The sequence below is a fragment of the Falco cherrug genome, chromosome 13 (assembly GCF_023634085.1).
Source record: "Falco cherrug isolate bFalChe1 chromosome 13, bFalChe1.pri, whole genome shotgun sequence".
Taxonomy (NCBI): Eukaryota; Metazoa; Chordata; class Aves; order Falconiformes; family Falconidae; genus Falco; species Falco cherrug.
This window is the reverse complement of record NC_073709.1, coordinates 621756-692126: the sequence shown is the minus strand read 5'-3', so window position 1 is coordinate 692126 and position 70371 is coordinate 621756.

Here is a 70371-nt window from a genome sequence, read left to right as displayed (position 1 = left end):
AGCTACGTAATGGATCAATGTGAAAATTACCAAAAGAACTCGTTTCTGGCATTTTCCCCGGTGGAGTTGTGCATGGGGTGTGTTTGGAACTTTTTGTCACCACCCGAGTGCAAAATTCAGCGGTTCCCCACCTCAGCCCAGAAAGCAGGTAAAACAACTTTTGTCGTGCCTTTCAGCTGCCTATCTGAGCAATGTAAAAACTACCAAGACAACTCCTGTCTGGCACCTTCCCCGGAGGAGTTGTGCACGGGGTGTATTTGGAACTTTTTGTCACATGCCGAGTCCAAAATTCAGCCGTTCCCCATCTCAGCCCAGAAAGCAGGTAGAAAAACCTTTGTGGTGTCTTTCAGCTGTCTACCAGGGTAGTGTAAAAACTACCAAGAGAACTCGTTTCTGGCACTTTCCCCGATGGAGTTGTGCGTGGGGTGTGTTTGGAACATTTTGTCACCAGCCGAGTCCAAAATTCAACAGTTCCCCATGTCTAGCCCAGAAAGCAGGTAGATCAACTTTTATAGTGCCTTTCAGCTGCCTACCAAGGTAGTGTAAAAACTACCAAAAGAACTCCATTCTGGCACCTTCTCTAGTGGAGTTGTGCATTAGGGTGTGTTTGGAACATTTTGTCACCAGCCCACTCCAAAATTCAACCTTTGCAAATCACATCCCAGAAATCAGGTAAAACAACTTTTATGGTGACTTTCAGGTGCCTACCAAGGTAGTGTAAAAACTACCAAAAGAACTCCATTCTGGCACCTTCTCTAGTGGAGTTGTGCATTAGGGTGTGTTTGGAACTTTTTGTCACCAGCCCACTCCAAAATTCAACCTTTGCAAATCACATCCCAGAAATCAGGTAGAACAACTTTTATGGTGACTTACAGCTGCCTACCAAGGTAGTGTAAAAACTACCAAAAGAACTCCATTCTGGCACCTTCTCTAGTGGAGTTGTGCATTAGGGTGTGTTTGGAACATTTTTGCCACCAGCCGAGGCCAAAATTCAGCGGTTCCCCATCTCAGCCCAGAAAGCAGGTAGAACAGCTTTTGTTGTCCCTTTCAGATGCCTACCAGAGCAATGTAAGAAATACAAAATAATTCCTCTCTGGCACTTTCCCCGGTGGTGTTGTGCATGGGGTGTTTTTGGAAAATTTTGGCACCAGCCGAGTCCGAAAGTCAGCGGTTCCCCATCTCTAGCCCAGAAAGCAGGTAGAAAAACCTTTGTGGTGCCTTTCAGCTGCGTACCGGATCAATGTAAAAATTACCAAAAGAACTCGTTTCTGGCACTTTCCCCGGAGGAGTTGTGCATGGGGTGTATTTGGAACTTTTTGTCACATGCCGGGTCCAAACTTCAGCCGTTCCCCACCTCAGCCCAGAAAGCAGGTAGAACAACTTTTGTCGTGCCTTTCAGCTGCCTATCTGAGCAATGTAAAAACTACCAAGACAACTCCTGTCTGGCACCTTCCCCGGAGGAGTTGTGCACGGGGTGTATTTGGAACTTTTTGTCACATGCCGAGTCCAAAATTCAGCCGTTCCCCATCTCAGCCCAGAAAGCAGGTAGAAAAACCTTTGTGGTGTCTTTCAGCTGTCTACCAGGGTAGTGTAAAAACTACCAAGAGAACTCGTTTCTGGCACTTTCCCCGATGGAGTTGTGCGTGGGGTGTGTTTGGAACATTTTGTCACCAGCCGAGTCCAAAATTCAACAGTTCCCCATGTCTAGCCCAGAAAGCAGGTAGATCAACTTTTATAGTGCCTTTCAGCTGCCTACCAAGGTAGTGTAAAAACTACCAAAAGAACTCCATTCTGGCACCTTCTCTAGTGGAGTTGTGCATTAGGGTGTGTTTGGAACTTTTTGTCACCATCCCACTCCAAAATTCAACCTTTGCAAATCACATCCCAGAAATCAGGTAAAACAACTTTTATGGTGACTTTCAGGTGCCTACCAAGGTAGTGTAAAAACTACCAAAAGAACTCCATTCTGGCACCTTCTCTAGTGGAGTTGTGCATTAGGGTGTGTTTGGAAGTTTTTGTCACCAGCCCACTCCAAAATTCAACCTTTGCAAATCACATCCCAGAAATCAGGTAGAACAACTTTTATGGTGACTTACAGCTGCCTACCAAGGTAGTGTAAAAACTACCAAAAGAACTCCATTCTGGCACCTTCTCTAGTGGAGTTGTGCATTAGGGTGTGTTTGGAAAATTTTGGCACCAGCCGAGTCCGAAAGTCAGCGGTTCCCCATCTCTAGCCCAGAAAGGAGGTAGAACAGCTTTTGTTGTCCCTTTCAGATGCCTACCAGAGCAATGTAAGAAATACAAAATAATTCCTCTCTGGCACTTTCCCCGGTGGTGTTGTGCATGGGGTGTGTTGGAACTTTTTGTCACATGCCGGGTCCAAAATTCAGCCGTTCCCCACCTCAGCCCAGAAAGCAGGTAGAACAACTTTTGTGGTGCCTTTCAGCTACGTAGCGGATCAATGTGAAAATTACCAAAAGAACTCGTTTCTGGCACTTTCCCCGGTGGAGTTGTGCATGGGGTGTGTTTCGAACTTTTTGTCACCACCCGAGTGCAAAATTCAGCGGTTCCCCACCTCAGCCCAGAAAGCAGGTAAAACAACTTTTGTCGTGCCTTTCAGCTGCCTACCTGAGCAATGTAAAAACTACCAAGACAACTCCTGTCTGGCACCTTCCGCGGTGGAGTTGTGCATGGGCTGTGATTGGAACTTTTTGTCACATGCCGAGTCCAAAATTCAGCGGTTCCCCACCTCAGCCCAGATAGCAGGTAGAAAAACCTTTGTGGTGCCTTTCAGCTGCGTACCGGATCAAAGAAAAAATTACCAAAAGAACTCGTTTCTGACACTTTCCCCGGTGGAGTTGTGCATGGGGTGTATTTGGAACTTTTTGTCACATGCCGGGTCCAAAATTCAACAGCTCCCCATGTCTAGCCCAGAAAGCAGGTAGAACAACTTTTATGGTGCCTTTCAGCTGCCTACCAAGGTACTGTAAAAACTACCAAAAGAACTCCATTCTGGCACCTTCTCTAGTGGAGTTGTGCATTAGGGTGTGTTTGGAACATTTTGTCACCAGCCCACTCCAAAATTCAACCTTTGCAAATCACATCCCAGAAATCAGGTAAAACAACTTTTATGGTGCCTTTCAGCTGCCTACCAAGGTAGTGTAAAAACTACCAAAAGAACTCCATTCTGGCACCTTCTCTAGTGGAGTTGTGCATTAGGGTGTGTTTGGAAGTTTTTGCCACCAGCCCACTCCAAAATTCAACCTTTGCAAATCACATCCCAGAAATCAGGTAGAACAACTTTTATGGTGACTTACAGCTGCCTACCAAGGTAGTGTAAAAACTACCAAAAGAACTCCATTCTGGCACCTTCTCTAGTGGAGTTGTGCATTAGGGTGTGTTTGGAACTTTTTGCCACCAGCCGAGGCCAAAATTCAGCGGTTCCCCATCTCAGCCCAGAAAGCAGGTAGAACAGCTTTTATTGTCCCTTTCAGATGCCTACCAGAGCAATGTAAGAAATACAAAATAATTCCTCTCTGGCACTTTCCCCGGTGGTGTTGTGCATGGGGTGTTTTTGGAAAATTTTGGCACCAGCCGAGTCCGACAGTCAGCGGTTCCCCATCTCTAGCCCAGAAAGCAGGTAGAAAAACCTTTGTGGTGCCTTTCAGCTGCGTACCGGATCAATGTAAAAATTACCAAAAGAACTCGTTTCTGGCACTTTCCCCGGAGGAGTTGTGCATGGGGTGTATTTGGAACTTTTTGTCACATGCCGGGTCCAAACTTCAGCTGTTCCCCACCTCAGCCCAGATAGCAGGTAGAAAAACCTTTGTGGTGCCTTTCAGCTGCGTACCGGATCAAAGAAAAAATTACCAAAAGAACTCGTTTCTGACACTTTCCCCGGTGGAGTTGTGCATGGGGTGTATTTGGAACTTTTTGTCACATGCCGGGTCCAAAATTCAACAGCTTTCCATGTCTAGCCCAGAAAGCAGGTAGAACAACTTTTATGGTGCCTTTCAGCTGCCTACCAAGGTAGTGTAAAAACTACCAAAAGAACTCCATTCTGGCACCTTCTCTAGTGGAGTTGTGCATTAGGGTGTGTTTGGAACATTTTGTCACCAGCCCACTCCAAAATTCAACCTTTGCAAATCACATCCCAGAAATCAGGTAAAACAACTTTTATGGTGACTTTCAGCTGCCTACCAAGGTAGTGTAAAAACTACCAAAAGAACTCCATTCTGGCACCTTCTCTAGTGGAGTTGTGCATTAGGGTGTGTTTGGAAGTTTTTGCCACCAGCCCACTCCAAAATTCAACCTTTGCAAATCACATCCCAGAAATCAGGTAGAACAACTTTTATGGTGACTTACAGCTGCCTACCAAGGTAGTGTAAAAACTACCAAAAGAACTCCATTCTGGCACCTTCTCTAGTGGAGTTGTGCATTAGGGTGTGTTTGGAACTTTTTGCCACCAGCCGAGGCCAAAATTCAGCGGTTCCCCATCTCAGCCCAGAAAGGAGGTAGAACAGCTTTTGTTGTCCCTTTCAGATGCCTACCAGAGCAATGTAAGAAATACAAAATAATTCCTCTCTGGCACTTTCCCCGGTGGTGTTGTGCATGGGGTATGTTTGGAAAATTTTGGCACCAGCCGAGTCCGAAAGTCAGCGGTTCCCCATCTCAGCCCAGAAAGCAGGTAGAACAACTTTTGTGGTGCCTTTCAAATGCCTACCAAGGTAGTGTAAAAACTACCAAGAGAACTCCTGCCTGGCACCTTCCCCGGTGGAGTTGTGCATGGGGTGTGTTTGGAACATTTTGTCACCGGCCGAGTCCAAAATTCAGCGGTTCCCCATCTCAGCCCAGAAAGCAGGTAGAACAACTTTTGTGGTGCCTTTCAGGTGCCTACCAAGGTAGTGTAAAAACTACCAGGAGAACTCCTGTCTGGCACCTTCGCTAGTGGAGTTGTGCATGGGGTATGTTTGGAACATTTTGTCACCGGCCGACTCCAAAATTCAGCGGTTCCCCATCTCAGCCCAGAAAGCAGGTAGAACAACTTTTGTGGTGCCTTTCAGCTGCCTACCAAGGTAGTGTAAAAACTACTAAGAGAACTCCTGTCTGGCACCTTCCCCGGTGGAGTTGTGCAGGGGGTGTGTTTGGAACATTTTGTCACCGGCCGAGTCCAAAATTCAGCGGTTCCCCATCTCAGCCCAGAAAGCAGGTAGAACATCTTTTGTGGTGTCTTTCAGATGCCTACCGGAGCAATGTAAAAACTACCAGGAGAACTCCTGTCTGGCACCTTCCCCGGTGGAGTTGTGCAGGGGGTGTGTTTGGAACATTTTGTCACCAGCCGAGTCCAAAATTCAGCGGTTCCCCATCTCAGCCCAGAAAGCAGGTAGAACAACTTTTGTGGTGCCTTTCAAATGCCTACCAAGGTAGTGTAAAAACTACCAAGAGAACTCCTGCCTGGCACCTTCCCCGGTGGAGTTGTGCATGGGGTGTCTTTGGAACATTTTGTCACCGGCCGACTCCAAAATTCAGCGATTCCCCATCTCAGCCCAGAAAGCAGGTAGAACAACTTTTGTGGTGTCCTTTTGATGCCTACCGGAGCAATGTAAAAACTACCAACAGAGCTCGTCCCTGGCACCTTCGCTAGAGGAGTTGTGCATGGGGTGTGTTTGGAACATTTTGTCACCGGCCGACTCCAAAATTCAGCGGTTCCCCATCTCAGCCCAGAAAGCAGGTAGAACAACTTTTGTGGTGCCTTTTAGCTGCCTACCAAGGTAGTGTAAAAACTATTAAGAGAACTCCTGTCTGGCACCTTCCCCGGTGGAGTTGTGCATGGGGTGTGTTTGGAACATTTTGTCACCGGCCGAGTCCAAAATTCAGCGGTTCCCCATCTCAGCCCAGAAAGCAGGTAGAACAACTTTTGTGGTGTCTTTCAGCTGCCTACCGGAGCAATGTAAAAACTACAGGAGAACTCCTGTCTGGCACCTTCCCCGGTGGAGTTGTGCATGGGGTGTGTTCGGAATATTTTGTCACCAGCCGAGTCCAAAAATTCAGCGGTTCCCCATCTCAGCCCAGAAAGCAGGTAGAACAACTTTTGTGGTGCCTTTCAAATGCCTACCAAGGTAGTGTAAAAACTACCAAGAGAACTCCTGCCTGGCACCTTCCCCGGTGGAGTTGTGCATGGGGTGTGTTTGGAACATTTTGTCACCGGCCGAGTCCAAAATTCAGCGGTTCCCCATCTCAGCCCAGAAAGCAGGTAGAACAACTTTTGTGGTGCCTTTCAGGTGCCTACCAAGGTAGTGTAAAAACTACCAGGAGAACTCCTGTCTGGCACCTTCGCTAGTGGAGTTGTGCATGGGGTATGTTTGGAACATTTTGTCACCGGCCGACTCCAAAATTCAGCGGTTCCCCATCTCAGCCCAGAAAGCAGGTAGAACAACTTTTGTGGTGCCTTTCAGCTGCCTACCAAGGTAGTGTAAAAACTACTAAGAGAACTCCTGTCTGGCACCTTCCCCGGTGGAGTTGTGCAGGGGGTGTGTTTGGAACATTTTGTCACCGGCCGAGTCCAAAATTCAGCGGTTCCCCATCTCAGCCCAGAAAGCAGGTAGAACAACTTTTGTGGTGTCTTTCAGATGCCTACCGGAGCAATGTAAAAACTACCAGGAGAACTCCTGCCTGGCACCTTCCCCGGTGGAGTTGTGCATGGGGTGTCTTTGGAACATTTTGTCACCGGCCGAGTCCAAAATTCAGCGGTTCCCCATCTCAGCCCAGAAAGCAGGTAGAACAACTTTTGTGGTGTCTTTCAGCTGCCTACCAAGGTAGTGTAAAAACTACCAGGAGAACTCCTGCCTGGCACCTTCCCCGGTGGAGTTGTGCATGGGGTGTGTTTGGAACATTTTGTCACCGGCCGAGTCCAAAATTCAGCCGTTCCCCATCTCAGCCCAGAAAGCAGGTAGAACATCTTTTGTGGTGTCTTTTAGATGCCTACCGGAGCAATGTAAAAACTAACATTAGAACTCCTGTCTGGCACCTTCCCCGGTATAGTTGTGCAGGGGGTGTCTTTGGAACATTTTGTCACCGGCCGACTCCAAAATTCAGCTGTTCCCCATCTCAGCCCAGAAAGCAGGTAGAACAACTTTTGTGGTGTCTTTTAGATGCCTACCAAGGTAGTGTAAAAACTATCAAGAGAACGCTTGTCTGGCACCTTCCCCGGTGGAGTTTTGCAGGGGGTGTGTTTGGAACATTTTGTCTCTGGCCGAGTCCAAAATTCAGCGGTTCCCCATCTCAGCCCAGAAAGCAGGTAGAACAACTTTTGTGGTGCCTTTCAAATGCCTACCAAGGTAGTGTAAAAACTACCAAGAGAACTCCTGCCTGGCACCTTCCCCGGTGGAGTTGTGCATGGGGTGTGTTTGGAACATTTTGTCACCGGCCGAGTCCAAAATTCAGCGATTCCCCATCTCAGCCCAGAAAGCAGGTAGAGCAACTTTTGTGGTGCCTTTCAGATGCCTACCAAGGTAGTGTAAAAACTACCAGGAGAACTCCTGTCTGGCACCTTCGCTAGTGGAGTTGTGCATGGGGTGTGTTTGGAACATTTTGTCACCGGCCGAGTCCAAAATTCAGCGGTTCCCCATCTCAGCCCAGAAAGCAGGTAGAACAACTTTTGTGGTGTCTTTTAGATGCCTACCAAGGTAGTGTAAAAACTACTAAGAGAACTCCTGTCTGGCACCTTCCCCGGTGGAGTTGTGCATGGGGTGTCTTTGGAACATTTTTTCACCGGCCGAGTCCAAAATTCAGCGATTCCCCATCTCAGCCCAGAAAGCAGATAGAACAACTTTTGTGGTGTCTTTCAGATGCCTACCGGAGCAATGTAAAAACTACCAGGAGAACTCCCGTCTGGCACCTTTCCCGGTGGAGTTCTGCAGGGGGTGTGTTTGGAACATTTTGTCACCAGCCGAGTCCAAAATTCAGCGGTTCCCCATCTCAGCCCAGAAAGCAGGTAGAACAACTTTTTTGGTGTCTTTCAGATGCCTACCAAGGTAGTGTAAAAACTACTAAGAGAACTCCTGTCTGGCACCTTCCCCGGTGGAGTTGTGCATGGGGTGTCTTTGGAACATTTTGTCACCGGCCGAGTCCAAAATTCAGCGGTTCCCCATCTCAGCCCAGAAAGCAGGTAGAACAACTTTTGTGGTGTCTTTCAGATGCCTACCGGAGCAATGTAAAAACTACCAGGAGAACTCCTGCCTGGCACCTTCCCCGGTGGAGTTGTGCATGGGGTGTCTTTGGAACATTTTGTCACCGGCCGAGTCCAAAATTCAGCGATTCCCCATCTCAGCCCAGAAAGCAGGTAGAACAACTTTTGTGGTGCCTTTCAGGTGCCTACCAAGGTAGTGTAAAAACTACCAGGAGAACTCCTGTCTGGCACCTTCCCCGGTGGAGTTGTGCATGGGGTGTGTTTGGAACATTTTGTCACCGGCCGAGTCCAAAATTCAGCCGTTCCCCATCTCAGCCCAGAAAGCAGGTAGAACATCTTTTGTGGTGCCTTTCAAATGCCTACCGGAGCAATGTAAAAACTACCAGAAGAACTCCTGTCTGGCACCTTCCCCGGTATAGTTGTGCAGGGGGTGTCTTTGGAACATTTTGTCACCGGCCGACTCCAAAATTCAGCTGTTCCCCATCTCAGCCCAGAAAGCAGGTAGAACAACTTTTGTGGTGCCTTTCAGGTGCCTACCAAGGTAGTGTAAAAACTACCAGGAGAACTCCTGTCTGGCACCTTCGCTAGTGGAGTTGTGCATGGGGTGTGTTTGGAACATTTTGTCACCGGCCGAGTCCAAAATTCAGCGGTTCCCCATCTCAGCCCAGAAAGCAGGTAGAACAACTTTTGTGGTGTCTTTTAGATGCCTACCAAGGTAGTGTAAAAACTACTAAGAGAACTCCTGTCTGGCACCTTCCCCGGTGGAGTTGTGCATGGGGTGTGTTTGGAACATTTTGTCACCGGCCGAGTCCAAAATTCAGCCGTTCCCCATCTCAGCCCAGAAAGCAGGTAGAACATCTTTTGTGGTGTCTTTTAGATGCCTACCGGAGCAATGTAAAAACTACCAGAAGAACTCCTGTCTGGCACCTTCCCCGGTATAGTTGTGCAGGGGGTGTCTTTGGAACATTTTGTCACCGGCCGACTCCAAAATTCAGCTGTTCCCCATCTCAGCCCAGAAAGCAGGTAGAACAACTTTTGTGGTGTCTTTTAGATGCCTGCCAAGGTAGTGTAAAAACTATCAAGAGAACGCTTGTCTGGCACCTTCCCCGGTGGAGTTGTGCATGGGGTGTCTTTGGAACATTTTTTCACCGGCCGAGTCCAAAATTCAGCGATTCCCCATCTCAGCCCAGAAAGCAGATAGAACAACTTTTGTGGTGTCTTTCAGATGCCTACCGGAGCAATGTAAAAACTACCAGGAGAACTCCCGTCTGGCACCTTCCCCGGTGGAGTTGTGCATGGGGTGTGTTTGGAACATTTTGTCACCAGCCGAGTCCAAAATTCAGCGTTTCCCCATCTCAGCCCAGAAAGCAGGTAGAACAACTTTTGTGGTGTCTTTCAGCTGCCTACCAAGGTAGTGTAAAAACTACTAAGAGAACTCCTGTCTGGCACCTTCCCCGGTGGAGTTGTGCAGGGGGTGTGTTTGGAACATTTTGTCACCGGCCGAGTCCAAAATTCAGCGGTTCCCCATCTCAGCCCAGAAAGCAGGTAGAACAACTTTTGTGGTGTCTTTCAGATGCCTACCGGAGCAATGTAAAAACTACCAGGAGAACTCCTGCCTGGCACCTTCCCCGGTGGAGTTGTGCATGGGGTGTCTTTGGAACATTTTGTCACCGGCCGAGTCCAAAATTCAGCGTTTCCCCATCTCAGCCCAGAAAGCAGGTAGAACAACTTTTGTGGTGTCTTTCAGATGCCTACCAAGGTAGTGTAAAAACTATCAAGGGAACGCTTGTCTGGCACATTCCCCGGTGGAGTTGTGCATGGGGTGTCTTTGGAACATTTTGTCACCGGCCGAGTCCAAAATTCAGCGATTCCCCATGTCAGCCCAGAAAGCAGGTAGAACATCTTTTGTGGTGTCTTTTAGATGCCTACCGGAGCAATGTAAAAACTACCAGGAGAACTCCTGTCTGGCACCTTCCCCGGTGGAGTTGTGCATGGGGTGTGTTTGGAACATTTTTTCACCAGCCGAGTCCAAAATTCAGCGGTTCCCCATCTCAGCCCAGAAAGCAGGTAGAACAACTTTTGTGGTGTCCTTTTGATGCCTACCGGAGCAATGTAAAAACTACCAACAGAGCTCGTCCCTGGCACCTTCGCTAGTGGAGTTGTGCATGGGGTGTGTTTGGAACATTTTGTCACCGGCCGACTCCAAAATTCAGCGGTTCCCCATCTCAGCCCAGAAAGCAGGTAGAACAACTTTTGTGGTGCCTTTTAGCTGCCTACCAAGGTAGTGTAAAAACTATTAAGAGAACTCCTGTCTGGCACCTTCCCCGGTGGAGTTGTGCAGGGGGTGTGTTTGGAACATTTTGTCACCGGCCGAGTCCAAAATTCAGCCGTTCCCCATCTCAGCCCAGAAAGCAGATAGAACAACTTTTGTGGTGTCTTTCAGATGCCTACCGGAGCAATGTAAAAACTACCAGGAGAACTCCCGTCTGGCACCTTCCCCGGTGGAGTTGTGCATGGGGTGTCTTTGGAACATTTTGTCACCAGCCGAGTCCAAAATTCAGCGGTTCCCCATCTCAGCCCAGAAAGCAGGTAGAACAACTTTTGTGGTGCCTTTCAGCTGCCTACCAAGGTAGTGTAAAAACTACTAAGAGAACTCCTGTCTGGCACCTTCCCCGGTGGAGTTGTGCAGGGGGTGTGTTTGGAACATTTTGTCACCGGCCGAGTCCAAAATTCAGCGGTTCCCCATCTCAGCCCAGAAAGCAGGTAGAACAACTTTTGCGGTGCCTTTCAGGTGCCTACCAAGGTAGTGTAAAAACTACCAGGAGAACTCTTGTCTGGCACCTTCCCCGGTGGAGTTGTGCATGGGGTGTGTTTGGAACATTTTGTCACCGGCCGAGTCCAAAATTCAGCCGTTCCCCATCTCAGCCCAGAAAGCAGATAGAACAACTTTTGTGGTGTCTTTCAGATGCCTACCGGAGCAATGTAAAAACTACCAGGAGAACTCCCGTCTGGCACCTTCCCCGGTGGAGTTGTGCATGGGGTGTCTTTGGAACATTTTGTCACCAGCCGAGTCCAAAATTCAGCGGTTCCCCATCTCAGCCCAGAAAGCAGGTAGAAAAACTTTTTTGGTGTCTTTCAGATGCCTACCAAGGTAGTGTAAAAACTACTAAGAGAACTCCTGTCTGGCACCTTCCCCGGTGGAGTTGTGCAGGGGGTGTGTTTGGAACATTTTGTCACCGGCCGAGTCCAAAATTCAGCGGTTCCCCATCTCAGCCCAGAAAGCAGGTAGAACAACTTTTGTGGTGTCTTTCAGATGCCTACCGGAGCAATGTAAAAACTACCAGGAGAACTCCTGCCTGGCACCTTCCCCGGTGGAGTTGTGCATGGGGTGTCTTTGGAACATTTTGTCACCGGCCGAGTCCAAAATTCAGCGATTCCCCATCTCAGCCCAGAAAGCAGGTAGAACAACTTTTGTGGTGCCTTTCAGGTGCCTACCAAGGTAGTGTAAAAACTACCAGGAGAACTCCTGTCTGGCACCTTCCCCGGTGGAGTTGTGCATGGGGTGTGTTTGGAACATTTTGTCACCAGCTGAGTCCAAAATTCAGCCGTTCCCCATCTCAGCCCAGAAAGCAGGTAGAACATCTTTTGTGGTGTCTTTTAGATGCCTACCGGAGCAATGTAAAAACTACCAGAAGAACTCCTGTCTGGCACCTTCCCCGGTATAGTTGTGCAGGGGGTGTCTTTGGAACATTTTGTCACCGGCCGACTCCAAAATTCAGCTGTTCCCCATCTCAGCCCAGAAAGCAGGTAGAACAACTTTTGTGGTGTCTTTTAGATGCCTACCAAGGTAGTGTAAAAACTATTAAGAGAACGCTTGTCTGGCACCTTCCCCGGTGGAGTTTTGCAGGGGGTGTGTTTGGAACATTTTGTCACCGGCCGAGTCCAAAATTCAGCGATTCCCCATCTCAGCCCAGAAAGCAGATAGAACAACTTTTGTGGTGTCTTTCAGATGCCTACCGGAGCAATGTAAAAACTACCAGGAGAACTCCTGTCTGGCACCTTCGCCCGGTGGAGTTGTGCAGGGGGTGTGTTTGGAACATTTTGTCTCTGGCCGAGTCCAAAATTCAGCGGTTCCCCATCTCAGCCCAGAAAGCAGGTAGAACAACTTTTGTGGTGCCTTTCAAATGCCTACCAAGGTAGTGTAAAAACTACTAAGAGAACTCCTGTCTGGCACCTTCCCCGGTGGAGTTGTGCATGGGGTGTGTTTGGAACATTTTGTCACCGGCCGAGTCCAAAATTCAGCGGTTCCCCATCTCAGCCCAGAAAGCAGGTAGAACAACTTTTGTGGTGCCTTTCAGGTGCCTACCAAGGTAGTGTAAAAACTACCAGGAGAACTCCTGTCTGGCACCTTCGCTAGTGGAGTTGTGCATGGGGTGTGTTTGGAACATTTTGTCACCGGCCGAGTCCAAAATTCAGCGGTTCCCCATCTCAGCCCAGAAAGCAGGTAGAACAACTTTTGTGGTGTCTTTTAGATGCCTACCAAGGTAGTGTAAAAACTACTAAGAGAACTCCTGTCTGGCACCTTCCCCGGTGGAGTTGTGCATGGGGTGTCTTTGGAACATTTTTTCACCGGCCGAGTCCAAAATTCAGCGATTCCCCATCTCAGCCCAGAAAGCAGATAGAACAACTTTTGTGGTGTCTTTCAGATGCCTACCGGAGCAATGTAAAAACTACCAGGAGAACTCCCGTCTGGCACCTTCCCCGGTGGAGTTGTGCATGGGGTGTGTTTGGAACATTTTGTCACCAGCCGAGTCCAAAATTCAGCGGTTCCCCATCTCAGCCCAGAAAGCAGGTAGAACAACTTTTTTGGTGTCTTTCAGATGCCTACCAAGGTAGTGTAAAAACTACTAAGAGAACTCCTGTCTGGCACCTTCCCCGGTGGAGTTGTGCAGGGGGTGTGTTTGGAACATTTTGTCACCGGCCGAGTGCAAAATTCAGCGGTTCCCCATCTCAGCCCAGAAAGCAGGTAGAACAACTTTTGTGGTGTCTTTCAGATGCCTACCGGAGCAATGTAAAAACTACCAGGAGAACTCCCGTCTGGCACCTTCCCCTGTGGAGTTGTGCAGGGGGTGTGTTTGGAACATTTTGTCACCAGCCGAGTCCAAAATTCAGCGTTTCCCCATCTCAGCCCAGAAAGCAGGTAGAACAACTTTTGTGGTGTCTTTCAGATGCCTACCAAGGTAGTGTAAAAACTACTAAGAGAACTCCTGTCTGGCACCTTCCCCGGTGGAGTTGTGCATGGGGTGTGTTTGGAACATTTTGTCACCGGCCGAGTCCAAAATTCAGCGGTTCCCCATCTCAGCCCAGAAAGCAGGTAGAACAACTTTTGTGGTGTCTTTCAGATGCCTACCAAGGTCGTGTAAAAACTACCAGGAGAACTCCTGTCTGGCACCTTCCCCGGTGGAGTTGTGCATGGGGTGTCTTTGGAACATTTTGTCACCGGGCGACTCCAAAATTCAGCGGTTCCCCATCTCAGCCCAGAAAGCAGGTAGAACAACTTTTGTGGTGTCTTTCAGATGCCTACCAAGGTAGTGTAAAAACTACTAAGAGAACTCCTGTCTGGCACCTTCCCCGGTGGAGTTGTGCATGGGGTGTCTTTGGAACATTTTGTCACTGGCCGAGTCCAAAATTCAGCGGTTCCCCATCTCAGCCCAGAAAGCAGGTAGAACAACTCTTGTGGTGTCTTTCAGATGCCTACCGGAGCAATGTAAAAACTACCAGGAGAACTCCTGTCTGGCACCTTCCCCGGTGGAGTTGTGCAGGGGGTGTGTTTGGAACATTTTGTCACCAGCCGAGTCCAAAATTCAGCGGTTCCCCATCTCAGCCCAGAAAGCAGGTAGAACAACTTTTGTGGTGCCTTTCAAATGCCTACCAAGGTAGTGTAAAAACTACCAAGAGAACTCCTGCCTGGCACCTTCCCCGGTGGAGTTGTGCATGGGGTGTCTTTGGAACATTTTGTCACCGGCCGAGTCCAAAATTCAGCGATTCCCCATCTCAGCCCAGAAAGCAGGTAGAACAACTTTTGTGGTGTCCTTTTGATGCCTACCGGAGCAATGTAAAAACTACCAACAGAGCTCGTCCCTGGCACCTTCGCTAGTGGAGTTGTGCATGGGGTGTGTTTGGAACATTTTGTCACCGGCCGAGTCCAAAATTCAGCGATTCCCCATCTCAGCCCAGAAAGCAGGTAGAACAACTTTTGTGGTATCCTTTTGATGCCTACCGGAGCAATGTAAAAACTACCAACAGAGCTCGTCCCTGGCACCTTCGCTAGTGGAGTTGTGCATGGGGTGTGTTTGGAACATTTTGTCACCGGCCGACTCCAAAATTCAGCTGTTCCCCATCTCAGCCCAGAAAGCAGATAGAACAACTTTTGTGGTGTCTTTCAGATGCCTACCGGAGCAATGTAAAAACTACCAGGAGAACTCCCGTCTGGCACCTTCCCCGGTGGAGTTGTGCAGGGGGTGTGTTTGGAACATTTTGTCACCAGCCGAGTCCAAAATTCAGCGTTTCCCCATCTCAGCCCAGAAAGCAGGTAGAACAACTTTTGTGGTGTCTTTCAGATGCCTACCAAGGTACTGTAAAAACTACTAAGAGAACTCCTGTCTGGCACCTTCCCCGGTGGAGTTGTGCAGGGGGTGTGTTTGGAACATTTTGTCACCGGCCGAGTCCAAAATTCAGCGATTCCCCATCTCAGCCCAGAAAGCAGGTAGAACAACTTTTGTGGTGCCTTTCAGCTGCCTACCAAGGTAGTGTAAAAACTACCAGGAGAACTCCTGTCTGGCACCTTCCCCGGTGGAGTTGTGCATGGGGTGTCTTTGGAACATTTTTTCACCGGCCGAGTCCAAAATTCAGCGATTCCCCATCTCAGCCCAGAAAGCAGGTAGAACAACTTTTGTGGTGTCCTTTTGATGCCTACCGGAGCAATGTAAAAACTACCAACAGAGCTCGTCCCTGGCACCTTCGCTAGTGGAGTTGTGCATGGGGTGTGTTTGGAACATTTTGTCACCGGCCGACTCCAAAATTCAGCGGTTCCCCATCTCAGCCCAGAAAGCAGGTAGAACAACTTTTGTGGTGCCTTTTAGCTGCCTACCAAGGTACTGTAAAAACTATTAAGAGAACTCCTGTCTGGCACCTTCCCCGGTGGAGTTGTGCAGGGGGTGTGTTTGGAACATTTTGTCACCGGCCGAGTCCAAAATTCAGCCGTTCCCCATCTCAGCCAAGAAAGCAGATAGAACAACTTTTGTGGTGTCTTTCAGATGCCTACCGGAGCAATGTAAAAACTACCAGGAGAACTCCCGTCTGGCACCTTCCCCGGTGGAGTTGTGCATGGGGTGTGTTTGGAACATTTTGTCACCAGCCGAGTCCAAAATTCAGCGGTTCCCCATCTCAGCCCAGAAAGCAGGTAGAACAACTTTTGTGGTGCCTTTCAGCTGCCTACCAAGGTAGTGTAAAAACTACTAAGAGAACTCCTGTCTGGCACCTTCCCCGGTGGAGTTGTGCAGGGGGTGTGTTTGGAACATTTTGTCACCGGCTGAGTCCAAAATTCAGCGGTTCCCCATCTCAGCCCAGAAAGCAGGTAGAACAACTTTTGTGGTGCCTTTCAGGTGCCTACCAAGGTAGTGTAAAAACTACCAGGAGAACTCTTGTCTGGCACCTTCCCCGGTGGAGTTGTGCATGGGGTGTGTTTGGAACATTTTGTCACCGGCCGAGTCCAAAATTCAGCCGTTCCCCATCTCAGCCCAGAAAGCAGATAGAACAACTTTTGTGGTGTCTTTCAGATGCCTACCGGAGCAATGTAAAAACTACCAGGAGAACTCCCGTCTGGCACCTTCCCCGGTGGAGTTGTGCATGGGGTGTCTTTGGAACATTTTGTCACCAGCCGAGTCCAAAATTCAGCGGTTCCCCATCTCAGCCCAGAAAGCAGGTAGAAAAACTTTTTTGGTGTCTTTCAGATGCCTACCAAGGTAGTGTAAAAACTACTAAGAGAACTCCTGTCTGGCACCTTCCCCGGTGGAGTTGTGCAGGGGGTGTGTTTGGAACATTTTGTCACCGGCCGAGTCCAAAATTCAGCGGTTCCCCATCTCAGCCCAGAAAGCAGGTAGAACAACTTTTGTGGTGTCTTTCAGATGCCTACCGGAGCAATGTAAAAACTACCAGGAGAACTCCTGCCTGGCACCTTCCCCGGTGGAGTTGTGCATGGGGTGTCTTTGGAACATTTTGTCACCGGCCGAGTCCAAAATTCAGCGATTCCCCATCTCAGCCCAGAAAGCAGGTAGAACAACTTTTGTGGTGCCTTTCAGGTGCCTACCAAGGTAGTGTAAAAACTACCAGGAGAACTCCTGTCTGGCACCTTCCCCGGTGGAGTTGTGCATGGGGTGTGTTTGGAACATTTTGTCACCAGCCGAGTCCAAAATTCAGCCGTTCCCCATCTCAGCCCAGAAAGCAGGTAGAACATCTTTTGTGGTGTCTTTTAGATGCCTACCGGAGCAATGTAAAAACTACCAGGAGAACTCCTGTCTGGCACCTTCCCCGGTATAGTTGTGCAGGGGGTGTCTTTGGAACATTTTGTCACCGGCCGACTCCAAAATTCAGCTGTTCCCCATCTCAGCCCAGAAAGCAGGTAGAACAACTTTTGTGGTGTCTTTCAGATGCCTACCAAGGTAGTGTAAAAACTATTAAGAGAACGCTTGTCTGGCACCTTCCCCGGTGGAGTTTTGCAGGGGGTGTGTTTGGAACATTTTGTCACCGGCCGAGTCCAAAATTCAGCGATTCCCCATCTCAGCCCAGAAAGCAGATAGAACAACTTTTGTGGTGTCTTTCAGATGCCTACCGGAGCAATGTAAAAACTACCAGGAGAACTCCTGTCTGGCACCTTCGCCCGGTGGAGTTGTGCAGGGGGTGTGTTTGGAACATTTTGTCTCTGGCCGAGTCCAAAATTCAGCGGTTCCCCATCTCAGCCCAGAAAGCAGGTAGAACAACTTTTGTGGTGCCTTTCAGCTGCCTACCAAGGTAGTGTAAAAACTACCAGGAGAACTCCTGTCTGGCACCTTCCCCGGTGGAGTTGTGCATGGGGTGTCTTTGGAACATTTTGTCACCAGCCGACTCCAAAATTCAGCGGTTCCCCATCTCAGCCCAGAAAGCAGGTAGAACAACTTTTGTGGTGTCTTTCAGATGCCTACCAGAGCAATGTAAAAACTACCAGGAGAACTCCTGCCTGGCACCTTCCCCGGTGGAGTTGTGCATGGGGTGTGTTTGGAACATTTTGTCACCGGCCGAGTCCAAAATTCAGCGGTTCCCCATCTCAGCCCAGAAAGCAGGTAGAACAACTTTTGTGGTGTCTTTTAGATGCCTACCAAGGTAGTGTAAAAACTACTAAGAGAACTCCTGTCTGGCACCTTCCCCGGTGGAGTTGTGCATGGGGTGTCTTTGGAACATTTTTTCACCGGCCGAGTCCAAAATTCAGCGATTCCCCATCTCAGCCCAGAAAGCAGATAGAACAACTTTTGTGGTGTCTTTCAGATGCCTACCGGAGCAATGTAAAAACTACCAGGAGAACTCCCGTCTGGCACCTTCCCCGGTGGAGTTGTGCATGGGGTGTGTTTGGAACATTTTGTCACCAGCCGAGTCCAAAATTCAGCGGTTCCCCATCTCAGCCCAGAAAGCAGGTAGAACAACTTTTTTGGTGTATTTCAGATGCCTACCAAGGTAGTGTAAAAACTACTAAGAGAACTCCTGTCTGGCACCTTCCCCGGTGGAGTTGTGCAGGGGGTGTGTTTGGAACATTTTGTCACCGGCCGAGTCCAAAATTCAGCGGTTCCCCATCTCAGCCCAGAAAGCAGGTAGAACAACTTTTGTGGTGTCTTTCAGATGCCTACCGGAGCAATGTAAAAACTACCAGGAGAACTCCCGTCTGGCACCTTCCCCTGTGGAGTTGTGCAGGGGGTGTGTTTGGAACATTTTGTCACCAGCCGAGTCCAAAATTCAGCGTTTCCCCATCTCAGCCCAGAAAGCAGGTAGAACAACTTTTGTGGTGTCTTTCAGATGCCTACCAAGGTAGTGTAAAAACTACTAAGAGAACTCCTGTCTGGCACCTTCCCCGGTGGAGTTGTGCATGGGGTGTGTTTGGAACATTTTGTCACCGGCCGAGTCCAAAATTCAGCGGTTCCCCATCTCAGCCCAGAAAGCAGGTAGAACAACTTTTGTGGTGTCTTTCAGATGCCTACCAAGGTCGTGTAAAAACTACCAGGAGAACTCCTGTCTGGCACCTTCCCCGGTGGAGTTGTGCATGGGGTGTCTTTGGAACATTTTGTCACCGGGCGACTCCAAAATTCAGCGGTTCCCCATCTCAGCCCAGAAAGCAGGTAGAACAACTTTTGTGGTGTCTTTCAGATGCCTACCAAGGTAGTGTAAAAACTACTAAGAGAACTCCTGTCTGGCACCTTCCCCGGTGGAGTTGTGCATGGGGTGTCTTTGGAACATTTTGTCACTGGCCGAGTCCAAAATTCAGCGGTTCCCCATCTCAGCCCAGAAAGCAGGTAGAACAACTCTTGTGGTGTCTTTCAGATGCCTACCGGAGCAATGTAAAAACTACCAGGAGAACTCCTGTCTGGCACCTTCCCCGGTGGAGTTGTGCAGGGGGTGTGTTTGGAACATTTTGTCACCAGCCGAGTCCAAAATTCAGCGGTTCCCCATCTCAGCCCAGAAAGCAGGTAGAACAACTTTTGTGGTGCCTTTCAAATGCCTACCAAGGTAGTGTAAAAACTACCAAGAGAACTCCTGCCTGGCACCTTCCCCGGTGGAGTTGTGCATGGGGTGTCTTTGGAACATTTTGTCACCGGCCGAGTCCAAAATTCAGCGATTCCCCATCTCAGCCCAGAAAGCAGGTAGAACAACTTTTGTGGTGTCCTTTTGATGCCTACCGGAGCAATGTAAAAACTACCAACAGAGCTCGTCCCTGGCACCTTCGCTAGTGGAGTTGTGCATGGGGTGTGTTTGGAACATTTTGTCACCGGCCGACTCCAAAATTCAGCTGTTCCCCATCTCAGCCCAGAAAGCAGATAGAACAACTTTTGTGGTGTCTTTCAGATGCCTACCGGAGCAATGTAAAAACTACCAGGAGAACTCCCGTCTGGCACCTTCCCCGGTGGAGTTGTGCAGGGGGTGTGTTTGGAACATTTTGTCACCAGCCGAGTCCAAAATTCAGCGTTTCCCCATCTCAGCCCAGAAAGCAGGTAGAACAACTTTTGTGGTGTCTTTCAGATGCCTACCAAGGTACTGTAAAAACTACTAAGAGAACTCCTGTCTGGCACCTTCCCCGGTGGAGTTGTGCAGGGGGTGTGTTTGGAACATTTTGTCACCGGCCGAGTCCAAAATTCAGCGGTTCCCCATCTCAGCCCAGAAAGCAGGTAGAACAACTTTTGTGGTGCCTTTCAGCTGCCTACCAAGGTAGTGTAAAAACTACCAGGAGAACTCCTGTCTGGCACCTTCCCCGGTGGAGTTGTGCAGGGGGTGTCTTTGGAACATTTTGTCACTGGCCGAGTCCAAAATTCAGCGGTTCCCCATCTCAGCCCAGAAAGCAGGTAGAACAACTTTTGTGGTGTCTTTCAGATGCCTACCAGAGCAATGTAAAAACTACCAGGAGAACTCCTGTCTGGCACCTTCCCCGGTGGAGTTGTGCAGGGGGTGTGTTTGGAACATTTTGTCACCAGCCGAGTCCAAAATTCAGCGGTTCCCCATCTCAGCCCAGAAAGCAGGTAGAACAACTTTTGTGGTGTCTTTCAGATGCCTACCGGAGCAATGTAAAAACTACCAGGAGAACTCCTGTCTGGCACCTTCCCCGGTGGAGTTGTGCATGGGGTGTCTTTGGAACATTTTGTCACCGGCCGAGTCCAAAATTCAGCGATTCCCCATCTCAGCCCAGAAAGCAGATAGAACAACTTTTGTGGTGTCTTTCAGATGCCTACCGGAGCAATGTAAAAACTACCAGGAGAACTCCCGTCTGGCACCTTCCCCGGTGGAGTTGTGCAGGGGGTGTGTTTGGAACATTTTGTCACCAGCCGAGTCCAAAATTCAGCGTTTCCCCATCTCAGCCCAGAAAGCAGGTAGAACAACTTTTGTGGTGTCTTTCAGATGCCTACCAAGGTAGTGTAAAAACTACTAAGAGAACTCCTGTCTGGCACCTTCCCCGGTGGAGTTGTGCATGGGGTGTGTTTGGAACCTTTTGTCACCGGCCGAGTCCAAAATTCAGCGGTTCCCCATCTCAGCCCAGAAAGCAGGTAGAACAACTTTTGTGGTGCCTTTCAGCTGCCTACCAAGGTAGTGTAAAAACTACCAGGAGAACTCCTGTCTGGCACCTTCCCCGGTGGAGTTGTGCATGGGGTGTCTTTGGAACATTTTGTCACCAGCCGACTCCAAAATTCAGCGGTTCCCCATCTCAGCCCAGAAAGCAGGTAGAACAACTTTTGTGGTGTCTTTCAGATGCCTACCAGAGCAATGTAAAAACTACCAGGAGAACTCCTGCCTGGCACCTTCCCCGGTGGAGTTGTGCATGGGGTGTGTTTGGAACATTTTGTCACTGGCCGAGTCCAAAATTCAGCGGTTCCCCATCTCAGCCCAGAAAGCAGGTAGAACAACTTTTGTGGTGTCTTTCAGATGCCTACCAAGGTAGTGTAAAAACTACTAAGAGAACTCCTGTCTGGCACCTTCCCCGGTGGAGTTGTGCATGGGGTGTGTTTGGAACCTTTTGTCACCGGCCGAGTCCAAAATTCAGCGGTTCCCCATCTCAGCCCAGAAAGCAGGTAGAACAACTTTTGTGGTGCCTTTCAGCTGCCTACCAAGGTAGTGTAAAAACTACCAGGAGAACTCCTGTCTGGCACCTTCCCCGGTGGAGTTGTGCATGGGGTGTCTTTGGAACATTTTGTCACCAGCCGACTCCAAAATTCAGCGGTTCCCCATCTCAGCCCAGAAAGCAGGTAGAACAACTTTTGTGGTGTCTTTCAGATGCCTACCAGAGCAATGTAAAAACTACCAGGAGAACTCCTGCCTGGCACCTTCCCCGGTGGAGTTGTGCATGGGGTGTGTTTGGAACATTTTGTCACTGGCCGAGTCCAAAATTCAGCGGTTCCCCATCTCAGCCCAGAAAGCAGGTAGAACAACTTTTGTGGTGTCTTTCAGATGCCTACCGGAGCAATGTAAAAACTACCAGGAGAACTCCTGTCTGGCACCTTCCCCGGTGGAGTTGTGCATGGGGTGTGTTTGGAACATTTTGTCACCAGCCGACTCCAAAATTCAGCGGATCCCCATCTCAGCCCAGAAAGCAGGTAGAACAACTTTTGTGGTGCCTTTCAAATGCCTACCAAGGTAGTGTAAAAACTACCAAGAGAACTCCTGCCTGGCACCTTCCCCGGTGGAGTTGTGCATGGGGTGTCTTTGGAACATTTTGTCACCGGCCGAGTCCAAAATTCAGCGATTCCCCATCTCAGCCCAGAAAGCAGGTAGAACAACTTTTGTGGTATCCTTTTGATGCCTACCGGAGCAATGTAAAAACTACCAACAGAGCTCGTCCCTGGCACCTTCGCTAGTGGAGTTGTGCATGGGGTGTGTTTGGAACATTTTGTCACCGGCCGACTCCAAAATTCAGCTGTTCCCCATCTCAGCCCAGAAAGCAGATAGAACAACTTTTGTGGTGTCTTTCAGATGCCTACCGGAGCAATGTAAAAACTACCAGGAGAACTCCTGTCTGGCACCTTCCCCGGTGGAGTTGTGCAGGGGGTGTGTTTGGAACATTTTGTCACCAGCCGAGTCCAAAATTCAGCGGTTCCCCATCTCAGCCCAGAAAGCAGATAGAACAACTTTTGTAGTGTCTTTCAGATGCCTACCGGAGCAATGTAAAAACTACCAGGAGAACTCCTGTCTGGCACCTTCCCCGGTGGAGTTGTGCAGGGGGTGTGTTTGGAACATTTTGTCACTGGCCGAGTCCAAAATTCAGCGGTTCCCCATCTCAGCCCAGAAAGCAGGTAGAACAACTTTTGTGGTGTCTTTCAGCTGCCTACCAAGGTAGTGTAAAAACTATCAAGAGAACGCTTGTCTGGCACATTCCCCGGTGGAGTTGTGCATGGGGTGTCTTTGGAACATTTTGTCACCGGCCGAGTCCAAAATTCAGCGATTCCCCATCTCAGCCCAGAAAGCAGATAGAACAACTTTTGTGGTGTCTTTCAGATGCCTACCGGAGCAATGTAAAAACTACCAGGAGAACTCCTGTCTGGCACCTTCCCCGGTGGAGTTGTGCAGGGGGTGTGTTTGAAACATTTTGTCACCAGCCGACTCCAAAATTCAGCGATTCCCCATCTCAGCCCAGAAAGCAGGTAGAACAACTTTTGTGGTGCCTTTCAGCTGCCTACCAAGGTAGTGTAAAAACTATTAAGAGAACTCCTGTCTGGCACCTTCCCCGGTGGAGTTGTGCATGGGGTGTGTTTGGAACATTTTGTCACCGGCCGAGTCCAAAATTCAGCGGTTCCCCATCTCAGCCCAGAAAGCAGGTAGAACAACTTTTGTGGTGTCTTTCAGCTGCCTACCGGAGCAATGTAAAAACTACCAACAGAACTCCTGTCTGGCACCTTCCCCGGTGGAGTTGTGCATGGGGTGTGTTCGGAACATTTTGTCACCAGCCGAGTCCAAAAATTCAGCGGTTCCCCATCTCAGCCCAGAAAGCAGGTAGAACAACTTTTGTGGTGTCTTTCAGCTGCCTACCAAGGTAGTGTAAAAACTACCAGGAGAACTCCTGCCTGGCACCTTCCCCGGTGGAGTTGTGCATGGGGTGTCTTTGGAACATTTTGTCACCGGCCGAGTCCAAAATTCAGCGATTCCCCATCTCAGCCCAGAAAGCAGATAGAACAACTTTTGTGGTGTCTTTCAGATGCCTACCGGAGCAATGTAAAAACTACCAGGAGAACTCCCGTCTGGCACCTTCCCCGGTGGAGTTGTGCATGGGGTGTGTTTGGAACATTTTGTCACCGGCCGAGTCCAAAATTCAGCGGTTCCCCATCTCAGCCCAGAAAGCAGGTAGAACAACTTTTGTGGTGCCTTTCAGCTGCCTACCAAGGTAGTGTAAAAACTACCAGGAGAACTCCTGTCTGGCACCTTCCCCGGTGGAGTTGTGCATGGGGTGTCTTTGGAACATTTTGTCACCAGCCGACTCCAAAATTCAGCGGTTCCCCATCTCAGCCCAGAAAGCAGGTAGAACAACTTTTGTGGTGTCTTTCAGATGCCTACCAGACCAATGTAAAAACTACCAGGAGAACTCCTGCCTGGCACCTTCCCCGGTGGAGTTGTGCAGGGGGTGTCTTTGGAACATTTTGTCACCAGCCGACTCCAAAATTCAGCTGTTCCCCATCTCAGCCCAGAAAGCAGGTAGAACAACTTTTGTGGTGTCTTTCAGATGCCTACCGGAGCAATGTAAAAACTACCAGGAGAACTCCTGTCTGGCACCTTCCCCGGTGGAGTTGTGCAGGGGGTGTGTTTGGAACATTTTGTCACCAGCCGAGTCCAAAATTCAGCGGTTCCCCATCTCAGCCCAGAAAGCAGGTAGAACAACTTTTGTGGTGTCTTTTAGATGCCTACCAAGGTAGTGTAAAAACTACCAAGAGAACTCCTGTCTGGCACCTTCCCCGGTGGAGTTGTGCAGGGGGTGTGTTTGGAACATTTTGTCACCGGCCGACTCCAAAATTCAGCGGTTCCCCATCTCAGCCCAGAAAGCAGGTAGAACAACTTTTGTGGTGTCTTTCAGATGCCTACCGGAGCAATGTAAAAACTACCAGGAGAACTCCTGTCTGGCACCTTCCCCGGTGGAGTTGTGCATGGGGTGTGTTCGGAACATTTTGTCACCAGCCGAGTCCAAAAATTCAGCGGTTCCCCATCTCAGCCCAGAAAGCAGGTAGAACAACTTTTGTGGTGCCTTTCAAATGCCTACCAAGGTAGTGTAAAAACTACCAAGAGAACTCCTGCCTGGCACCTTCCCCGGTGGAGTTGTGCATGGGGTGTCTTTGGAACATTTTGTCACCGGGCGACTCCAAAATTCAGCGGTTCCCCATCTCAGCCCAGAAAGCAGGTAGAACAACTTTTGTGGTGCCTTTCAGGTGCCTACCAAGGTAGTGTAAAAACTACTAAGAGAACTCCTGTCTGGCACCTTCCCCGGTGGAGTTGTGCATGGGGTGTCTTTGGAACATTTTGTCACTGGCCGAGTCCAAAATTCAGCGGTTCCCCATCTCAGCCCAGAAAGCAGGTAGAACAACTTTTGTGGTGTCTTTCAGATGCCTACCGGAGCAATGTAAAAACTACCAGGAGAACTCCTGTCTGGCACCTTCCCCGGTGGAGTTGTGCAGGGGGTGTGTTTGGAACATTTTGTCACCAGCCGACTCCAAAATTCAGCGGTTCCCCATCTCAGCCCAGAAAGCAGGTAGAACAACTTTTGTGGTGCCTTTCAGCTGCCTACCAAGGTAGTGTAAAAACTACCAAGAGAACTCCTGCCTGGCACCTTCCCCGGTGGAGTTGTGCATGGGGTGTCTTTGGAACATTTTGTCACCGGCCGAGTCCAAAATTCAGCGATTCCCCATCTCAGCCCAGAAAGCAGGTAGAACAACTTTTGTGGTGTCCTTTTGATGCCTACCGGAGCAATGTAAAAACTACCAACAGAGCTCGTCCCTGGCACCTTCGCTAGTGGAGTTGTGCATGGGGTGTGTTTGGAACATTTTGTCACCGGCCGACTCCAAAATTCAGCGGTTCCCCATCTCAGCCCAGAAAGCAGGTAGAACAACTTTTGTGGTGCCTTTTAGCTGCCTACCAAGGTAGTGTAAAAACTATTAAGAGAACTCCTGTCTGGCACCTTCCCCGGTGGAGTTGTGCATGGGGTGTGTTTGGAACATTTTGTCACCGGCCGAGTCCAAAATTCAGCGGTTCCCCATCTCAGCCCAGAAAGCAGGTAGAACAACTTTTGTGGTGTCTTTCAGCTGCCTACCGGAGCAATGTAAAAACTACCAGGAGAGCTCCTGTCTGGCACCTTCCCCGGTGGAGTTGTGCATGGGCTGTGTTCGGAATATTTTGTCACCAGCCGAGTCCAAAAATTCAGCGGTTCCCCATCTCAGCCCAGAAAGCAGGTAGAACAACTTTTGTGGTGTCTTTCAGATGCCTACCGGAGCAATGTAAAAACTACCAGGAGAACTCCCGTCTGGCACCTTCCCCGGTGGAGTTGTGCAGGGGGTGTGTTAGGAACATTTTGTCACCAGCCGAGTCCAAAATTCAGCGTTTCCCCATCTCAGCCCAGAAAGCAGGTAGAACAACTTTTGTGGTGTCTTTCAGATGCCTACCAAGGTAGTGTAAAAACTACTAAGAGAACTCCTGTCTGGCACCTTCCCCGGTGGAGTTGTGCATGGGGTGTGTTTGGAACATTTTGTCACCGGCCGAGTCCAAAATTCAGCGGTTCCCCATCTCAGCCCAGAAAGCAGGTAGAACAACTTTTGTGGTGTCTTTCAGATGCCTACCAAGGTAGTGTAAAAACTCTCAAGAGAACTCTTGTCTGGCACCTTCCCCGGTGGAGTTGTGCATGGGGTGTCTTTGGAACATTTTGTCACCAGCCGACTCCAAAATTCAGCGGTTCCCCATCTCAGCCCAGAAAGCAGGTAGAACAACTTTTGTGGTGTCTTTCAGATGCCTACCAAGGTAGTGTAAAAACTACCAAGAGAACTCCTGCCTGGCACCTTCCCCGGTGGAGTTGTGCAGGGGGTGTGTTTGGAACATTTTGTCACCGGCCGACTCCAAAATTCAGCGGTTCCCCATCTCAGCCCAGAAAGCAGGTAGAACAACTTTTGTGGTGTCTTTCAGCTGCCTACCGGAGCAATGTAAAAACTACCAGGAGAACTCCTGTCTGGCACCTTCCCCGGTGGAGTTGTGCATGGGGTGTGTTCGGAACATTTTGTCACCAGCCGAGTCCAAAAATTCAGCGGTTCCCCATCTCAGCCCAGAAAGCAGGTAGAACAACTTTTGTGGTGCCTTTCAAATGCCTACCAAGGTAGTGTAAAAACTACCAAGAGAACTCCTGCCTGGCACCTTCCCCGGTGGAGTTGTGCATGGGGTGTCTTTGGAACATTTTGTCACCGGGCGACTCCAAAATTCAGCGGTTCCCCATCTCAGCCCAGAAAGCAGGTAGAACAACTTTTGTGGTGTCTTTCAGATGCCTACCGGAGCAATGTAAAAACTACCAGGAGAACTCCTGCCTGGCACCTTCCCCGGTGGAGTTGTGCATGGGGTGTCTTTGGAACATTTTGTCACCGGCCGAGTCCAAAATTCAGCGATTCCCCATCTCAGCCCAGAAAGCAGATAGAACAACTTTTGTGGTGTCTTTCAGATGCCTACCGGAGCAATGTAAAAACTACCAGGAGAACTCCCGTCTGGCACCTTCCCCGGTGGAGTTGTGCAGGGGGTGTGTTTGGAACATTTTGTCACCAGCCGAGTCCAAAATTCAGCGTTTCCCCATCTCAGCCCAGAAAGCAGGTAGAACAACTTTTGTGGTGTCTTTCAGATGCCTACCAAGGTAGTGTAAAAACTACTAAGAGAACTCCTGTCTGGCACCTTCCCCGGTGGAGTTGTGCATGGGGTGTGTTTGGAACATTTTGTCACCGGCCGAGTCCAAAATTCAGCGGTTCCCCATCTCAGCCCAGAAAGCAGGTAGAACAACTTTTGTGGTGCCTTTCAGCTGCCTACCAAGGTAGTGTAAAAACTACCAGGAGAACTCCTGTCTGGCACCTTCCCCGGTGGAGTTGTGCATGGGGTGTCTTTGGAACATTTTGTCACCAGCCGACTCCAAAATTCAGCGGTTCCCCATCTCAGCCCAGAAAGCAGGTAGAACAACTTTTGTGGTGTCTTTCAGATGCCTACCAGAGCAATGTAAAAACTACCAGGAGAACTCCTGCCTGGCACCTTCCCCGGTGGAGTTGTGCATGGGGTGTCTTTGGAACATTTTGTCACTGGCCGAGTCCAAAATTCAGCGGTTCCCCATCTCAGCCCAGAAAGCAGGTAGAACAACTTTTGTGGTGTCTTTCAGATGCCTACCGGAGCAATGTAAAAACTACCAGGAGAACTCCTGTCTGGCACCTTCCCCGGTGGAGTTGTGCATGGGGTGTGTTTGGAACATTTTGTCACCAGCCGACTCCAAAATTCAGCGGATCCCCATCTCAGCCCAGAAAGCAGGTAGAACAACTTTTGTGGTGCCTTTCAAATGCCTACCAAGGTAGTGTAAAAACTACCAAGAGAACTCCTGCCTGGCACCTTCCCCGGTGGAGTTGTGCATGGGGTGTCTTTGGAACATTTTGTCACCGGCCGAGTCCAAAATTCAGCGATTCCCCATCTCAGCCCAGAAAGCAGGTAGAACAACTTTTGTGGTATCCTTTTGATGCCTACCGGAGCAATGTAAAAACTACCAACAGAGCTCGTCCCTGGCACCTTCGCTAGTGGAGTTGTGCATGGGGTGTGTTTGGAACATTTTGTCACCGGCCGACTCCAAAATTCAGCTGTTCCCCATCTCAGCCCAGAAAGCAGATAGAACAACTTTTGTGGTGTCTTTCAGATGCCTACCGGAGCAATGTAAAAACTACCAGGAGAACTCCTGTCTGGCACCTTCCCCGGTGGAGTTGTGCAGGGGGTGTGTTTGGAACATTTTGTCACCAGCCGAGTCCAAAATTCAGCGGTTCCCCATCTCAGCCCAGAAAGCAGGTAGAACAACTTTTGTAGTGTCTTTCAGATGCCTACCGGAGCAATGTAAAAACTACCAGGAGAACTCCTGTCTGGCACCTTCCCCGGTGGAGTTGTGCAGGGGGTGTGTTTGGAACATTTTGTCACTGGCCGAGTCCAAAATTCAGCGGTTCCCCATCTCAGCCCAGAAAGCAGGTAGAACAACTTTTGTGGTGTCTTTCAGCTGCCTACCAAGGTAGTGTAAAAACTATCAAGAGAACGCTTGTCTGGCACATTCCCCGGTGGAGTTGTGCATGGGGTGTCTTTGGAACATTTTGTCACCGGCCGAGTCCAAAATTCAGCGATTCCCCATCTCAGCCCAGAAAGCAGATAGAACAACTTTTGTGGTGTCTTTCAGATGCCTACCGGAGCAATGTAAAAACTACCAGGAGAACTCCTGTCTGGCACCTTCCCCGGTGGAGTTGTGCAGGGGGTGTGTTTGAAACATTTTGTCACCAGCCGACTCCAAAATTCAGCGATTCCCCATCTCAGCCCAGAAAGCAGGTAGAACAACTTTTGTGGTGCCTTTCAGCTGCCTACCAAGGTAGTGTAAAAACTACCAAGAGAACTCCTGTCTGGCACCTTCCCCGGTGGAGTTGTGCATGGGGTGTGTTTGGAACATTTTGTCACCGGCCGAGTCCAAAATTCAGCGGTTCCCCATCTCAGCCCAGAAAGCAGGTAGAACAACTTTTGTGGTGTCTTTCAGCTGCCTACCGGAGCAATGTAAAAACTACCAACAGAACTCCTGTCTGGCACCTTCCCCGGTGGAGTTGTGCATGGGGTGTGTTCGGAACATTTTGTCACCAGCCGAGTCCAAAAATTCAGCGGTTCCCCATCTCAGCCCAGAAAGCAGGTAGAACAACTTTTGTGGTGTCTTTCAGCTGCCTACCAAGGTAGTGTAAAAACTACCAGGAGAACTCCTGCCTGGCACCTTCCCCGGTGGAGTTGTGCATGGGGTGTCTTTGGAACATTTTGTCACCGGCCGAGTCCAAAATTCAGCGATTCCCCATCTCAGCCCAGAAAGCAGATAGAACAACTTTTGTGGTGTCTTTCAGATGCCTACCGGAGCAATGTAAAAACTACCAGGAGAACTCCCGTCTGGCACCTTCCCCGGTGGAGTTGTGCATGGGGTGTGTTTGGAACATTTTGTCACCGGCCGAGTCCAAAATTCAGCGGTTCCCCATCTCAGCCCAGAAAGCAGGTAGAACAACTTTTGTGGTGCCTTTCAGCTGCCTACCAAGGTAGTGTAAAAACTACCAGGAGAACTCCTGTCTGGCACCTTCCCCGGTGGAGTTGTGCATGGGGTGTCTTTGGAACATTTTGTCACCAGCCGACTCCAAAATTCAGCGGTTCCCCATCTCAGCCCAGAAAGCAGGTAGAACAACTTTTGTGGTGTCTTTCAGATGCCTACCAGACCAATGTAAAAACTACCAGGAGAACTCCTGCCTGGCACCTTCCCCGGTGGAGTTGTGCAGGGGGTGTCTTTGGAACATTTTGTCACCAGCCGACTCCAAAATTCAGCTGTTCCCCATCTCAGCCCAGAAAGCAGGTAGAACAACTTTTGTGGTGTCTTTCAGATGCCTACCGGAGCAATGTAAAAACTACCAGGAGAACTCCTGTCTGGCACCTTCCCCGGTGGAGTTGTGCAGGGGGTGTGTTTGGAACATTTTGTCACCAGCCGAGTCCAAAATTCAGCGGTTCCCCATCTCAGCCCAGAAAGCAGGTAGAACAACTTTTGTGGTGTCTTTTAGATGCCTACCAAGGTAGTGTAAAAACTACCAAGAGAACTCCTGTCTGGCACCTTCCCCGGTGGAGTTGTGCAGGGGGTGTGTTTGGAACATTTTGTCACCGGCCGACTCCAAAATTCAGCGGTTCCCCATCTCAGCCCAGAAAGCAGGTAGAACAACTTTTGTGGTGTCTTTCAGATGCCTACCGGAGCAATGTAAAAACTACCAGGAGAACTCCTGTCTGGCACCTTCCCCGGTGGAGTTGTGCATGGGGTGTGTTCGGAACATTTTGTCACCAGCCGAGTCCAAAAATTCAGCGGTTCCCCATCTCAGCCCAGAAAGCAGGTAGAACAACTTTTGTGGTGCCTTTCAAATGCCTACCAAGGTAGTGTAAAAACTACCAAGAGAACTCCTGCCTGGCACCTTCCCCGGTGGAGTTGTGCATGGGGTGTCTTTGGAACATTTTGTCACCGGGCGACTCCAAAATTCAGCGGTTCCCCATCTCAGCCCAGAAAGCAGGTAGAACAACTTTTGTGGTGCCTTTTAGCTGCCTACCAAGGTAGTGTAAAAACTATTAAGAGAACTCCTGTCTGGCACCTTCCCCGGTGGAGTTGTGCATGGGGTGTGTTTGGAACATTTTGTCACCGGCCGAGTCCAAAATTCAGCGGTTCCCCATCTCAGCCCAGAAAGCAGGTAGAACAACTTTTGTGGTGTCTTTCAGCTGCCTACCGGAGCAATGTAAAAACTACCAGGAGAGCTCCTGTCTGGCACCTTCCCCGGTGGAGTTGTGCATGGGCTGTGTTCGGAATATTTTGTCACCAGCCGAGTCCAAAAATTCAGCGGTTCCCCATCTCAGCCCAGAAAGCAGGTAGAACAACTTTTGTGGTGTCTTTCAGATGCCTACCGGAGCAATGTAAAAACTACCAGGAGAACTCCCGTCTGGCACCTTCCCCGGTGGAGTTGTGCAGGGGGTGTGTTAGGAACATTTTGTCACCAGCCGAGTCCAAAATTCAGCGTTTCCCCATCTCAGCCCAGAAAGCAGGTAGAACAACTTTTGTGGTGTCTTTCAGATGCCTACCAAGGTAGTGTAAAAACTACTAAGAGAACTCCTGTCTGGCACCTTCCCCGGTGGAGTTGTGCATGGGGTGTGTTTGGAACATTTTGTCACCGGCCGAGTCCAAAATTCAGCGGTTCCCCATCTCAGCCCAGAAAGCAGGTAGAACAACTTTTGTGGTGTCTTTCAGATGCCTACCAAGGTAGTGTAAAAACTACTAAGAGAACTCCTGTCTGGCACCTTCCCCGGTGGAGTTGTGCATGGGGTGTCTTTGGAACATTTTGTCACCAGCCGACTCCAAAATTCAGCGGTTCCCCATCTCAGCCCAGAAAGCAGGTAGAACAACTTTTGTGGTGTCTTTCAGATGCCTACCAAGGTAGTGTAAAAACTACCAAGAGAACTCCTGTCTGGCACCTTCCCCGGTGGAGTTGTGCAGGGGGTGTGTTTGGAACATTTTGTCACCGGCCGAGTCCAAAATTCAGCGATTCCCCATCTCAGCCCAGAAAGCAGGTAGAACAACTTTTGTGGTGCCTTTCAGGTGCCTACCGGAGCAATGTAAAAACTACCAGGAGAACTCCTGTCTGGCACCTTCCCCGGTGGAGTTGTGCAGGGGGTGTGTTTGGAACATTTTGTCACCAGCCGACTCCAAAATTCAGCGGTTCCCCATCTCAGCCCAGAAAGCAGGTAGAACAACTTTTGTGGTGCCTTTCAGCTGCCTACCAAGGTAGTGTAAAAACTACCAAGAGAACTCCTGCCTGGCACCTTCCCTGGTGGAGTTGTGCATGGGGTGTCTTTGGAACATTTTGTCACCGGCCGAGTCCAAAATTCAGCGATTCCCCATCTCAGCCCAGAAAGCAGGTAGAACAACTTTTGTGGTGTCCTTTTGATGCCTACCGGAGCAATGTAAAAACTACCAACAGAGCTCGTCCCTGGCACCTTCGCTAGTGGAGTTGTGCATGGGGTGTGTTTGGAACATTTTGTCACCGGCCGACTCCAAAATTCAGCGGTTCCCCATCTCAGCCCAGAAAGCAGGTAGAACAACTTTTGTGGTGCCTTTTAGCTGCCTACCAAGGTAGTGTAAAAACTATTAAGAGAACTCCTGTCTGGCACCTTCCCCGGTGGAGTTGTGCATGGGGTGTGTTTGGAACATTTTGTCACCGGCCGAGTCCAAAATTCAGCGGTTCCCCATCTCAGCCCAGAAAGCAGGTAGAACAACTTTTGTGGTGTCTTTCAGCTGCCTACCGGAGCAATGTAAAAACTACCAGGAGAGCTCCTGTCTGGCACCTTCCCCGGTGGAGTTGTGCATGGGCTGTGTTCGGAATATTTTGTCACCAGCCGAGTCCAAAAATTCAGCGGTTCCCCATCTCAGCCCAGAAAGCAGGTAGAACAACTTTTGTGGTGTCTTTCAGATGCCTACCGGAGCAATGTAAAAACTACCAGGAGAACTCCCGTCTGGCACCTTCCCCGGTGGAGTTGTGCAGGGGGTGTGTTAGGAACATTTTGTCACCAGCCGAGTCCAAAATTCAGCGTTTCCCCATCTCAGCCCAGAAAGCAGGTAGAACAACTTTTGTGGTGTCTTTCAGATGCCTACCAAGGTAGTGTAAAAACTACTAAGAGAACTCCTGTCTGGCACCTTCCCCGGTGGAGTTGTGCATGGGGTGTGTTTGGAACATTTTGTCACCGGCCGAGTCCAAAATTCAGCGGTTCCCCATCTCAGCCCAGAAAGCAGGTAGAACAACTTTTGTGGTGTCTTTCAGATGCCTACCAAGGTAGTGTAAAAACTCTCAAGAGAACTCTTGTCTGGCACCTTCCCCGGTGGAGTTGTGCATGGGGTGTCTTTGGAACATTTTGTCACCAGCCGACTCCAAAATTCAGCGGTTCCCCATCTCAGCCCAGAAAGCAGGTAGAACAACTTTTGTGGTGTCTTTCAGATGCCTACCAAGGTAGTGTAAAAACTACCAAGAGAACTCCTGCCTGGCACCTTCCCCGGTGGAGTTGTGCAGGGGGTGTGTTTGGAACATTTTGTCACCGGCCGACTCCAAAATTCAGCGGTTCCCCATCTCAGCCCAGAAAGCAGGTAGAACAACTTTTGTGGTGTCTTTCAGCTGCCTACCGGAGCAATGTAAAAACTACCAGGAGAACTCCTGTCTGGCACCTTCCCCGGTGGAGTTGTGCATGGGGTGTGTTCGGAACATTTTGTCACCAGCCGAGTCCAAAAATTCAGCGGTTCCCCATCTCAGCCCAGAAAGCAGGTAGAACAACTTTTGTGGTGCCTTTCAAATGCCTACCAAGGTAGTGTAAAAACTACCAAGAGAACTCCTGCCTGGCACCTTCCCCGGTGGAGTTGTGCATGGGGTGTCTTTGGAACATTTTGTCACCGGGCGACTCCAAAATTCAGCGGTTCCCCATCTCAGCCCAGAAAGCAGGTAGAACAACTTTTGTGGTGCCTTTCAGGTGCCTACCAAGGTAGTGTAAAAACTACTAAGAGAACTCCTGTCTGGCACCTTCCCCGGTGGAGTTGTGCATGGGGTGTCTTTGGAACATTTTGTCACTGGCCGAGTCCAAAATTCAGCGGTTCCCCATCTCAGCCCAGAAAGCAGGTAGAACAACTTTTGTGGTGTCTTTCAGATGCCTACCGGAGCAATGTAAAAACTACCAGGAGAACTCCTGTCTGGCACCTTCCCCGGTGGAGTTGTGCAGGGGGTGTTTTTGGAACATTTTGTCACCAGCCGACTCCAAAATTCAGCGGTTCCCCATCTCAGCCCAGAAAGCAGGTAGAACAACTTTTGTGGTGCCTTTCAAATGCCTACCAAGGTAGTGTAAAAACTACCAAGAGAACTCCTGCCTGGCACCTTCCCCGGTGGAGTTGTGCATGGGGTGTGTTTGGAACATTTTGTCACCGCCCGACTCCAAAATTCAGCGGTTCCCCATCTCAGCCCAGAAAGCAGGTAGAACAACTTTTGTGGTGCCTTTTAGCTGCCTACCAAGGTAGTGTAAAAACTATTAAGAGAACTCCTGTCTGGCACCTTCCCCGGTGGAGTTGTGCATGGGGTGTGTTTGGAACATTTTGTCACCGGCCGACTCCAAAATTCAGCGGTTCCCCATCTCAGCCCAGAAAGCAGGTAGAACAACTTTTGTGGTGTCTTTCAGCTGCCTACCGGAGCAATGTAAAAACTACAGGAGAACTCCTGCCTGGCACCTTCCCCGGTGGAGTTGTGCATGGGGTGTCTTTGGAACATTTTGTCACCGGCCGAGTCCAAAATTCAGCGGTTCCCCATCTCAGCCCAGAAAGCAGGTAGAACAACTTTTGTGGTGCCTTTCAGGTGCCTACCAAGGTAGTGTAAAAACTACCAGGAGAACTCCTGTCTGGCACCTTCGCTAGTGGAGTTGTGCATGGGGTGTGTTTGGAACATTTTGTCACCGGCCGAGTCCAAAATTCAGCGGTTCCCCATCTCAGCCCAGAAAGCAGGTAGAACAACTTTTGTGGTGCCTTTCAGCTGCCTACCAAGGTAGTGTAAAAACTACTAAGAGAACTCCTGTCTGGCACCTTCCCCGGTGGAGTTGTGCAGGGGGTGTGTTTGGAACATTTTGTCACCGGCCGAGTCCAAAATTCAGCGGTTCCCCATCTCAGCCCAGAAAGCAGGTAGAACAACTTTTGTGGTGTCTTTCAGATGCCTACCGGAGCAATGTAAAAACTACCAACAGAGCTCGTCCCTGGCACCTTCGCTAGTGGAGTTGTGCATGGGGTGTGTTTGGAACATTTTGTCACCGGCCGACTCCAAAATTCAGCGGTTCCCCATCTCAGCCCAGAAAGCAGGTAGAACAACTTTTGTGGTGCCTTTTAGCTGCCTACCAAGGTAGTGTAAAAACTATTAAGAGAACTCCTGTCTGGCACCTTCCCCGGTGGAGTTGTGCATGGGGTGTGTTTGGAACATTTTGTCACCGGCCGAGTCCAAAATTTAGCGGTTCCCCATCTCAGCCCAGAAAGCAGGTAGAACAACTTTTGTGGTGCCTTTCAGGTGCCTACCAAGGTAGTGTAAAAACTACCAGGAGAACTCCTGTCTGGCACCTTCCCCGGTGGAGTTGTGCAGGGGGTGTGTTTGGAACATTTTGTCACCGGCCGAGTCCAAAATTCAGCGGTTCCCCATCTCAGCCCAGAAAGCAGGTAGAACAACTTTTGTGGTGCCTTTCAGGTGCCTACCAAGGTAGTGTAAAAACTACCAGGAGAACTCCTGTCTGGCACCTTCCCCGGTGGAGTTGTGCATGGGGTGTGTTTGGAACATTTTGTCACCGGCCGAGTCCAAAATTCAGCGATTCCCCATCTCAGCCCAGAAAGCAGGTAGAACAACTTTTGTGGTGTCTTTCAGATGCCTACCAGAGCAATGTAAAAACTACCAGGAGAACTCCTGTCTGGCACCTTCCCCGGTGGAGTTGTGCATGGGGTGTGTTTGGAACATTTTGTCTCTGGCCGAGTCCAAAATTCAGCGGTTCCCCATCTCAGCCCAGAAAGCAGGTAGAACAACTTTTGTGGTGCCTTTCAAATGCCTACCAAGGTAGTGTAAAAACTACCAAGAGAACTCCTGCCTGGCACCTTCCCCGGTGGAGTTGTGCATGGGGTGTCTTTGGAACATTTTGTCACCGGGCGACTCCAAAATTCAGCGGTTCCCCATCTCAGCCCAGAAAGCAGGTAGAACAACTTTTGTGGTGCCTTTCAGGTGCCTACCAAGGTAGTGTAAAAACTACCAGGAGAACTCCTGTCTGGCACCTTCGCTAGTGGAGTTGTGCATGGGGTGTGTTTGGAACATTTTGTCACCGGCCGAGTCCAAAATTCAGCGGTTCCCCATCTCAGCCCAGAAAGCAGGTAGAACAACTTTTGTGGTGTCTTTCAGATGCCTACCGGAGCAATGTAAAAACTACCAGGAGAACTCCTGTCTGGCACCTTCCCCGGTGGAGTTGTGCATGGGGTGTGTTTGGAACATTTTGTCACCGGCCGAGTCCAAAATTCAGCGGTTCCCCATCTCAGCCCAGAAAGCAGGTAGAACAACTTTTGTGGTGCCTTTCAGGTGCCTACCAAGGTAGTGTAAAAACTACCAGGAGAACTCCTGTCTGGCACCTTCGCTAGTGGAGTTGTGCATGGGGTGTGTTTGGAACATTTTGTCACCGGCCGAGTCCAAAATTCAGCGGTTCCCCATCTCAGCCCAGAAAGCAGGTAGAACAACTTTTGTGGTGCCTTTCAGCTGCCTACCAAGGTAGTGTAAAAACTACTAAGAGAACTCCTGTCTGGCACCTTCCCCGGTGGAGTTGTGCAGGGGGTGTGTTTGGAACATTTTGTCACCGGCCGAGTCCAAAATTCAGCGGTTCCCCATCTCAGCCCAGAAAGCAGGTAGAACAACTTTTGTGGTGTCTTTCAGATGCCTACCGGAGCAATGTAAAAACTACCAGGAGAACTCCTGTCTGGCACCTTCGCTAGTGGAGTTGTGCATGGGGTGTGTTTGGAACATTTTGTCACCGGCCGAGTCCAAAATTCAGCGATTCCCCATCTCAGCCCAGAAAGCAGGTAGAACAACTTTTGTGGTGCCTTTCAGGTGCCTACCAAGGTAGTGTAAAAACTACCAGGAGAACTCCTGTCTGGCACCTTCCCCGGTGGAGTTGTGCATGGGGTGTCTTTGGAACATTTTGTCACCGGCCGAGTCCAAAATTCAGCGGTTCCCCATCTCAGCCCAGAAAGCAGGTAGAACAACTTTTGTGGTGTCTTTCAGCTCCCTACCGGAGCAATGTAAAAACTACCAGGAGAACTCCTGCCTGGCACCTTCCCCGGTGGAGTTGTGCATGGGGTGTCTTTGGAACATTTTGTCACCGGCCGAGTCCAAAATTCAGCGATTCCCCATCTCAGCCCAGAAAGCAGGTAGAACAACTTTTGTGGTGTCCTTTTGATGCCTACCGGAGCAATGTAAAAACTACCAACAGAGCTCGTCCCTGGCACCTTCGCTCGTGGAGTTGTGCATGGGGTGTGTTTGGAACATTTTGTCACCGGCCGACTCCAAAATTCAGCGGTTCCCCATCTCAGCCCAGAAAGCAGGTAGAACAACTTTTGTGGTGCCTTTTAGCTGCCTACCAAGGTAGTGTAAAAACTATTAAGAGAACTCCTGTCTGGCACCTTCCCCGGTGGAGTTGTGCAGGGGGTGTGTTTGGAACATTTTGTCACCGGCCGAGTCCAAAATTCAGCGGTTCCCCATCTCAGCCCAGAAAGCAGGTAGAACAACTTTTGTGGTGTCTTTCAGATGCCTACCGGAGCAATGTAAAAACTACAGGAGAACTCCTATCTGGCACCTTCCCCGGTGGAGTTGTGCAGGGGCTGTGTTCGGAATATTTTGTCACCAGCCGAGTCCAAAAATTCAGCGGTTCCCCATCTCAGCCCAGAAAGCAGGTAGAACAACTTTTGTGGTGCCTTTCAAATGCCTACCAAGGTAGTGTAAAAACTACCAAGAGAACTCCTGCCTGGCACCTTCCCCGGTGGAGTTGTGCATGGGGTGTGTTTGGAACATTTTGTCACCGGCCGAGTCCAAAATTCAGCGGTTCCCCATCTCAGCCCAGAAAGCAGGTAGAACAACTTTTGTGGTGCCTTTCAGGTGCCTACCAAGGTAGTGTAAAAACTACCAGGAGAACTCCTGTCTGGCACCTTCGCTAGTGGAGTTGTGCATGGGGTGTGTTTGGAACATTTTGTCACCGGCCGAGTCCAAAATTCAGCGGTTCCCCATCTCAGCCCAGAAAGCAGGTAGAACAACTTTTGTGGTGCCTTTCAAATGCCTACCAAGGTAGTGTAAAAACTACTAAGAGAACTCCTGTCTGGCACCTTCCCCGGTGGAGTTGTGCATGGGGTGTGTTTGGAACATTTTGTCACCGGCCGAGTCCAAAATTCAGCGGTTCCCCATCTCAGCCCAGAAAGCAGGTAGAACAACTTTTGTGGTGCCTTTCAAATGCCTACCAAGGTAGTGTAAAAACTACCAAGAGAACTCCTGCCTGGCACCTTCCCCGGTGGAGTTGTGCATGGGGTGTCTTTGGAACATTTTGTCACCGGGCGACTCCAAAATTCAGCGGTTCCCCATCTCAGCCCAGAAAGCAGGTAGAACAACTTTTGTGGTGCCTTTCAGGTGCCTACCAAGGTAGTGTAAAAACTACCAGGAGAACTCCTGTCTGGCACCTTCGCTAGTGGAGTTGTGCATGGGGTGTGTTTGGAACATTTTGTCACCGGCCGAGTCCAAAATTCAGCGGTTCCCCATCTCAGCCCAGAAAGCAGGTAGAACAACTTTTGTGGTGTCTTTCAGATGCCTACCGGAGCAATGTAAAAACTACCAGGAGAACTCCTGTCTGGCACCTTCCCCGGTGGAGTTGTGCATGGGGTGTGTTTGGAACATTTTGTCACCGGCCGAGTCCAAAATTCAGCGGTTCCCCATCTCAGCCCAGAAAGCAGGTAGAACAACTTTTGTGGTGCCTTTCAGGTGCCTACCAAGGTAGTGTAAAAACTACCAGGAGAACTCCTGTCTGGCACCTTCGCTAGTGGAGTTGTGCATGGGGTGTGTTTGGAACATTTTGTCACCGGCCGAGTCCAAAATTCAGCGGTTCCCCATCTCAGCCCAGAAAGCAGGTAGAACAACTTTTGTGGTGCCTTTCAGCTGCCTACCAAGGTAGTGTAAAAACTACTAAGAGAACTCCTGTCTGGCACCTTCCCCGGTGGAGTTGTGCAGGGGGTGTGTTTGGAACATTTTGTCACCGGCCGAGTCCAAAATTCAGCGGTTCCCCATCTCAGCCCAGAAAGCAGGTAGAACAACTTTTGTGGTGTCTTTCAGATGCCTACCGGAGCAATGTAAAAACTACCAGGAGAACTCCTGTCTGGCACCTTCCCCGGTGGAGTTGTGCATGGGGTGTGTTTGGAACATTTTGTCACCGGCCGACTCCAAAATTCAGCGATTCCCCATCTCAGCCCAGAAAGCAGGTAGAACAACTTTTGTGGTGCCTTTCAGGTGCCTACCAAGGTAGTGTAAAAACTACCAGGAGAACTCCTGTCTGGCACCTTCCCCGGTGGAGTTGTGCATGGGGTGTCTTTGGAACATTTTGTCACCGGCCGAGTCCAAAATTCAGCGGTTCCCCATCTCAGCCCAGAAAGCAGGTAGAACAACTTTTGTGGTGTCTTTCAGCTCCCTACCGGTGCAATGTAAAAACTACCAGGAGAACTCCTGCCTGGCACCTTCCCCGGTGGAGTTGTGCATGGGGTGTCTTTGGAACATTTTGTCACCGGCCGAGTCCAAAATTCAGCGATTCCCCATCTCAGCCCAGAAAGCAGGTAGAACAACTTTTGTGGTGTCCTTTTGATGCCTACCGGAGCAATGTAAAAACTACCAACAGAGCTCGTCCCTGGCACCTTCGCTCGTGGAGTTGTGCATGGGGTGTGTTTGGAACATTTTGTCACCGGCCGACTCCAAAATTCAGCGGTTCCCCATCTCAGCCCAGAAAGCAGGTAGAACAACTTTTGTGGTGCCTTTTAGCTGCCTACCAAGGTAGTGTAAAAACTATTAAGAGAACTCCTGTCTGGCACCTTCCCCGGTGGAGTTGTGCAGGGGGTGTGTTTGGAACATTTTGTCACCGGCCGAGTCCAAAATTCAGCGGTTCCCCATCTCAGCCCAGAAAGCAGGTAGAACAACTTTTGTGGTGTCTTTCAGATGCCTACCGGAGCAATGTAAAAACTACAGGAGAACTCCTATCTGGCACCTTCCCCGGTGGAGTTGTGCAGGGGCTGTGTTCGGAATATTTTGTCACCAGCCGAGTCCAAAAATTCAGCGGTTCCCCATCTCAGCCCAGAAAGCAGGTAGAACAACTTTTGTGGTGCCTTTCAAATGCCTACCAAGGTAGTGTAAAAACTACCAAGAGAACTCCTGCCTGGCACCTTCCCCGGTGGAGTTGTGCATGGGGTGTGTTTGGAACATTTTGTCACCGGCCGAGTCCAAAATTCAGCGGTTCCCCATCTCAGCCCAGAAAGCAGGTAGAACAACTTTTGTGGTGCCTTTCAGGTGCCTACCAAGGTAGTGTAAAAACTACCAGGAGAACTCCTGTCTGGCACCTTCGCTAGTGGAGTTGTGCATGGGGTGTGTTTGGAACATTTTGTCACCGGCCGAGTCCAAAATTCAGCGGTTCCCCATCTCAGCCCAGAAAGCAGGTAGAACAACTTTTGTGGTGCCTTTCAAATGCCTACCAAGGTAGTGTAAAAACTACTAAGAGAACTCCTGTCTGGCACCTTCCCCGGTGGAGTTGTGCATGGGGTGTGTTTGGAACATTTTTTCACCGGCCGACTCCAAAATTCAGCGGTTCCCCATCTCAGCCCAGAAAGCAGGTAGAACAACTTTTGTGGTGTCTTTCAGATGCCTACCGGAGCAATGTAAAAACTACCAGGAGAACTCCTGTCTGGCACCTTCCCCGGTGGAGTTGTGCATGGGGTGTCTTTGGAACATTTTGTCACCGGGCGACTCCAAAATTCAGCGATTCCCCATCTCAGCCCAGAAAGCAGGTAGAACAACTTTTGTGGTGCCTTTCAGGTGCCTACCAAGGTAGTGTAAAAACTACCAGGAGAACTCCTGTCTGGCACCTTCCCCGGTGGAGTTGTGCAGGGGGTGTGTTTGGAACATTTTGTCACCGGCCGAGTCCAAAATTCAGCGGTTCCCCATCTCAGCCCAGAAAGCAGGTAGAACAACTTTTGTGGTGCCTTTCAGGTGCCTACCAAGGTAGTGTAAAAACTACCAGGAGAACTCCTGTCTGGCACCTTCCCCGGTGGAGTTGTGCATGGGGTGTGTTTGGAACATTTTGTCACCGGCCGAGTCCAAAATTCAGCGATTCCCCATCTCAGCCCAGAAAGCAGGTAGAACAACTTTTGTGGTGTCTTTCAGATGCCTACCGGAGCAATGTAAAAACTACCAGGAGAACTCCTGCCTGGCACCTTCCCCGGTGGAGTTGTGCAGGGGGTGTCTTTGGAACATTTTGTCACCGGCCGAGTCCAAAATTCAGCGATTCCCCATCTCAGCCCAGAAAGCAGGTAGAACAACTTTTGTGGTGCCTTTCAGGTGCCTACCAAGGTAGTGTAAAAACTACCAGGAGAACTCCTGTCTGGCACCTTCCCCGGTGGAGTTGTGCATGGGGTGTCTTTGGAACATTTTGTCACCGGCCGAGTCCAAAATTCAGCCGTTCCCCATCTCAGCCCAGAAAGCAGGTAGAACATCTTTTGTGGTGTCTTTTAGATGCCTACCGGAGCAATGTAAAAACTACCAGAAGAACTCCTGTCTGGCACCTTCCCCGGTATAGTTGTGCATGGGGTGTGTTTGGAACATTTTGTCACCGGGCGACTCCAAAATTCAGCGGTTCCCCATCTCAGCCCAGAAAGCAGGTAGAACAACTTTTGTGGTGCCTTTCAGCTGCCTACCAAGGTAGTGTAAAAACTACTAAGAGAACTCCTGTCTGGCACCTTCCCCGGTGGAGTTGTGCAGGGGGTGTGTTTGGAACATTTTGTCACCGGCCGAGTCCAAAATTCAGCGATTCCCCATCTCAGCCCAGAAAGCAGGTAGAACAACTTTTGTGGTGTCTTTCAGATGCCTACCGGAGCAATGTAAAAACTACCAGGAGAACTCCTGTCTGGCACCTTCCCCGGTGGAGTTGTGCAGGGGGTGTGTTTGGAACATTTTGTCACTGGCCGAGTCCAAAATTCAGCGGTTCCCCATCTCAGCCCAGAAAGCAGGTAGAACAACTTTTGTGGTGCCTTTCAAATGCCTATCAAGGTAGTGTAAAAACTACCAAGAGAACTCCTGCCTGGCACCTTCCCCGGTGGAGTTGTGCATGGGGTGTGTTTGGAACATTTTGTCACCGGCCGAGTCCAAAATTCAGCGGTTCCCCATCTCAGCCCAGAAAGCAGGTAGAACAACTTTTGTGGTGCCTTTCAGGTGCCTACCAAGGTAGTGTAAAAACTACCAGGAGAACTCCTGTCTGGCACCTTCGCTAGTGGAGTTGTGCATGGGGTGTGTTTGGAACATTTTGTCACCGGCCGAGTCCAAAATTCAGCGGTTCCCCATCTCAGCCCAGAAAGCAGGTAGAACAACTTTTGTGGTGTCTTTTAGATGCCTACCAAGGTAGTGTAAAAACTACTAAGAGAACTCCTGTCTGGCACCTTCCCCGGTGGAGTTGTGCATGGGGTGTCTTTGGAACATTTTGTCACCAGCCGACTCCAAAATTCAGCGTTTCCCCATCTCAGCCCAGAAAGCAGGTAGAACAACTTTTGTGGTGCCTTTCAGGTGCCTACCAAGGTAGTGTAAAAACTACCAGGAGAACTCCTGTCTGGCACCTTCGCTAGTGGAGTTGTGCATGGGGTGTGTTTGGAACATTTTGTCACCGGCCGAGTCCAAAATTCAGCGGTTCCCCATCTCAGCCCAGAAAGCAGGTAGAACAACTTTTGTGGTGTCTTTTAGATGCCTACCAAGGTAGTGTAAAAACTACTAAGAGAACTCCTGTCTGGCACCTTCCCCGGTGGAGTTGTGCATGGGGTGTCTTTGGAACATTTTTTCACCGGCCGAGTCCAAAATTCAGCGATTCCCCATCTCAGCCCAGAAAGCAGATAGAACAACTTTTGTGGTGTCTTTCAGATGCCTACCGGAGCAATGTAAAAACTACCAGGAGAACTCCCGTCTGGCACCTTCCCCGGTGGAGTTGTGCATGGGGTGTGTTTGGAACATTTTGTCACCAGCCGAGTCCAAAATTCAGCGGTTCCCCATCTCAGCCCAGAAAGCAGGTAGAACAACTTTTTTGGTGTCTTTCAGCTGCCTACCAAGGTAGTGTAAAAACTACTAAGAGAACTCCTGTCTGGCACCTTCCCCGGTGGAGTTGTGCAGGGGGTGTGTTTGGAACATTTTGTCACCGGCCGAGTCCAAAATTCAGCGGTTCCCCATCTCAGCCCAGAAAGCAGGTAGAACAACTTTTGTGGTGTCTTTCAGATGCCTACCGGAGCAATGTAAAAACTACCAGGAGAACTCCCGTCTGGCACCTTCCCCGGTGGAGTTGTGCAGGGGGTGTGTTTGGAACATTTTGTCACCAGCCGAGTCCAAAATTCAGCGTTTCCCCATCTCAGCCCAGAAAGCAGGTAGAACAACTTTTGTGGTGTCTTTCAGATGCCTACCAAGGTAGTGTAAAAACTACTAAGAGAACTCCTGTCTGGCACCTTCCCCGGTGGAGTTGTGCATGGGGTGTCTTTGGAACATTTTGTCACCGGCCGAGTCCAAAATTCAGCGGTTCCCCATCTCAGCCCAGAAAGCAGGTAGAACAACTTTTGTGGTGTCTTTCAGATGCCTACCGGAGCAATGTAAAAACTACCAGGAGAACTCCTGCCTGGCACCTTCCCCGGTGGAGTTGTGCATGGGGTGTCTTTGGAACATTTTGTCACCGGCCGACTCCAAAATTCAGCGATTCCCCATCTCAGCCCAGAAAGCAGGTAGAACAACTTTTGTGGTGCCTTTCAGGTGCCTACCAAGGTAGTGTAAAAACTACCAGGAGAACTCCTGTCTGGCACCTTCCCCGGTGGAGTTGTGCATGGGGTGTCTTTGGAACATTTTGTCACCGGCCGAGTCCAAAATTCAGCCGTTCCCCATCTCAGCCCAGAAAGCAGGTAGAACATCTTTTGTGGTGTCTTTTAGATGCCTACCGGAGCAATGTAAAAACTACCAGAAGAACTCCTGTCTGGCACCTTCCCCGGTATAGTTGTGCATGGGGTGTGTTTGGAACATTTTGTCACCGGCCGACTCCAAAATTCAGCTGTTCCCCACCTCAGCCCAGAAAGCAGGTAGAACAACTTTTGTGGTGTCTTTTAGATGCCTACCAAGGTAGTGTAAAAACTATCAAGAGAACGCTTGTCTGGCACCTTCCCCGGTGGAGTTTTGCAGGGGGTGTGTTTGGAACATTTTGTCACCGGCCGAGTCCAAAATTCAGCGATTCCCCATCTCAGCCCAGAAAGCAGGTAGAACAACTTTTGTGGTGTCTTTCAGATGCCTACCGGAGCAATGTAAAAACTACCAGGAGAACTCCTGTCTGGCACCTTCCCCGGTGGAGTTGTGCAGGGGGTGTGTTTGGAACATTTTGTCACCAGCCGAGTCCAAAATTCAGCGGTTCCCCATCTCAGCCCAGAAAGCAGGTAGAACAACTTTTGTGGTGCCTTTCAAATGCCTACCAAGGTAGTGTAAAAACTACCAAGAGAACTCCTGCCTGGCACCTTCCCCGGTGGAGTTGTGCATGGGGTGTGTTTGGAACATTTTGTCACCGGCCGAGTCCAAAATTCAGCGGTTCCCCATCTCAGCCCAGAAAGCAGGTAGAACAACTTTTGTGGTGCCTTTCAGGTGCCTACCAAGGTAGTGTAAAAACTACCAGGAGAACTCCTGTCTGGCACCTTCGCTAGTGGAGTTGTGCATGGGGTGTGTTTGGAACATTTTGTCACCGGCCGAGTCCAAAATTCAGCGGTTCCCCATCTCAGCCCAGAAAGCAGGTAGAACAACTTTTGTGGTGTCTTTTAGATGCCTACCAAGGTAGTGTAAAAACTACTAAGAGAACTCCTGTCTGGCACCTTCCCCGGTGGAGTTGTGCATGGGGTGTCTTTGGAACATTTTTTCACCGGCCGAGTCCAAAATTCAGCGATTCCCCATCTCAGCCCAGAAAGCAGATAGAACAACTTTTGTGGTGTCTTTCAGATGCCTACCGGAGCAATGTAAAAACTACCAGGAGAACTCCCGTCTGGCACCTTCCCCGGTGGAGTTGTGCAGGGGGTGTGTTTGGAACATTTTGTCACCAGCCGAGTCCAAAATTCAGCGGTTCCCCATCTCAGCCCAGAAAGCAGGTAGAACAACTTTTTTGGTGTCTTTCAGATGCCTACCAAGGTAGTGTAAAAACTACTAAGAGAACTCCTGTCTGGCACCTTCCCCGGTGGAGTTGTGCAGGGGGTGTCTTTGGAACATTTTGTCACCGGCCGAGTCCAAAATTCAGCGGTTCCCCATCTCAGCCCAGAAAGCAGGTAGAACAACTTTTGTGGTGTCTTTCAGATGCCTACCGGAGCAATGTAAAAACTACCAGGAGAACTCCCGTCTGGCACCTTCCCCGGTGGAGTTGTGCAGGGGGTGTGTTTGGAACATTTTGTCACCAGCCGAGTCCAAAATTCAGCGTTTCCCCATCTCAGCCCAGAAAGCAGGTAGAACAACTTTTGTGGTGTCTTTCAGATGCCTACCAAGGTAGTGTAAAAACTACTAAGAGAACTCCTGTCTGGCACCTTCCCCGGTGGAGTTGTGCATGGGGTGTGTTTGGAACATTTTGTCACCGGCCGAGTCCAAAATTCAGCGGTTCCCCATCTCAGCCCAGAAAGCAGGTAGAACAACTTTTGTGGTGTCTTTCAGATGCCTACCAAGGTAGTGTAAAAACTCTCAAGAGAACTCTTGTCTGGCACCTTCCCCGGTGGAGTTGTGCAGGGGGTGTCTTTGGAACATTTTGTCACCAGCCGACTCCAAAATTCAGGGGTTCCCCATCTCAGCCCAGAAAGCAGGTAGAACAACTTTTGTGGTGTCTTTCAGATGCCTACCGGAGCAATGTAAAAACTACCAGGAGAACTCCTGTCTGGCACCTTCCCCGGTGGAGTTGTGCAGGGGGTGTGTTTGGAACATTTTGTCACCAGCCGAGTCCAAAATTCAGCGGTTCCCCATCTCAGCCCAGAAAGCAGGTAGAACAACTTTTGTGGTGTCTTTCAGATGCCTACAAAGGTAGTGTAAAAACTATCAAGAGAACGCTTGTCTGGCACATTCCCCGGTGGAGTTGTGCATGGGGTGTCTTTGGAACATTTTGTCACCGGCCGAGTCCAAAATTCAGCGATTCCCCATCTCAGCCCAGAAAGCAGATAGAACAACTTTTGTGGTGTCTTTCAGATGCCTACCGGAGCAATGTAAAAACTACCAAGAGAACTCCTGTCTGGCACCTTCCCCGGTGGAGTTGTGCAGGGGGTGTGTTTGAAACATTTAGTCACCAGCCGACTCCAAAATTCAGCGATTCCCCATCTCAGCCCAGAAAGCAGGTAGAACAACTTTTGTGGTGTCTTTCAGATGCCTACCAAGGTAGTGTAAAAACTACTAAGAGAACTCCTGTCTGGCACCTTCCCCGGTGGAGTTGTGCATGGGGTGTCTTTGGAACATTTTGTCACCGGCCGAGTCCAAAATTCAGCGGTTCCCCATCTCAGCCCAGAAAGCAGGTAGAACAACTTTTGTGGTGTCTTTCAGATGCCTACCGGAGCAATGTAAAAACTACCAGGAGAACTCCTGCCTGGCACCTTCCCCGGTGGAGTTGTGCATGGGGTGTCTTTGGAACATTTTGTCACCGGCCGAGTCCAAAATTCAGCGATTCCCCATCTCAGCCCAGAAAGCAGGTAGAACAACTTTTGTGGTGCCTTTCAGGTGCCTACCAAGGTAGTGTAAAAACTACCAGGAGAACTCCTGTCTGGCACCTTCCCCGGTGGAGTTGTGCATGGGGTGTCTTTGGAACATTTTGTCACCGGCCGAGTCCAAAATTCAGCCGTTCCCCATCTCAGCCCAGAAAGCAGGTAGAACATCTTTTGTGGTGTCTTTTAGATGCCTACCGGAGCAATGTAAAAACTACCAGAAGAACTCCTGTCTGGCACCTTCCCCGGTATAGTTGTGCATGGGGTGTGTTTGGAACATTTTGTCACCGGCCGACTCCAAAATTCAGCTGTTCCCCACCTCAGCCCAGAAAGCAGGTAGAACAACTTTTGTGGTGTCTTTTAGATGCCTACCAAGGTAGTGTAAAAACTATCAAGAGAACGCTTGTCTGGCACCTTCCCCGGTGGAGTTTTGCAGGGGGTGTGTTTGGAACATTTTGTCACCGGCCGACTCCAAAATTCAGCGATTCCCCATCTCAGCCCAGAAAGCAGGTAGAACAACTTTTGTGGTGTCTTTCAGATGCCTACCGGAGCAATGTAAAAACTACCAGGAGAACTCCTGTCTGGCACCTTCCCCGGTGGAGTTGTGCAGGGGGTGTGTTTGGAACATTTTGTCACCAGCCGAGTCCAAAATTCAGCGGTTCCCCATCTCAGCCCAGAAAGCAGGTAGAACAACTTTTGTGGTGCCTTTCAAATGCCTACCAAGGTAGTGTAAAAACTACCAAGAGAACTCCTGCCTGGCACCTTCCCCGGTGGAGTTGTGCATGGGGTGTGTTTGGAACATTTTGTCACCGGCCGAGTCCAAAATTCAGCGGTTCCCCATCTCAGCCCAGAAAGCAGGTAGAACAACTTTTGTGGTGCCTTTCAGGTGCCTACCAAGGTAGTGTAAAAACTACCAGGAGAACTCCTGTCTGGCACCTTCGCTAGTGGAGTTGTGCATGGGGTGTGTTTGGAACATTTTGTCACCGGCCGAGTCCAAAATTCAGCGGTTCCCCATCTCAGCCCAGAAAGCAGGTAGAACAACTTTTGTGGTGTCTTTTAGATGCCTACCAAGGTAGTGTAAAAACTACTAAGAGAACTCCTGTCTGGCACCTTCCCCGGTGGAGTTGTGCATGGGGTGTCTTTGGAACATTTTTTCACCGGCCGAGTCCAAAATTCAGCGATTCCCCATCTCAGCCCAGAAAGCAGATAGAACAACTTTTGTGGTGTCTTTCAGATGCCTACCGGAGCAATGTAAAAACTACCAGGAGAACTCCCGTCTGGCACCTTCCCCGGTGGAGTTGTGCATGGGGTGTGTTTGGAACATTTTGTCACCAGCCGAGTCCAAAATTCAGCGGTTCCCCATCTCAGCCCAGAAAGCAGGTAGAACAACTTTTGTGGTGTCTTTCAGATGCCTACCGGAGCAATGTAAAAACTACCAGGAGAACTCCTGTCTGGCACCTTCCCCGGTGGAGTTGTGCATGGGGTGTGTTTGGAACATTTTGTCACCAGCCGAGTCCAAAATTCAGCGGTTCCCTATCTCAGCCCAGAAAGCAGGTAGAACAACTTTTGTGGTGCCTTTCAAATGCCTACCAAGGTAGTGTAAAAACTACCAAGAGAACTCCTGCCTGGCACCTTCCGTGGTGGAGTTGTGCATGGGGTGTCTTTGGAACATTTTGTCACCGGCCGACTCCAAAATTCAGCGATTCCCCATCTCAGCCCAGAAAGCAGGTAGAACAACTTTTGTGGTGCCTTTCAGGTGCCTACCAAGGTAGTGTAAAAACTACCAGGAGAACTCCTGTCTGGCACCTTCGCTAGTGGAGTTGTGCATGGGGTGTGTTTGGAACATTTTGTCACCGGCCGACTCCAAAATTCAGCGGTTCCCCATCTCAGCCCAGAAAGCAGGTAGAACAACTTTTGTGGTGCCTTTCAGCTGCCTACCAAGGTAGTGTAAAAACTACTAAGAGAACTCCTGTCTGGCACCTTCCCCGGTGGAGTTGTGCAGGGGGTGTGTTTGGAACATTTTGTCACCGGCCGAGTCCAAAATTCAGCGGTTCCCCATCTCAGCCCAGAAAGCAGGTAGAACAACTTTTGTGGTGCCTTTTAGCTGCCTACCAAGGTAGTGTAAAAACTATTAAGAGAACTCCTGTCTGGCACCTTCCCCGGTGGAGTTGTGCATGGGGTGTCTTTGGAACATTTTGTCACCGGCCGAGTCCAAAATTCAGCGTTTCCCCATCTCAGCCCAGAAAGCAGGTAGAACAACTTTTGTGGTGTCTTTCAGCTGCCTACCGGAGCAATGTAAAAACTACAGGAGAACTCCTGTCTGGCACCTTCCCCGGTGGAGTTGTGCATGGGGTGTGTTCGGAATATTTTGTCACCAGCCGAGCCCAAAAATTCAGCGGTTCCCCATCTCAGCCCAGAAAGCAGGTAGAACAACTTTTGTGGTGCCTTTCAAATGCCTACCAAGGTAGTGTAAAAACTACCAAGAGAACTCCTGCCTGGCACCTTCCCCGGTGGAGTTGTGCATGGGGTGTGTTTGGAACATTTTGTCACCGGCCGAGTCCAAAATTCAGCGGTTCCCCATCTCAGCCCAGAAAGCAGGTAGAACAACTTTTGTGGTGCCTTTCAGGTGCCTACCAAGGTAGTGTAAAAACTACCAGGAGAACTCCTGTCTGGCACCTTCGCTAGTGGAGTTGTCCATGGGGTGTGTTTGGAACATTTTGTCACCGGGCGACTCCAAAATTCAGCGATTCCCCATCTCAGCCCAGAAAGCAGGTAGAACAACTTTTGTGGTGCCTTTCAGCTGCCTACCAAGGTAGTGTAAAAACTACTAAGAGAACTCCTGTCTGGCACCTTCCCCGGTGGAGTTGTGCAGGGGGTGTGTTTGGAACATTTTGTCACCGGCCGAGTCCAAAATTCAGCGGTTCCCCATCTCAGCCCAGAAAGCAGGTAGAACAACTTTTGTGGTGCCTTTTAGCTGCCTACCAAGGTAGTGTAAAAACTATTAAGAGAACTCCTGTCTGGCACCTTCCCCGGTGGAGTTGTGCATGGGGTGTGTTTGGAACATTTTGTCACCGGCCGAGTCCAAAATTCAGCGTTTCCCCATCTCAGCCCAGAAAGCAGGTAGAACAACTTTTGTGGTGTCTTTCAGCTGCCTACCGGAGCAATGTAAAAACTACAGGAGAACTCCTGTCTGGCACCTTCCCCGGTGGAGTTGTGCATGGGCTGTGTTCGGAATATTTTGTCACCAGCCGAGCCCAAAAATTCAGCGGTTCCCCATCTCAGCCCAGAAAGCAGGTAGAACAACTTTTGTGGTGCCTTTCAAATGCCTACCAAGGTAGTGTAAAAACTACCAAGAGAACTCCTGCCTGGCACCTTCCCCGGTGGAGTTGTGCAGGGGGTGTGTTTGGAACATTTTGTCACCAGCCGAGTCCAAAATTCAGCGGTTCCCCATCTCAGCCCAGAAAGCAGGTAGAACAACTTTTGTGGTGCCTTTCAGGTGCCTACCAAGGTAGTGTAAAAACTACCAGGAGAACTCCTGTCTGGCACCTTCGCTAGTGGAGTTGTGCATGGGGTGTGTTTGGAACATTTTGTCACCGGCCGAGTCCAAAATTCAGCGGTTCCCCATCTCAGCCCAGAAAGCAGGTAGAACAACTTTTGTGGTGCCTTTCAGCTGCCTACCAAGGTAGTGTAAAAACTACTAAGAGAACTCCTGTCTGGCACCTTCCCCGGTGGAGTTGTGCAGGGGGTGTGTTTGGAACATTTTGTCACCGCCCGACTCCAAAATTCAGCGGTTCCCCATCTCAGCCCAGAAAGCAGGTAGAACAACTTTTGTGGTGTCTTTCAGATGCCTACCGGAGCAATGTAAAAACTACTAGGAGAACTCCTGCCTGGCACCTTCCCCGGTGGAGTTGTGCAGGGGGTGTCTTTGGAACATTTTGTCACCAGCCGAGTCCAAAATTCAGCGTTTCCCCATCTCAGCCCAGAAAGCAGGTAGAACAACTTTTGTGGTGTCTTTCAGATGCCTACAAAGGTAGTGTAAAAACTATCAAGAGAACGCTTGTCTGGCACATTCCCCGGTGGAGTTGTGCATGGGGTGTCTTTGGAACATTTTGTCACCGGCCGAGTCCAAAATTCAGCGATTCCCCATCTCAGCCCAGAAAGCAGATAGAACAACTTTTGTGGTGTCTTTCAGATGCCTACCGGAGCAATGTAAAAACTACCAAGAGAACTCCTGTCTGGCACCTTCCCCGGTGGAGTTGTGCAGGGGGTGTGTTTGAAACATTTTGTCACCAGCCGACTCCAAAATTCAGCGATTCCCCATCTCAGCCCAGAAAGCAGGTAGAACAACTTTTGTGGTGTCTTTCAGATGCCTACCAAGGTAGTGTAAAAACTACTAAGAGAACTCCTGTCTGGCACCTTCCCCGGTGGAGTTGTGCATGGGGTGTCTTTGGAACATTTTGTCACCGGCCGAGTCCAAAATTCAGCGGTTCCCCATCTCAGCCCAGAAAGCAGGTAGAACAACTTTTGTGGTGTCTTTCAGATGCCTACCGGAGCAATGTAAAAACTACCAAGAGAACTCCTGCCTGGCACCTTCCCCGGTGGAGTTGTGCATGGGGTGTCTTTGGAACATTTTGTCACCGGCCGAGTCCAAAATTCAGCGATTCCCCATCTCAGCCCAGAAAGCAGGTAGAACAACTTTTGTGGTGCCTTTCAGGTGCCTACCAAGGTAGTGTAAAAACTACCAGGAGAACTCCTGTCTGGCACCTTCCCCGGTGGAGTTGTGCATGGGGTGTCTTTGGAACATTTTGTCACCGGCCGAGTCCAAAATTCAGCCGTTCCCCATCTCAGCCCAGAAAGCAGGTAGAACATCTTTTGTGGTTTCTTTTAGATGCCTACCGGAGCAATGTAAAAACTACCAGAAGAACTCCTGTCTGGCACCTTCCCCGGTATAGTTGTGCATGGGGTGTGTTTGGAACATTTTGTCACCGGCCGACTCCAAAATTCAGCTGTTCCCCACCTCAGCCCAGAAAGCAGGTAGAACAACTTTTGTGGTGTCTTTTAGATGCCTACCAAGGTAGTGTAAAAACTATCAAGAGAACGCTTGTCTGGCACCTTCCCCGGTGGAGTTTTGCAGGGGGTGTGTTTGGAACATTTTGTCACCGGCCGAGTCCAAAATTCAGCGATTCCCCATCTCAGCCCAGAAAGCAGGTAGAACAACTTTTGTGGTGTCTTTCAGATGCCTACCGGAGCAATGTAAAAACTACCAGGAGAACTCCTGTCTGGCACCTTCCCCGGTGGAGTTGTGCAGGGGGTGTGTTTGGAACATTTTGTCACCAGCCGAGTCCAAAATTCAGCGGTTCCCCATCTCAGCCCAGAAAGCAGGTAGAACAACTTTTGTGGTGCCTTTCAAATGCCTACCAAGGTAGTGTAAAAACTACCAAGAGAACTCCTGCCTGGCACCTTCCCCGGTGGAGTTGTGCATGGGGTGTGTTTGGAACATTTTGTCACCGGCCGAGTCCAAAATTCAGCGGTTCCCCATCTCAGCCCAGAAAGCAGGTAGAACAACTTTTGTGGTGCCTTTCAGGTGCCTACCAAGGTAGTGTAAAAACTACCAGGAGAACTCCTGTCTGGCACCTTCGCTAGTGGAGTTGTGCATGGGGTGTGTTTGGAACATTTTGTCACCGGCCGAGTCCAAAATTCAGCGGTTCCCCATCTCAGCCCAGAAAGCAGGTAGAACAACTTTTGTGGTGTCTTTTAGATGCCTACCAAGGTAGTGTAAAAACTACTAAGAGAACTCCTGTCTGGCACCTTCCCCGGTGGAGTTGTGCATGGGGTGTCTTTGGAACATTTTTTCACCGGCCGAGTCCAAAATTCAGCGATTCCCCATCTCAGCCCAGAAAGCAGATAGAACAACTTTTGTGGTGTCTTTCAGATGCCTACCGGAGCAATGTAAAAACTACCAGGAGAACTCCCGTCTGGCACCTTCCCCGGTGGAGTTGTGCATGGGGTGTGTTTGGAACATTTTGTCACCAGCCGAGTCCAAAATTCAGCGGTTCCCCATCTCAGCCCAGAAAGCAGGTAGAACAACTTTTGTGGTGTCTTTCAGATGCCTACCGGAGCAATGTAAAAACTACCAGGAGAACTCCTGTCTGGCACCTTCCCCGGTGGAGTTGTGCAGGGGGTGTGTTTGGAACATTTTGTCACCAGCCGAGTCCAAAATTCAGCGGTTCCCTATCTCAGCCCAGAAAGCAGGTAGAACAACTTTTGTGGTGCCTTTCAAATGCCTACCAAGGTAGTGTAAAAACTACCAAGAGAACTCCTGCCTGGCACCTTCCCCGGTGGAGTTGTGCATGGGGTGTCTTTGGAACATTTTGTCACCGGCCGACTCCAAAATTCAGCGATTCCCCATCTCAGCCCAGAAAGCAGGTAGAACAACTTTTGTGGTGCCTTTCAGGTGCCTACCAAGGTAGTGTAAAAACTACCAGGAGAACTCCTGTCTGGCACCTTCGCTAGTGGAGTTGTGCATGGGGTGTGTTTGGAACATTTTGTCACCGGCCGAGTCCAAAATTCAGCGGTTCCCCATCTCAGCCCAGAAAGCAGGTAGAACAACTTTTGTGGTGCCTTTCAGCTGCCTACCAAGGTAGTGTAAAAACTACTAAGAGAACTCCTGTCTGGCACCTTCCCCGGTGGAGTTGTGCAGGGGGTGTGTTTGGAACATTTTGTCACCGGCCGAGTCCAAAATTCAGCGGTTCCCCATCTCAGCCCAGAAAGCAGGTAGAACAACTTTTGTGGTGCCTTTTAGCTGCCTACCAAGGTAGTGTAAAAACTATTAAGAGAACTCCTGTCTGGCACCTTCCCCGGTGGAGTTGTGCATGGGGTGTGTTTGGAACATTTTGTCACCGGCCGAGTCCAAAATTCAGCGTTTCCCCATCTCAGCCCAGAAAGCAGGTAGAACAACTTTTGTGGTGTCTTTCAGCTGCCTACCGGAGCAATGTAAAAACTACAGGAGAACTCCTGTCTGGCACCTTCCCCGGTGGAGTTGTGCATGGGGTGTGTTCGGAATATTTTGTCACCAGCCGAGCCCAAAAATTCAGCGGTTCCCCATCTCAGCCCAGAAAGCAGGTAGAACAACTTTTGTGGTGCCTTTCAAATGCCTACCAAGGTAGTGTAAAAACTACCAAGAGACCTCCTGCCTGGCACCTTCCCCGGTGGAGTTGTGCATGGGGTGTGTTTGGAACATTTTGTCACCGGCCGAGTCCAAAATTCAGCGGTTCCCCATCTCAGCCCAGAAAGCAGGTAGAACAACTTTTGTGGTGCCTTTCAGGTGCCTACCAAGGTAGTGTAAAAACTACCAGGAGAACTCCTGTCTGGCACCTTCGCTAGTGGAGTTGTCCATGGGGTGTGTTTGGAACATTTTGTCACCGGGCGACTCCAAAATTCAGCGATTCCCCATCTCAGCCCAGAAAGCAGGTAGAACAACTTTTGTGGTGCCTTTCAGCTGCCTACCAAGGTAGTGTAAAAACTACTAAGAGAACTCCTGTCTGGCACCTTCCCCGGTGGAGTTGTGCAGGGGGTGTGTTTGGAACATTTTGTCACCGGCCGAGTCCAAAATTCAGCGGTTCCCCATCTCAGCCCAGAAAGCAGGTAGAACAACTTTTGTGGTGCCTTTTAGCTGCCTACCAAGGTAGTGTAAAAACTATTAAGAGAACTCCTGTCTGGCACCTTCCCCGGTGGAGTTGTGCATGGGGTGTGTTTGGAACATTTTGTCACCGGCCGAGTCCAAAATTCAGCGTTTCCCCATCTCAGCCCAGAAAGCAGGTAGAACAACTTTTGTGGTGTCTTTCAGCTGCCTACCGGAGCAATGTAAAAACTACAGGAGAACTCCTGTCTGGCACCTTCCCCGGTGGAGTTGTGCATGGGCTGTGTTCGGAATATTTTGTCACCAGCCGAGCCCAAAAATTCAGCGGTTCCCCATCTCAGCCCAGAAAGCAGGTAGAACAACTTTTGTGGTGCCTTTCAAATGCCTACCAAGGTAGTGTAAAAACTACCAAGAGAACTCCTGCCTGGCACCTTCCCCGGTGGAGTTGTGCAGGGGGTGTGTTTGGAACATTTTGTCACCAGCCGAGTCCAAAATTCAGCGGTTCCCCATCTCAGCCCAGAAAGCAGGTAGAACAACTTTTGTGGTGCCTTTCAGGTGCCTACCAAGGTAGTGTAAAAACTACCAGGAGAACTCCTGTCTGGCACCTTCGCTAGTGGAGTTGTGCATGGGGTGTGTTTGGAACATTTTGTCACCGGCCGAGTCCAAAATTCAGCGGTTCCCCATCTCAGCCCAGAAAGCAGGTAGAACAACTTTTGTGGTGCCTTTCAGCTGCCTACCAAGGTAGTGTAAAAACTACTAAGAGAACTCCTGTCTGGCACCTTCCCCGGTGGAGTTGTGCAGGGGGTGTGTTTGGAACATTTTGTCACCGCCCGACTCCAAAATTCAGCGGTTCCCCATCTCAGCCCAGAAAGCAGGTAGAACAACTTTTGTGGTGTCTTTCAGATGCCTACCGGAGCAATGTAAAAACTACCAGGAGAACTCCTGCCTGGCACCTTCCCCGGTGGAGTTGTGCAGGGGGTGTCTTTGGAACATTTTGTCACCGGCCGAGTCCAAAATTCAGCGATTCCCCATCTCAGCCCAGAAAGCAGGTAGAACAACTTTTGTGGTGCCTTTCAGGTGCCTACCAAGGTAGTGTAAAAACTACCAAGAGAACTCCTGCCTGGCACCTTCCCCGGTGGAGTTGTGCAGGGGGTGTGTTTGGAACATTTTGTCACCAGCCGAGTCCAAAATTCAGCGGTTCCCCATCTCAACCCAGAAAGCAGGTAGAACATCTTTTGTGGTGTCTTTTAGATGCCTACCGGAGCAATGTAAAAACTACCAGGAGAACTCCTGTCTGGCACCTTCCCCGGTATAGTTGTGCAGGGGGTGTCTTTGGAACATTTTGTCACCGGCCGACTCCAAAATTCAGCTGTTCCCCATCTCAGCCCAGAAAGCAGGTAGAACAACTTTTGTGGTGTCTTTTAGATGCCTACCAATGTAGTGTAAAATCTATCAAGAGAACGCTTGTCTGGCACCTTCCCCGGTGGAGTTTTGCAGGGGGTGTGTTTGGAACATTTTGTCACCGGCCGAGTCCAAAATTCAGCGATTCCCCATCTCAGCCCAGAAAGCAGGTAGAACAACTTTTGTGGTGTCTTTCAGATGCCTACCGGAGCAATGTAAAAACTACTAAGAGAACTCCTGTCTGGCACCTTCCCCGGTGGAGTTGTGCAGGGGGTGTGTTTGGAACATTTTGTCACCGGCCGAGTCCAAAATTCAGCGGTTCCCCATCTCAGCCCAGAAAGCAGGTAGAACAACTTTTGTGGTGCCTTTCAGATGCCTACCAAGGTAGTGTAAAAACTACCAGGAGAACTCCTGTCTGGCACCTTCGCTAGTGGAGTTGTGCATGGGGTGTGTTTGGAACATTTTGTCACCGGCCGAGTCCAAAATTCAGCGGTTCCCCATCTCAGCCCAGAAAGCAGGTAGAACAACTTTTGTGGTGTCTTTCAGATGCCTAGCGGAGCAATGTAAAAACTACCAGGAGAACTCCTGTCTGGCACCTTCCCCGGTGGAGTTGTGCATGGGGTGTGTTTGGAACATTTTGTCACCGGCCGAGTCCAAAATTCAGCGATTCCCCATCTCAGCCCAGAAAGCAGGTAGAACAACTTTTGTGGTGCCTTTCAGGTGCCTACCAAGGTAGTGTAAAAACTACCAGGAGAACTCCTGTCTGGCACCTTCCCCGGTGGAGTTGTGCATGGGGTGTGTTTGGAACATTTTGTCACCGGCCGAGTCCAAAATTCAGCGATTCCCCATCTCAGCCCAGAAAGCAGGTAGAACAACTTTTGTGCTGCCTTTCAGCTCCCTACCAAGGTAGTGTAAAATCTACCAGGAGAACTCCTGTCTGGCACCTTCCCCGGTGGAGTTGTGCAGGGGGTGTGTTTGGAACATTTTGTCACCAGCCGAGTCCAAAATTCAGCGGTTCCCCATCTCAGCCCAGAAAGCAGGTAGAACAACTTTTGTGGTGTCTTTCAGATGCCTACCGGAGCAATGTAAAAACTACCAGGAGAACTCCTGCCTGGCACCTTCCCCGGTGGAGTTGTGCAGGGGGTGTGTTTGGAACATTTTGTCACCAGCCGAGTCCAAAATTCAGCGTTTCCCCATCTCAGCCCAGAAAGCAGGTAGAACAACTTTTGTGGTGTCTTTTAGATGCCTACCAAGGTAGTGTAAAAACTACTAAGAGAACTCCTGTCTGGCACCTTCCCCGGTGGAGTTGTGCAGGGGGTGTCTTTGGAACATTTTTTCACCGGCCGAGTCCAAAATTCAGCGATTCCCCATCTCAGCCCAGAAAGCAGGTAGAACAACTTTTGTGGTGTCTTTCAGATGCCTACCGGAGCAATGTAAAAACTACCAGGAGAACTCCCGTCTGGCACCTTCCCCGGTGGAGTTGTGCATGGGGTGTGTTTGGAACATTTTGTCACCAGCCGACTCCAAAATTCAGCGGTTCCCCATCTCAGCCCAGAAAGCAGGTAGAACAACTTTTGTGGTGTCTTTCAGATGCCTACCGGAGCAATGTAAAAACTACCAGGAGAACTCCTGTCTGGCACCTTCCCCGGTGGAGTTGTGCAGGGGGTGTGTTTGGAACATTTTGTCACCGGCCGAGTCCAAAATTCAGCGGTTCCCCATCTCAGCCCAGAAAGCAGGTAGAACAACTTTTGTAGTGTCTTTCAGATGCCTACCGGAGCAATGTAAAAACTACCAGGAGAACTCCTGTCTGGCACCTTCCCCGGTGGAGTTGTGCAGGGGGTGTGTTTGGAACATTTTGTCACCAGCCGACTCCAAAATTCAGCGTTTCCCCATCTCAGCCCAGAAAGCAGGTAGAACAACTTTTGTGGTGTCTTTCAGATGCCTACCAAGGTAGTGTAAAAACTATCAAGAGAACGCTTGTCTGGCACATTCCCCGGTGGAGTTGTGCATGGGGTGTCTTTGGAACATTTTGTCACCGGCCGAGTCCAAAATTCAGCGGTTCCCCATCTCAGCCCAGAAAGCAGGTAGAACAACTTTTGTGGTGTCTTTCAGCTGCCTACCGGAGCAATGTAAAAACTACCAGGAGAACTCCTGTCTGGCACCTTCCCCGGTGGAGTTGTGCATGGGGTGTGTTCGGAACATTTTGTCACCAGCCGAGTCCAAAAATTCAGCGTTTCCCCATCTCAGCCCAGAAAGCAGGTAGAACAACTTTTGTGGTGTCTTTCAGCTGCCTACCAAGGTAGTGTAAAAACTACCAAGAGAACTCCTGCCTGGCACCTTCCCCGGTGGAGTTGTGCATGGGGTGTGTTTGGAACATTTTGTCACCGGCCGAGTCCAAAATTCAGCGGTTCCCCATCTCAGCCCAGAAAGCAGGTAGAACAACTTTTGCGGTGCCTTTCAGGTGCCTACCAAGGTAGTGTAAAAACTATTAAGAGAACTCCTGTCTGGCACCTTCCCCGGTGGAGTTGTGCATGGGGTGTGTTTGGAACATTTTGTCACCGGCCGAGTCCAAAATTCAGCGATTCCCCATCTCAGCCCAGAAAGCAGGTAGAACAACTTTTGTGGTGTCTTTCAGATGCCTACCAAGGTAGTGTAAAAACTACCAAGAGAACTCCTGCCTGGCACCTTCCCCGGTGGAGTTGTGCATGGGGTGTGTTTGGAACATTTTGTCACCGGCCGACTCCAAAATTCAGCGGTTCCCCATCTCAGCCCAGAAAGCAGGTAGAACAACTTTTGTGGTGCCTTTCAGGTGCCTACCAAGGTAGTGTAAAAACTACTAAGAGAACTCCTGTCTGGCACCTTCCCCGGTGGAGTTGTGCATGGGGTGTCTTTGGAACATTTTGTCACTGGCCGAGTCCAAAATTCAGCGGTTCCCCATCTCAGCCCAGAAAGCAGGTAGAACAACTTTTGTGGTGTCTTTCAGATGCCTACCGGAGCAATGTAAAAACTACCAAGAGAACTCCTGTCTGGCACCTTCCCTGGTGGAGTTGTGCATGGGGTGTGTTTGGAACATTTTGTCACCAGCCGAGTCCAAAAATTCAGCGGTTCCCCATCTCAGCCCAGAAAGCAGGTAGAACAACTTTTGTGGTGTCTTTCAGCTGCCTACCAAGGTAGTGTAAAAACTACCAAGAGAACTCCTGCCTGGCACCTTCCCCGGTGGAGTTGTGCATGGGGTGTGTTTGGAACATTTTGTCACTGGCCGAGTCCAAAATTCAGCGGTTCCCCATCTCAGCCCAGAAAGCAGGTAGAACAACTTTTGTGGTGCCTTTCAAATGCCTACCAAGGTAGTGTAAAAACTACCAAGAGAACTCCTGCCTGGCACCTTCCCCGGTGGAGTTGTGCATGGGGTGTCTTTGGAACATTTTGTCACCGGCCGAGTCCAAAATTCAGCGATTCCCCATCTCAGGCCAGAAAGCAGGTAGAACAACTTTTGTGGTGTCCTTTTGATGCCTACCGGAGCAATGTACAAACTACCAACAGAGCTCGTCCCTGGCACCTTCGCTAGTGGAGTTGTGCATGGGGTGTGTTTGGAACATTTTGTCACCAGCAGAGTCCAAAATTCAGCGGTTCCCCATCTCAGCCCAGAAAGCAGGTAGAACAACTTTTGTGGTGCCTTTCAGCTGCCTACCAAGGTAGTGTAAAAATTACCAGGGAACTCCTGTCTGGCACCTTCCCCGGTGGAGTTGTGCATGGGGTGTGTTTGGAACATTTTGTCACCGGCCGACTCCAAAATTCAGCGGTTCCCCATCTCAGCCCAGAAAGCAGGTAGAACAACTTTTGTGGTGCCTTTCAGCTGCCTACCAAGGTAGTGTAAAAACTACTAAGAGAACTCCTGTCTGGAACCTTCCCCGGTGGAGTTGTGCAGGGGGTGTGTTTGGAACATTTTGTCACCGGCCGACTCCAAAATTCAGCGGTTCCCCATCTCAGCCCAGAAAGCAGGTAGAACAACTTTTGTGGAGTCTTTCAGATGCCTACCAGAGCAATGTAAAAACTACCAAGAGAACTCCTGTCTGGCACCTTCCCCGGTGGAGTTGTGCATGGGGTGTGTTTGGAACATTTTGTCACCGGCCGAGTCCAAAATTCAGCGATTCCCCATCTCAGCCCAGAAAGCAGGAAGAACAACTTTTGTGGTGTCCTTTTGATGCCTACCGGAGCAATGTAAAAACTACCAAAAGAGCTCGTCCCTGGCACCTTCGCTAGTGGAGTTGTGCATGGGGTGTGTTTGGAACATTTTGTCACCGGCCGACTCCAAAATTCAGCTGTTCCCCATCTCAGCCCAGAAAGCAGGTAGAACAACTTTTGTGGTGCCTTTCAGCTGCCTACCAAGGTAGTGTAAAAACTATTAAGAGAACTCCTGTCTGGCACCTTCCCCGGTGGAGTTGTGCATGGGGTGTGTTTGGAACATTTTGTCACCGGCCGAGTCCAAAATTCAGCGTTTCCCCATCTCAGCCCAGAAAGCAGGTAGAACAACTTTTGTGGTGTCTTTCAGATGCCTACCAAGGTAGTGTAAAAACTACCAAGAGAACTCCTGCCTGGCACCTTCCCCGGTGGAGTTGTGCATGGGGTGTGTTTGGAACATTTTGTCACCGGCCGAGTCCAAAATTCAGCGGTTCCCCATCTCAGCCCAGAAAGCAGGTAGAACAACTTTTGTGGTGCCTTTCAGGTGCCTACCAAGGTAGTGTAAAAACTACTAAGAGAACTCCTGTCTGGCACCTTCCCCGGTGGAGTTGTGCATGGGGTGTCTTTGGAACATTTTGTCACTGGCCGAGTCCAAAATTCAGCGGTTCCCCATCTCAGCCCAGAAAGCAGGTAGAACAACTTTTGTGGTGTCTTTCAGATGCCTACCGGAGCAATGTAAAAACTACCAGGAGAACTCCTGTCTGGCACCTTCCCTGGTGGAGTTGTGCATGGGGTGTGTTTGGAACATTTTGTCACCAGCCGAGTCCAAAAATTCAGCGGTTCCCCATCTCAGCCCAGAAAGCAGGTAGAACAACTTTTGTGGTGTCTTTCAGCTGCCTACCAAGGTAGTGTAAAAACTACCAAGAGAACTCCTGCCTGGCACCTTCCCCGGTGGAGTTGTGCATGGGGTGTGTTTGGAACATTTTGTCACTGGCCGAGTCCAAAATTCAGCGGTTCCCCATCTCAGCCCAGAAAGCAGGTAGAACAACTTTTGTGGTGCCTTTCAAATGCCTACCAAGGTAGTGTAAAAACTACCAAGAGAACTCCTGCCTGGCACCTTCCCCGGTGGAGTTGTGCATGGGGTGTCTTTGGAACATTTTGTCACCGGCCGAGTCCAAAATTCAGCGATTCCCCATCTCAGGCCAGAAAGCAGGTAGAACAACTTTTGTGGTGTCCTTTTGATGCCTACCGGAGCAATGTAAAAACTACCAACAGAGCTCGTCCCTGGCACCTTCGCTAGTGGAGTTGTGCATGGGGTGTGTTTGGAACATTTTGTCACCAGCAGAGTCCAAAATTCAGCGGTTCCCCATCTCAGCCCAGAAAGCAGGTAGAACAACTTTTGTGGTGCCTTTCAGCTGCCTACCAAGGTAGTGTAAAAATTACCAGGGAACTCCTGTCTGGCACCTTCCCCGGTGGAGTTGTGCATGGGGTGTGTTTGGAACATTTTGTCACCGGCCGACTCCAAAATTCAGCGGTTCCCCATCTCAGCCCAGAAAGCAGGTAGAACAACTTTTGTGGTGCCTTTCAGGTGCCTACCAAGGTAGTGTAAAAACTACCAGGAGAACTCCTGTCTGGAACCTTCCCCGGTGGAGTTGTGCAGGGGGTGTGTTTGGAACATTTTGTCACCGGCCGACTCCAAAATTCAGCGGTTCCCCATCTCAGCCCAGAAAGCAGGTAGAACAACTTTTGTGGAGTCTTTCAGATGCCTACCAGAGCAATGTAAAAACTACCAAGAGAACTCCTGTCTGGCACCTTCCCCGGTGGAGTTGTGCATGGGGTGTGTTTGGAACATTTTGTCACCGGCCGAGTCCAAAATTCAGCGATTCCCCATCTCAGCCCAGAAAGCAGGAAGAACAACTTTTGTGGTGTCCTTTTGATGCCTACCGGAGCAATGTAAAAACTACCAAAAGAGCTCGTCCCTGGCACCTTCGCTAGTGGAGTTGTGCATGGGGTGTGTTTGGAACATTTTGTCACCGGCCGACTCCAAAATTCAGCTGTTCCCCATCTCAGCCCAGAAAGCAGGTAGAACAACTTTTGTGGTGCCTTTCAGCTGCCTACCAAGGTAGTGTAAAAACTATTAAGAGAACTCCTGTCTGGCACCTTCCCCGGTGGAGTTGTGCATGGGGTGTGTTTGGAACATTTTGTCACCGGCCGAGTCCAAAATTCAGCGTTTCCCCATCTCAGCCCAGAAAGCAGGTAGAACAACTTTTGTGGTGTCTTTCAGATGCCTACCGGAGCAATGTAAAAACTACAGGAGAACTCCTGTCTGGCACCTTCCCCGGTGGAGTTGTGCATGGGGTGTGTTCGGAACATTTTGTCACCAGCCGACTCCAAAATTCAGCGGTTCCCCATCTCAGCCCAGAAAGCAGGTAGAACAACTTTTGTGGTGTCTTTCAGATGCCTACCGGAGCAATGTAAAAACTACCAGGAGAACTCCTGTCTGGCACCTTCCCCGGTGGAGTTCTGCAGGGGGTGTGTTTGGAACATTTTGTCACTGGCCGACTCCAAAATTCAGCGATTCCCCATCTCAGCCCAGAAAGCAGGTAGAACAACTTTTGTGGTGCCTTTCAAATGCCTACCAAGGTAGTGTAAAAACTATTAAGAGAACTCCTGTCTGGCACCTTCCCCGGTGGAGTTGTGCATGGGGTGTGTTTGGAACATTTTGTCACCGGCCGAGTCCAAAATTCAGCGGTTCCCCATCTCAGCTCAGAAAGCAGGTAGAACAACTTTTGTGGTGTCTTTCAGATGCCTACCGGAGCAATGTAAAAACTACCAGGAGAACTCCTGTCTGGCACCTTCCCCGGTGGAGTTGTGCAGGGGGTGTGTTTGGAACATTTTGTCACCGGCCGAGTCCAAAATTCAGCGATTCCCCATCTCAGCCCAGAAAGCAGGTAGAACAACTTTTGTGGTGCCTTTCAGGTGCCTACCAAGGTAGTGTAAAAACTACCAGGAAAACTCCTGTCTGGCACCTTCCCCGGTGGAGTTGTGCATGGGGTGTGTTTGGAACATTTTGTCACCGGCCGACTCCAAAATTCAGCGGTTCCCCATCTCAGCCCAGAAAGCAGGTAGAACATCTTTTGTGGTGTCTTTTAGATGCCTACCGGAGCAATGTAAAAACTACCAGGAGAACTCCTGTCTGGCACCTTCCCCGGTATAGTTGTGCAGGGGGTGTCTTTGGAACATTTTGTCACCAGCCGAGTCCAAAATTCAGCTGTTCCCCATCTCAGCCCAGAAAGCAGGTAGAACAACTTTTGTGGTGTCTTTTAGATGCCTACCAAGGTAGTGTAAAAACTACTAAGAGAACGCTTGTCTGGCACCTTCCCCGGTGGAGTTGTGCAGGGGGTGTGTTTGGAACATTTTGTCACCGGCCGAGTCCAAAATTCAGCGATTCCCCATCTCAGCCCAGAAAGCAGGTAGAACAACTTTTGTGGTGCCTTTCACGTGCCTACCAAGGTAGTGTAAAAACTACCAGGAGAACTCCTGTCTGGCACCTTCCCCGGTGGAGTTGTGCAGGGGGTGTGTTTGGAACATTTTGTCACCGGCCGAGTCCAAAATTCAGCGATTCCCCATCTCAGCCCAGAAAGCAGGTAGAACAACTTTTGTGCTGCCTTTCAGCTCCCTACCAAGGTAGTGTAAAATCTACCAGGAGAACTCCTGTCTGGCACCTTCCCCGGTGGAGTTGTGCAGGGGGTGTGTTTGGAACATTTTGTTACCAGCCGAGTCCAAAATTCAGCGGTTCCCCATCTCAGCCCAGAAAGCAGGTAGAACAACTTTTGTGGTGTCTTTCAGATGCCTACCAAGGTAGTGTAAAAACTACTAAGAGAACTCCTGTCTGGCACCTTCCCCGGTGGAGTTGTGCATGGGGTGTGTTTGGAACATTTTGTCACCGGCCGAGTCCAAAATTCAGCGATTCCCCATCTCAGCCCAGAAAGCAGATAGAACAACTTTTGTGGTGTCTTTCAGATGCCTACCAAGGTAGTGTAAAAACTATCAAGAGAACTCCTGTCTGGCACCTTCCCCGGTGGAGTTCTGCAGGGGGTGTGTTTGGAACATTTTGTCACCAGCCGAGTCCAAAATTCAGCGTTTCCCCATCTCAGCCCAGAAAGCAGGTAGAACAACTTTTGTGGTGTCTTTCAGATGCCTACCAAGGTAGTGCAAAAACTACTAAGAGAACTCCTGTCTGGCACCTTCCCCGGTGGAGTTGTGCAGGGGGTGTGTTTGGAACATTTTGTCACCAGCCGAGTCCAAAATTCAGCGTTTCCCCATCTCAGCCCAGAAAGCAGGTAGAACAACTTTTGTGGTGTCTTTCAGATGCCTACCGGAGCAATGTAAAAACTACCAGGAGAACTCCCGTCTGGCACCTTCCCCGGTGGAGTTGTGCAGGGGGTGTGTTTGGAACATTTTGTCACCAGCCGAGTCCAAAATTCAGCGGTTCCCCATCTCAGCCCAGAAAGCAGGTAGAACAACTTTTGTGGTGTCTTTCAGATGCCTACCAAGGTAGTGTAAAAACTACTAAGAGAACTCCTGTCTGGCACCTTCCCCGGTGGAGTTGTGCAGGGGGTGTGTTTGGAACATTTTGTCACCGGCCGACTCCAAAATTCAGCGGTTCCCCATCTCAGCCCAGAAAGCAGGTAGAACAACTTTTGTGGTGTCTTTCAGCTGCCTACCGGAGCAATGTAAAAACTACCAGGATAACTCCTGTCTGGCACCTTCCCCGGTGGAGTTGTGCATGGGGTGTGTTCGGAACATTTTGTCACCGGCCGAGTCCAAAATTCAGCGTTTCCCCATCTCAGCCCAGAAAGCAGGTAGAACAACTTTTGTGGTGTCTTTCAGATGCCTACCAAGGTAGTGTAAAAACTACTAAGAGAACTCCTGTCTGGCACCTTCCCCGGTGGAGTTGTGCAGGGGGTGTGTTTGGAACATTTTGTCACCGGCCGAGTCCAAAATTCAGCGTTTCCCCATCTCAGCCCAGAAAGCAGGTAGAACAACTTTTGTGGTGTCTTTCAGATGCCTACCGGAGCAATGTAAAAACTACCAGGAGAACTCCTGTCTGGCACCTTCCCCGGTGGAGTTCTGCAGGGGGTGTGTTTGGAACATTTTGTCACCGGCCGAGTCCAAAATTCAGCGGTTCCCCATCTCAGCTCAGAAAGCAGGTAGAACAACTTTTGTGGTGTCTTTCAGATGCCTACCGGAGCAATGTAAAAACTACCAGGAGAACTCCTGTCTGGCACCTTCCCCGGTGGAGTTGTGCAGGGGGTGTGTTTGGAACATTTTGTCACCGGCCGAGTCCAAAATTCAGCGATTCCCCATCTCAGCCCAGAAAGCAGGTAGAACAACTTTTGTGGTGCCTTTCAGGTGCCTACCAAGGTAGTGTAAAAACTACCAGGAAAACTCCTGTCTGGCACCTTCCCCGGTGGAGTTGTGCATGGGGTGTGTTTGGAACATTTTGTCACCGGCCGACTCCAAAATTCAGCGGTTCCCCATCTCAGCCCAGAAAGCAGGTAGAACATCTTTTGTGGTGTCTTTTAGATGCCTACCGGAGCAATGTAAAAACTACCAGGAGAACTCCTGTCTGGCACCTTCCCCGGTATAGTTGTGCAGGGGGTGTCTTTGGAACATTTTGTCACCAGCCGAGTCCAAAATTCAGCTGTTCCCCATCTCAGCCCAGAAAGCAGGTAGAACAACTTTTGTGGTGTCTTTTAGATGCCTACCAAGGTAGTGTAAAAACTACTAAGAGAACGCTTGTCTGGCACCTTCCCCGGTGGAGTTGTGCAGGGGGTGTGTTTGGAACATTTTGTCACCGGCCGAGTCCAAAATTCAGCGATTCCCCATCTCAGCCCAGAAAGCAGGTAGAACAACTTTTGTGGTGCCTTTCACGTGCCTACCAAGGTAGTGTAAAAACTACCAGGAGAACTCCTGTCTGGCACCTTCCCCGGTGGAGTTGTGCAGGGGGTGTGTTTGGAACATTTTGTCACCGGCCGAGTCCAAAATTCAGCGATTCCCCATCTCAGCCCAGAAAGCAGGTAGAACAACTTTTGTGCTGCCTTTCAGCTCCCTACCAAGGTAGTGTAAAATCTACCAGGAGAACTCCTGTCTGGCACCTTCCCCGGTGGAGTTGTGCAGGGGGTGTGTTTGGAACATTTTGTCACCAGCCGAGTCCAAAATTCAGCGGTTCCCCATCTCAGCCCAGAAAGCAGGTAGAACAACTTTTGTGGTGTCTTTCAGATGCCTACCAAGGTAGTGTAAAAACTACTAAGAGAACTCCTGTCTGGCACCTTCCCCGGTGGAGTTGTGCATGGGGTGTGTTTGGAACATTTTGTCACCGGCCGAGTCCAAAATTCAGCGATTCCCCATCTCAGCCCAGAAAGCAGATAGAACAACTTTTGTGGTGTCTTTCAGATGCCTACCAAGGTAGTGTAAAAACTATCAAGAGAACTCCTGTCTGGCACCTTCCCCGGTGGAGTTGTGCAGGGGGTGTGTTTGGAACATTTTGTCACCAGCCGAGTCCAAAATTCAGCGTTTCCCCATCTCAGCCCAGAAAGCAGGTAGAACAACTTTTGTGGTGTCTTTCAGATGCCTACCAAGGTAGTGCAAAAACTACTAAGAGAACTCCTGTCTGGCACCTTCCCCGGTGGAGTTGTGCAGGGGGTGTGTTTGGAACATTTTGTCACCAGCCGAGTCCAAAATTCAGCGTTTCCCCATCTCAGCCCAGAAAGCAGGTAGAACAACTTTTGTGGTGTCTTTTAGATGCCTACCAAGGTAGTGTAAAAACTACTAAGAGAACTCCTGTCTGGCACCTTCCCCGGTGGAGTTGTGCAGGGGGTGTGTTTGGAACATTTTGTCACCGGCCGAGTCCAAAATTCAGCGATTCCCCATCTCAGCCCAGAAAGCAGATAGAACAACTTTTGTGGTGTCTTTCAGATGCCTACCGGAGCAATGTAAAAACTACCAGGAGAACTCCCGTCTGGCACCTTCCCCGGTGGAGTTGTGCAGGGGGTGTGTTTGGAACATTTTGTCACCAGCCGAGTCCAAAATTCAGCGTTTCCCCATCTCAGCCCAGAAAGCAGGTAGAACAACTTTTGTGGTGTCTTTCAGATGCCTACCAAGGTAGTGTAAAAACTACTAAGAGAACTCCTGTCTGGCACCTTCCCCGGTGGAGTTGTGCAGGGGGTGTGTTTGGAACATTTTGTCACCGGCCGACTCCAAAATTCAGCGGTTCCCCATCTCAGCCCAGAAAGCAGGTAGAACAACTTTTGTGGTGTCTTTCAGATGCCTACCGGAGCAATGTAAAAACTACCAAGAGAACTCCTGCCTGGCACCTTCCCCGGTGGAGTTGTGCAGGGGGTGTGTTTGGAACATTTTGTCACCGGCCGAGTCCAAAATTCAGCGGTTCCCCATCTCAGCTCAGAAAGCAGGTAGAACAACTTTTGTGGTGTCTTTCAGATGCCTACCGGAGCAATGTAAAAACTACCAGGAGAACTCCTGTCTGGCACCTTCCCCGGTGGAGTTGTGCAGGGGGTGTGTTTGGAACATTTTGTCACCGGCCGAGTCCAAAATTCAGCGATTCCCCATCTCAGCCCAGAAAGCAGGTAGAACAACTTTTGTGGTGCCTTTCAGGTGCCTACCAAGGTAGTGTAAAAACTACCAGGAAAACTCCTGTCTGGCACCTTCCCCGGTGGAGTTGTGCATGGGGTGTGTTTGGAACATTTTGTCACCGGCCGACTCCAAAATTCAGCGGTTCCCCATCTCAGCCCAGAAAGCAGGTAGAACATCTTTTGTGGTGTCTTTTAGATGCCTACCGGAGCAATGTAAAAACTACCAGGAGAACTCCTGTCTGGCACCTTCCCCGGTATAGTTGTGCAGGGGGTGTCTTTGGAACATTTTGTCACCAGCCGAGTCCAAAATTCAGCTGTTCCCCATCTCAGCCCAGAAAGCAGGTAGAACAACTTTTGTGGTGTCTTTTAGATGCCTACCAAGGTAGTGTAAAAACTACTAAGAGAACGCTTGTCTGGCACCTTCCCCGGTGGAGTTGTGCAGGGGGTGTGTTTGGAACATTTTGTCACCGGCCGAGTCCAAAATTCAGCGATTCCCCATCTCAGCCCAGAAAGCAGGTAGAACAACTTTTGTGGTGCCTTTCACGTGCCTACCAAGGTAGTGTAAAAACTACCAGGAGAACTCCTGTCTGGCACCTTCCCCGGTGGAGTTGTGCAGGGGGTGTGTTTGGAACATTTTGTCACCGGCCGAGTCCAAAATTCAGCGATTCCCCATCTCAGCCCAGAAAGCAGGTAGAACAACTTTTGTGCTGCCTTTCAGCTCCCTACCAAGGTAGTGTAAAATCTACCAGGAGAACTCCTGTCTGGCACCTTCCCCGGTGGAGTTGTGCATGGGGTGTCTTTGGAATATTTTGTCACCGGCCGAGTCCAAAATTCAGCGTTTCCCCATCTCAGCCCAGAAAGCAGGAAGAACAACTTTTGTGGTGTCCTTTTCAAGCCTTCCGGAGCAATGTAAAAACTACCAAAAGAGCTCGTCCCTGGCACCTTCGCTAGTGGAGTTGTGCATGGGGTGTGTTTGGAACATTTTGTCACCGGCCGACTCCAAAATTCAGCTGTTCCCCATCTCAGCCCAGAAAGCAGGTAGAACAACTTTTGTGGTGCCTTTCAGCTGCCTACCAAGGTAGTGTAAAAACTACCAGGAGAACTCCTGTCTGGCACCTTCGCTAGTGGAGTTGTGCATGGGGTGTGTTTGGAACATTTTGTCACCGGCCGAGTCCAAAATTCAGCGTTTCCCCATCTCAGCCCAGAAAGCAGGTAGAACAACTTTTGTGGTGTCTTTCAGCTGCCTACCGGAGCAATGTAAAAACTACAGGAGAACTCCTGTCTGGCACCTTCCCCGGTGGAGTTGTGCATGGGGTGTGTTCGGAATATTTTGTCACCAGCCGAGTCCAAAAATTCAGCTGTTCCCCATCTCAGCCCAGAAAGCAGGTAGAACAACTTTTGTGGTGCCTTTCAAATGCCTACCAAGGTAGTGTAAAAACTACCAAGAGAACTCCTGCCTGGCACCTTCCCCGGGGAGTTGTGCATGGGGTGTGTTTGGAACATTTTGTCACCGGCCGACTCCAAAATTCAGCGGTTCCCCATCTCAGCCCAGAAAGCAGGTAGAACAACTTTTGTGGTGCCTTTCAGCTGCCTACCAAGGTAGTGTAAAAACTACTAAGAGAACTCCTGTCTGGCACCTTCGCTAGTGGAGTTGTGCATGGGGTGTGTTTGGAACATTTTGTCACCGGCCGAGTCCAAAATTCAGCGGTTCCCCATCTCAGCCCAGAAAGCAGGTAGAACAACTTTTGTGGTGTCTTTCAGATGCCTACCGGAGCAATGTAAAAACTACCAGGAGAACTCCTGTCTGGCACCTTCCCCGGTGGAGTTGTGCAGGGGGTGTGTTTGGAACATTTTGTCACCGGCCGACTACAAAATTCAGCGATTCCCCATCTCAGCCCAGAAAGCAGGTAGAACAACTTTTGTGGTGCCTTTCAAATGCCTACCAAGGTAGTGTAAAAACTATTAAGAGAACTCCTGTCTGGCACCTTCCCCGGTGGAGTTGTGCATGGGGTGTGTTTGGAACATTTTGTCACCGGCCGAGTCCAAAATTCAGCGGTTCCCCATCTCAGCTCAGAAAGCAGGTAGAACAACTTTTGTGGTGTCTTTCAGATGCCTACCGGAGCAATGTAAAAACTACCAGGAGAACTCCTGTCTGGCACCTTCCCCGGTGGAGTTGTGCAGGGGGTGTCTTTGGAACATTTTGTCACCGGCCGAGTCCAAAATTCAGCGATTCCCCATCTCAGCCCAGAAAGCAGGTAGAACAACTTTTGTGGTGCCTTTCAAATGCCTACCAAGGTAGTGTAAAAACTACCAAGAGAACTCCTGCCTGGCACCTTCCCCGGGGAGTTGTGCATGGGGTGTGTTTGGAACATTTTGTCACCGGCCGACTCCAAAATTCAGCGGTTCCCCATCTCAGCCCAGAAAGCAGGTAGAACAACTTTTGTGGTGCCTTTCAGCTGCCTACCAAGGTAGTGTAAAAACTACCAGGAGAACTCCTGTCTGGCACCTTCCCCGGTGGAGTTGTGCAGGGGGTGTGTTTGGAACATTTTGTCACCGGCCGAGTCCAAAATTCAGCGGTTCCCCATCTCAGCCCAGAAAGCAGGTAGAACAACTTTTGTGGTGTCTTTCAGATGCCTACCGGAGCAATGTAAAAACTACCAGGAGAACTCCTGTCTGGCACCTTCCCCGGTGGAGTTGTGCAGGGGGTGTGTTTGGAACATTTTGTCACCGGCCGACTACAAAATTCAGCGATTCCCCATCTCAGCCCAGAAAGCAGGTAGAACAACTTTTGTGGTGCCTTTCAAATGCCTACCAAGGTAGTGTAAAAACTATTAAGAGAACTCCTGTCTGGCACCTTCCCCGGTGGAGTTGTGCATGGGGTGTGTTTGGAACATTTTGTCACCGGCCGAGTCCAAAATTCAGCGGTTCCCCATCTCAGCTCAGAAAGCAGGTAGAACAACTTTTGTGGTGTCTTTCAGATGCCTACCGGAGCAATGTAAAAACTACCAGGAGAACTCCTGTCTGGCACCTTCCCCGGTGGAGTTGTGCAGGGGGTGTGTTTGGAACATTTTGTCACCGGCCGACTCCAAAATTCAGCGATTCCCCATCTCAGCCCAGAAAGCAGGTAGAACAACTTTTGTGGTGCCTTTCAGGTGCCTACCAAGGTAGTGTAAAAACTACCAGGAAAACTCCTGTCTGGCAC